The sequence below is a fragment of the Dipodomys merriami genome, unplaced genomic scaffold, assembly GCF_024711535.1.
Source record: "Dipodomys merriami isolate MVZ:Mamm:240054 unplaced genomic scaffold, mDipMer1.0.p SCAF_175, whole genome shotgun sequence".
NCBI lineage: Eukaryota > Metazoa > Chordata > Mammalia > Rodentia > Heteromyidae > Dipodomys > Dipodomys merriami.
In genome coordinates this window covers 1,761,515-1,833,603 of record NW_027203104.1, presented here as the reverse complement: position 1 = coordinate 1,833,603, position 72,089 = coordinate 1,761,515, and the positions used below count along the sequence as shown (strand labels likewise).

The window sequence follows — 72,089 nt, the reverse complement described above, 5'->3', positions numbered from 1 at the left end:
TGTAGAAAAGTAATGCTAGATCCTTATATATCACCCTGCACCAGAATCAACTCCAAATGGAGCAAAGACCTCGGCGTCAAAGCAGACACTGTGAAAACATTACAGGATGGAATAGGAGAAACCCTAGGTCTCCTTGGCACAGGCCCAAATTTTATTAAGAGCCCCAGAAACACAACAAATCAAAGAAAGGTTGGACAAATGGGATTGCATGAAATTGCAGCACTTCTCCATGGCAAAGGACATAGCTAGCAAGATCAATAGAAAGCCTAAAGATTGGGAGAAGACCTTCACTAGCCATACAATGCACAAGGGTCTCTTATGTAAAATATCCCTGGAACTCAAAAAATTAAATCCCCCAACAACAAATTTTCAAAGAAACAACTGCCCAATAAATAAGTGAGCTAAAGTCTTAAAGAGAAACTTCTCTGAAGAGGAAAGAAGGATGGCCAATAGACACATGAAGAAATGCTGGGAGGGTGGCTCAGTGGTAGAGTTCTTGCCTTGCAAGCCTGAGGTCCTGGGTTCGATTCCTCAGCACCAAATAAGAGAAAAGAAAAAAGCCGGAAATGGTGCTGTCGCTGGAGTGTTAGAGCATAAGCCTTGAGCCGAAGAGGTGAGGGACAGTGCCCACAGAGTTCAAGCCCCACTACCGGACCCCCCTCCCAAAAGAGAAACTTCTCTGAGAGAGGAAAGAAGGATGGCCAATAGACACATTAATAAATGCCCAACTTCTCTAGCCAAAAAAGAAATGCAAATCAAAACAACGTTGAGATACCACCCAGCCCCAGTTAGAATGGATAAAATCAAGAACTCTAATAACAACAGATCCTGGAGGGGATGTGGATAGAAGAGAACTGTACTGCATTGGTGGTGGGAGTGTAAACTTGTTCAAACACTTTGGAATGCAGTATGGAGGGTCCTCAAAAGACTCCACATAGAGCTCCCCTATTACCCAGCAATTCCACTTGTGGGCATTTACCCAAATGTTCACAAACAAGACCACACTAAAGCTACCCACACGACTATGTTTATTGCAGCATTGTTTACTAAAGGTAAGACATGGAACCAACCAAGATGCCCCTCAGTAGATGAATGGATCAAGAAAATGTGGTATGCATACACAATGGAATTCTATGCCTCCATCAGAAAGAATTCCATTGCCTTATTTGTTAGGAAATGGAAAGGCTTGGAAAAAATTATATTAAGTGAAGTTAGCCAGTGCCAAAGAAACAGGTCCCATGGTTTCCCTTATTTACATAACTTATAACATAGTATATGTCTGAGTCAAGCAGAAAAGGTCAGATAAATTATTGTTAGAGAAATGAACCCTAAGATATGAATTCAAATTTTTTTCTTCTTGCGATTGTTTCTAACAAATTTATAAGATTATTTCTTTGTTGCTTTATATGTCCCTCCTCCACCGTATAACTCCTGCTTTCCCTGTATTTGATGTCGGTATAATTTTTGGTAGGGAAAGGGAAAAACACATCGTTTAAATAGGGATACAGGTGGACCCATTGCAACAATGAGATGTACAAGTCATTATGTTGAAAATGAACTTTACCACTTTGGTGCCGGGGACAGGAGGGGGAGGTTTAGGGGGGAGGATTGTGTAAGGGGGGGTGGGAGAATGGGAAGGGGAAACAACGGAGGAGGCTACAATGCTTGAAAAGAAATGTACTCATTATCTTGCCCATGCAATTGTAAACCCTCTGTTCAGTATTTTCACAATTAAAACAAACAAATTCCTTCAGATGTAGGCCCATGAGTAATATTGCTGGATTCTATGATACTCTTACTTTTATCTTTTTGAGAAACATCTATACAATTTTCCCTAGTTGGTACACTAATTTAAACTCATACAAACATCCTCACTAGCAGTTACTGCTTTATGTGTACTTGCTGATTTCCAATCTGATGGAAATGAGATGAAACTTTATGTCATTTCAGTTTGTATTTCTGTCTGGCCTGGGATGCTAAACTTTGCTTCATCTACAAGTGTTCCCAGTTGTACATCTTGGGAGTTAATTTCACTCATTTGTCCTGCCAGTTCATTTATGTATTTATTAATTGGATTATTGTTTTTTGGGAGTTTAGATATTTGAGCTCTCTCTCTGTATCTTGGTCATTAGTCTGTTTTCAGATATATTGCTGGTAAATATGTTTTCCCATGATGCAGTCTATTATGCAGTGTTTTAATTCTACTTCTCAAAATCTGTGATGTTTTGAGAGTGAGGCTCCATGGTAGATTGCTTGCCAAGCATGCATGAAAACCATGGTTTTATCCTCCATACCACATAAACAGAGAAAACTGGAAATGGCACTGTGGCTCAAGTGGTAGAATGGTAGTCTTGAGCAAAGAAGTTCATGGTCAGTGCCAAGGCTCTGGGTTCAAACCCAAGGACTGGGAAAAAAAATACAATCTGTCATGAAATCATTGAAATAACTAAAGTCCATATACTGTTACTTAGTACACAATTGCTGGAGGATTTCTATCATACTAAGACCTATACACTACTTGTTCTTCACATAGCTGATTTTTAGGTTGAATTGGCTCATGCCTATTTTATTTTTTTGCCAGCACCTGAGCTAGAACTCAGGTTTTGTGCTTGTTCACTTTCCTCTCTCCTAGGTCAAGGACATGTGAGCCATGCCTCCCACTCAGCTTTTTGCTGGTTAATTGAAGCTAATGTCTTGTCACCTTTTCGGTCTGTGCTTGCTCTATTCCTTGATCCTCAGATCTTGGCTTCCTGAGTATGTAGGCTTACAGGCAAAATCCATCAATCCCTTGCAGGTACAAACCACCAGCACCTACATGGTTTTTTCCTTTTATGGCTGTTGCCATACAAAATAAGATGAATATTCAAATACCATAAAGCATGTCCCAATCTTTTGGACCATACATATATTCTAATTATATATTAATTATATATATTACTGAATGTATATATAATATATATAGATCATTTTAGCTGGGGACAAGCACAAATACACACACATACATATATGAGAAAACTGCACATGTCTGTGGCTTGATATCATTAGCAGAGAAACCATGGCCATTAATATTCCTTACAAAAAATTAAAGTACTTTATGTTTACATGTATGCACCTATATTTGTATATGAATATGTAAACATATATACACACATGCATAGATATACACTTACACACTCATGTATATATTATATGGTATATATTGATATATTATATATTGCATGTATACAAATGAGGCAGCGCCTTACTATGTACCCTATGTGGCTCTCAAATAGGTGAAAATCATGTCTTCCTTTATTTTGTTTTGAATTATAAGCCTGCTGAAACACACCTAGCTTATTAACTTTATGTCAGATGAATTCACTGTTGTGCTCAAATCAAATGAGTTTCTAATTATTAAAGATGGATAATCGTTAGAGGAACTAATAAATGAACTAACTTCACAACCTTATCATATTAACCTATTTTTCTGTTTCTAAGAGGATTCCTTAAAAGTGTGCATAATTACAAAATGAAGTTCAATTACAACAATGGTATTGATTTCTGTACATCAGTCAAACATGCAAAAGTTAGCATTTGATCTCATTGCCTAGGTGCTGTTTCTGAGTTTCTTTGCTTAAGGCTAGTCCTCTACCACTTGAGCCACATATCTATTACTTATGACATTTATGGTGGTTAATTGGAGATAAGACTCTGCTGTTCATTTTGCCCAGGCAAGCTTCAAAGTTTGGTCTTCATATTTCAGAATTGCAGGCACGAGTGGCCTGAGCCCAGCATCTTTACATATTGTTATTTACATGCCTTCACTTATTTCTGGTGCTGAATAAGGTTTGTTTGCTTTTTTGCTGGTCCTGGGGCTTGAACTCAGGGCCGAGGTGCTGTCCCTGAACTTTTTTGCTCAAGACTAGTATCACTTGAGCCACATGTTCACTTCAGGCCTTTGGGTGATGAATTGGAAATAGTAATTTCAATGACTTCTGTAGCTGGGCTGGTTTTGAACTATGATCCTATGATCTCAGCCTCCTGAGTAGATAGGAGTACAAATGTAAACCACAGATGCCCAGCTGCTTCATACGTGTTCTGAATTAGCTGAATACTTTACACTGATCAACAGTTTTCATCAGGTGGGTTTCAGACACTCTTCAGGGTGAAAGGGAGAAAAAAGCTGTGTTGGGGAACTAAGAATATTGCTCAGGTACTAATGTGTCAGAGAAACTATTCATGGTGAGATGAATTGTGCTTTTATTTACAATCAATGAAATTCCTTCACTTTTAGTCTCCTTCTTTGTAAGAATCTTCACCTCCTGGGCTTTCAATTCCAAATAATTTGAATAAGCTTACTGCTATCACTTCTTTGTGGACTTGATCATACAGTAAATGAGTTTCCTCTTTTATGTGCCTGTAGTTAAGGGTCTGATAAGTGTCTGTGTTCTGTTGTACCATGTCTGCTCCTGCGATGAGCTGCTTAGCAGAGCCAATGATTGTGGAAAAGGTCTGATAAATTCCAAGGTGCTATGGAGGATTATGGGTGGATGCCAGTGACTGGATGAATTTGTGCATATATATATATATATATATATATATATATATATATATATATATACATACATAGATACACACATATATCTATATCTATCTATCTCTCTCTTATATATCACTGATTTAATATTTCCAATAACTGGAATGTAATCTTATTCTAGCTGAAAATGAATTATGTATGTGAAAGCTGAGTATCTTATATACATTAAGCATATATAGACATATATATGTATATGTTTGCATACATGTATATATATGTATATATTTTTTTTCTCAGAAACAACTTCAAATATGTATTTTGTCAATTCTGTTGTGATAGAGTATATGAAAATATGACAAATCCTACCAACCCGCCCCGCAGACTTGCCTTGAAACCCCTTGTGTGGTCAATGCTATTCTTACCAGTGTAATCCTGTTAAAGTAACCTTTACAGAGGTGGGGAAAAGAATAACAAACTGGGAGGTGGGTCTGCCATTAAAACAAAAAGGGGGAATCTGTGAGGCACATGGGCAGCAAAGATGGCCCTGAGAGGAATTTGAGTGTGCAGAGCCCAATTTGTTCATGTTCAGGGCATAAAGAGCTCATGGAATCTTAGGTGCAGGATAGGGTGTGACCTTTACGGTGATTGGTTGGTTCCTTTTTCTTCCCTCCCACGAGATCTTTTACTTTAAAAAGTGCTTGTTGCATGGTAATAAACGACTTCCTGCTTCACTTGATTCCCCACTGCTTCTGATTGTCTCCAAGGCTAAGGGAGGCTGGGGAACAGGCGAGTGCGCATGTACATTTCCTCAGACCCAGCCCATCTTTCATGGGACAGACGAAGACACGACTATTGTTAAGCATGAATCACTATTATGTGTACATATTGATAAGGCTACATTCTTTTCTTACAATATTTATTTTTGTAGTAGCAAATTTCAAACCCTGGGCCTCACACATGTAGAGTGCACGCTCCACCCCAAGCTACCATACTCAGCTGTTTCATAATAGACAGCTATTTTTGTCATATGTTGAATGATGTTTAGTGTGTGCGTGGCCTACAGCTTTAGTTCAGGGCTTGAGAGCTGTCCCTGAGCTTTATTTTATTTTATTTTTTGCTCAATGCTAGTGCTCTACTCCTTAAGCCACAGCTCAACATTTAGCGTTTTTGCTTCTCTTGCATCCTTTCATAATCAATTGGAGATATGAGTCTTCAAGTCTTTTCTAACAGGGATAATTTGGAACTATGATCCTCAGATCTCTGCCTCCTGAGTTGTTAGGATGACAGGCCTGGGTGACCATCACTTGGCAGTCTGAACATTTTATAGAATACCTTGGATATGTTATTTTCCTTACACACACACACACACACACACACATTTTAAAAGATAGTTCCCAGGGGCTGGGAAAGTGGCTCAGTGGTAGAGCCATTGCCTTACATGCATAAGACCCTGAGTCCAATTCCTCAGCAGCACATAAGCAAAAAGAAAAAAGCCAAAAGTGGCACTGTTGCTCAAGTGGTAGAGCGCTAGCCTTGAGCTGAAGAGCTGAGGGACAGCCCCCAGGGCGGGAGTTCAGGCCCTGTGACCGGAACAACAACAACAAAAAGATAGTTTCCAGAGGGATTCCAGTTACATGAGCAAGGTAATGAGTCCATTTCCTATTAAGCATTTGTTCCCCCCCCCCTTTTTTTCCCCTACCATCCCTTTCCTGCCCATCTTCCCGTCTTCCTGCCCCGGCCCCCAACGTTGTAAAGTACGTTTTCAACAGAGTGTCTTGGACACATCATTGTTACAATGGGTCATCCTCTATCCTTATTTCAGCATTTTGGTGTTTCCCCTCAATTAGAAAAATGTATATAAAAGTTGAAAGACACTGGAGTCAAATACAGTGAAAGCAGGGGTGATACCATGGTAGAAGAACATACAAAGAAACAAAAAATATCATATAGTATATTATAAGCCCATCAAAAAGAACAGCAAGAAAAATAAAATCTGTTGTGTCCCTATCTTGGGTTTCTTTTCGCTTAGCATCAGCTTTTATGATCATATATACATAGCTCTTAACCTCTTCTGCTTGTCCTAGACATAGACTAGTTAATGCAGATAAGGGAAACTGATTTCCCTTACATTCTGTGCGCAGTGCGCCAAGCCATCGGCCAGGCATCTCGGCGGGGGCTGCCAGGACCCCAGAGACACAGGGGGCCGCCTGCAGATCACCCGCGCAGAAGCCGCCTGAGGTACCGGCTTGCAGAACAACTGATCGCCAGAAACAGAGAAACCTACAAGCCAGGAGTCTCCACGAGGATCCCACCCCCACCCCTCACTCTCCACCTAAGCAGAGAGGCTCCATCCCGCCAAAGCTGCCTGGCACCTGCAGCGTGACAAAGGGACCTATCTGCAGACCACCCGCGCAGAAGCCAACCCGGCGGGGGCAGCCCGGGTCCCAGAGTCACAGGGGGCTGCCTGCAGATCACCCGAGCAGAAGCAGCCTAATTCACCGGCGTCAGACCCACCGGATCTCTACAACCCGCGAAGAAGCCGCCTGAGCGTGGACACTGTGGACCCGACAGCTTAGATAGAGGCAGTGACGTCATGAAACCTCCCAATACTTTTATATTTACTTATGACTTGTCTAATAGTCTCCATAAGAGGGGCTTTCAGGGTAGCACTTAACTCTGGTGAGTTAGTCATGTTCTCAGGATACTCATCAGATGTTGGAGTCGTCAACACTTCCAAGAAAGAGCCCTGAATAAGGGAAAGTTGAGCATGAGTAAGTAGAACAAGCAACAGGAGCAGTAAAAGATTAATAGGCACTCCTATACAGGGAAAAAAAAGAAAAACAGGAACACATCTTTCCCAGGGGCTTGCCAGCCTTTTTAGGAGGTAGGCCTCTTTGAAGTCCCATTCTCTGAGGTAGGCTTCTGTGAAGCCCCATTCTGAGGTAGACTTCTGTGGAGTCCCATTCTCAGATCTAAAAGCAGGTGTTCCATGCTAAGCAGACTCCACCGGAGTAGACCTGGCAAGGAGGCTATTTTTTTTTAGTTTTTTGGGACCAGTCGTGGGGACTGAAATCTGGGCCTGGGCACTGTCCTTCAGCTCTTCAGCTCAAGGCTAGTGCTCTACCACTTGATCCACAGTGCCACTTCTGGCTTTTTCCTTTTTGCTTATATGGTGCTGGGGAATCAAACCCAGGGCCTCATGCATGTAAGGCAAGCGCTCTACCACTGAGCCACCTTCCCAACCCTGCTTTTATTTTTAATCAATGAAATTCCTTCACTTTTAGTCCTCTTCTTTGTAAGAGTCTTCATTTCTTGGATTTTCAATTCCAAATAATTTAAATAACCTTACTGCTATCCCTTCTTTGAGGACTTGATCATACAGTAAAGGACTTTCCTCCTTAATGTGTCCGTATTTAGGTCCTGGTATGGGTCTGTGTTCTGTTGCACCATGAGTGCACCTGAGATGAGCTGGTTAGTAGAGCCAATGATTGTAGAAAACATCTGACAAAATGAATAGTGCTATGGAGGGTTATCAATGGATTCAGGTGACTGGATGAATTTGTAGTGACATATATGTATATTTACGTACATAGATATGCATACACACACACACACAATGTAATCACCCCGGTGACCTGCTGATGCATGCCTTCCCTTGTAATCTGTCACTCAAAGCCAAGAGGTTCACATTCATGAACCATTGGGACATTCTCAAGTATGTCTCTAAAGTCCTCATAAGCTGTTGCTATGGAGACATGTTCATGTGGGGCTTCTGAATTCTGTTTTTACACATGGAATTGTGGAATGTTAAGTGTATATTCTTTTTTTTAAGCTCCAAGAATGGGACTCAAAGCCAGTACATGATACTTTTGCTCACTTAGTAATGCTCTAAAAACTAAGCCATACCTCTATCCCTTAAAGTATGTATTTTGTCTATTCTGTTGTGAAAGACTATATGAATATATGACAAATTCTACCAACTCTATAAAAATTACAGAACTGTTCATTTCCAGGGGTGGAAGAGACTGATGTTATAGAAGGTATTCTAGGTTTACAGAAAAATTTGAAAATTGTTTCCCACAAGAAATCTGAATGGATTCTGTGTCACTTTGATTGAATTTCACCACATAAAATAAGTATTTACTAAATCAACTTTATTACTCATCTATAATTCTCAAATATTTCTCATTTTTAAATGTTACAAAATTCCATTAAATCACTCAATTTCTTTATAGATTCTATGAAACTACTTATTTTCCTAATTTATAACATTTCAGTTTTACTTACATAAGTTTTGTAAACACCTTTGAAGAAAGTAGACTGCTTCTCAATGATAGGACTCATGATACTAAATACAACAACCTCAAAATTAGAGATGTGGCACAAAGGGTAGAGTGCTAAGCTTGAGAATAAAAGCCAAAGGGAAGTAAAGGGCCATGAGTTCAAATGAAACTAACAGCAAAATAAAAGGAAAAAGGTACATATCATCCTAGAATTTCATGAAACAGGAAATTAGACATAATCATCTTCTTGTAGATCTCCCAATAGAGAATGTTAGAAATGGAACTTGAGAAATTTTAGAAGATGGACATTCAGGGAAGAATGACTGAGAGTACTTAGAACTTTTTTGAAAAACTTTCTACATGTTTTACATTGCTATGATTTCTCATGTGTGTGTGTGTTCAATGATGAACCCTGAGCTGTGCCTTCTGGTTGAAGAATTCCACATTTCTACCTTGATAAGGTTTGTATCCTGTGTGGGTTCTGTATTGCAAACTGACTTCTCTTCCAAATGAAAGGCTTTCCTTACTTGTTACATTCTAGAGATTTCTCATTTGGGTGAATTTTCTTATATGCTAGGCTGTGGCCTCCAGTGGATGGTTCTTTACACATTTGTTGCAGTCATAAGGCTTCTCTCCTGTGTTGTGCTCTCTGATGAAAAATAAGGGCTGAATTCTGTGTGAAACTCTATCCACAGCTGTTACATTCCTAAAGTTTTACTTTGTGTGTTTTCTGATGGACAGTAAGGTTTCCCCTGTGGCTGAATGACTTTCCACACAGGTCACATTCAAAAGGTTTCTCTCCTGTGTGTGTTCTCTGATGGTCAGAAAGGTATACCTTCCTGGTGAAAGACTTTCCACAGCTGTTACATTAATAAGGTTTCTCTCCTGTGTGCATTATCTCATGGATGTTAAGTGCTGCCTTCCACCTGAAAGACTTTCCACACTCCATACATTCATAAGGTTTCTCTCCTATGTGTAATATCTGATGTGATTTAAGGATCGACTTCTGGATGAAAGACTTTCCACACTAGCTACAATCATAAGGTTTTTCTCCTGTGTGTTTTCTCTCATGGAAAGTAAGGCCGATTTTCTTGCTGAAAGACTTTCCACACCTCCTACATTCATAAGGTCTCTGTCCTGTATGTGTTGCCTGATGGGCAGTAAGTTGTGACTTCATGACGAAAGACTTTCTACACACATTACATTCATAAGGTCTCTCTCCTGTATGTGTTGTCTGATGGATCCTAAGGTTTCCTTTCTGGGTGAAAGACTTTCTACAGAGATTACACTGATAAGGTTTCTCTCCTGTGTGTGTTGTCTGATGGACATTAAGGGTTGTCTTCTGGGTGAAAGACTTTCCACACACATTACATTCATAAGGTTTCTCTCCTATGTGTATTCTGTGATGATATGTAAGTTTTGACTTCCACATGAAAGACTTTCCACAGAGGTTACATTCATAAGGTTTCTCACCTGTGTGTGTTCGCTCGTGAGCAGTAAGGTTTGTCTTCTGGGTGAAAGACTTCCCACACTGGATACATACATAAGGCTTCTCTCTTGTGTGTGTTTTCTGATGGACAGTGAGGTATGACTTCCGGCTGAATGACTTTCCACACAGGTTACATTCATAAGGTTTCTCTCCTGTGTGTGTTGTCTGATGGACATTAAGGGTTGTCTTCTGGGTGAAAGACTTTCCACACACATTACATTCATAAGGTTTCTCTCCTATGTGTATTCTGTGATGATATGTAAGTTTTGACTTCCACATGAAAGACTTTCCACAGAGGTTACATTCATAAGGTTTCTCACCTGTGTGTGTTCGCTCGTGAGCAGTAAGGTTTGTCTTCTGGGTGAAAGACTTCCCACACTGGATACATTCATAAGGCTTCTCTCCTGTGTGTGTTTTCTGATGGACAGTGAGGTATGACTTCAGGCTGAATGACTTTCCACACAGGTTACATTCATAAGGTTTCTCTCCTGTGTGTGTTGTCATATGGACAGTGAGGTGTGCCTTCCGGCTGAATGACTTTCCACACAGGTTACATTCATAAGGTTTCTCTCCTGTGTGTGTTAGCTGATGGACAGTAAGCTGTACCTTCCGAGTGAAAGACTTTCCACACAGGTTACATTCATAAGGTTTCTCTCCTGTGTGTGTTGTCAGATGGACAGTAAGTTGTGACTTCTGGCTGAAAGACTTTCCACACAGGTTACATTCATAAGGTTTCTCTCCTGTGTGTGTTGTGAGATGGACAGTAAGGTGTGCCTTCCGGCTGAAAGACTTTCCACACACATTACATTCATAAGGTTTCTCTCCTGTGTGCGTTGTCAGATGGACAGTAAGGTGTGTCTTCCGGATGAAAGACTTTCCACACAGGTTACATTCATAAGGTTTCTCTCCTGTGTGTGTTAGCTGATGGACAGTAAGCTGTGCCTTCCGGCTGAAACACTTTCCACACACATTACATTCATAAGGTTTCTCTCCTGTGTGTGTTCTCTGATGGACAGTAAGGTGTGTCTTCCGGGTGAAAGAATGTCCACATTGGTTAGATTCTTTAACTACAGGAGATACTCCAGGACTATAAGCAGCACATATCCCATTAGACTCGCCATGGAGAAGCATGTTCTGACACTGCCTGAACTCCTCTGTCCTTATCCCTAAAGAGTTTCCATTATTCCTAATCAGCTCTGACTTAGGTTTTGATCTCAAATTAAAAGTTGTTATTAATTTCACATTTTTCTCCCCTGTGTTAGTATTCATGACTCCGACATCAGCCAGACAATCGTAGGGATTCTCCTGACAGGTCTTAGTCCTGTACTCCTTTTCTTGGACATCTACAATGAGATATAGAAAGACAGACAAAAACAGAAATGAGACCTCAAGATTCCTTAATGTAACAGTAAAGGCATTTCTGTGCATCCTGTTACGAGATTTTAAAAGATCAAAGCTGGAACTCTTTGATGCAGAATATAAGCTTTTCTCTGTAATGTATTAGTTAAGAAAGTAAAACACTTCTGGAGGAATATCAATACCAAATTTCAAACTCTACTATAAAGCCATAGTAATCAAAACAGCTTGGTATTGGCATAAAAACAGACCGCAGGACCAATGGAATAGAATTGAAAACCCAGAAATGAACCTACAGACCTATAGCCATCTAATCTTCGATAAGGAAGCTAAAACAATAGAATGGCAGAAAGACAGCCTCTTCAGTAAATGGTGCTGGCAAAATTGGTTAACTACATGTAGAAAACTAAAGCTAGATCCTTATATATCACCCTGCACCAGAATCAACTCCAAATGGATCAAAGACCTTGAACTGAAAGCAGACACTCTGAAAACATTACAGGATGGAATAGGAGAAACCCTAAGTCTCCTTGGCTCAGGTCGAAATTTTCTGAATAGAGACCCGGAAGCACAACAAATCAAAGAAAGGTTGGACAAATGGGACTGCATAAGATTGCAGAGCTTCTGCAGGGCAAATGAAATAGCTGGCAAGATCAATAGAAAGCCCACCGATTGGGAGAAGATCTTTACTAGCCATACAACGGACAATGGTCTCATATCTAAAATATACTTGGAACTCAAAAAATTAAACCACCCAACAACAAATCCTCAAAGAAACAACTGCCCAATAAATAAGTGGGCGAAAGACTTAAAGAGAAGCTTCTCTGAAGAAGAAAGAAGGATGGCCAATAGACACATGAAGAAATGTTCAACATCCCTAGCCATAAAAGAAATGCAAATCAAAACAACATTGAGATATCACCTCACTCAAGTTAGAACAGCAAAAATCAAGAACTCTAACAACAACAGATGCTGGAGGGGATGTGGACAGAAAGGAACCTTACTTCATTGTTGGTGGGAATGTAAACTTGTTCAACCACTTTGGAAAGCAGTATGGAGGTTCCTCAAAAGACTTCACATAGATCTCCCCTATGATCCAGCAATCCCACTTTTGGGCATTTACCCAAATGTTTACAAACAAGACCACACTAAAGCTACCAGCACAACTATGTTTATTGCAGCATTATTTACCATAGCTAAGATATGGAACCAACCCAGATGCCCCTCAGTAGATGAATGGATCAAGAAAATGTGGTATATATACACAATGGAATTCTATGCCTCCATCAGAAAGAATGACATTGCCCCATTTGTTAGGAAATGGAAAAGTTTGGAAAAAATTATATTAAGTGAAGTAAGCCAGGCCCAAAGAAGCATAGGTCCCATGGTTTCCCTTATTTGCAATATCTAGTATAGGTATGAGTCAAGCGGAAAAGGTCAGATAATGTGATGTTAGGAAAATGAACCCTTAAATATGTATTTTAATGTTTTCGTTTCTTTCATGCATGTGTTTCTAACCCATTTATAAGATTATTTCTTTGTTGCTTTGTATGTCCCTCCCCCACAGTGTAACCCCCGCTTTCACTATATTTGATGTCAGTATAACATGTGGAGGAGATGGGGACAAACAACTCGTTTAAGGATTCAGGTGGACCTGTTGCAACAATGAGAAGTACAAAATGTCATGTCAAAACCAGCTTTACAATGTCGGTGTGGGGGGGGGGAGGGGGGTATAATTGGGTGGGGGGAGGGGGGTAAAATTGGGTGGGGGAGGGGGAAGGCGGGGAAGGGAAGTGAAGGGTAAACAAAGGAGGAGGCTGCAATGCTTGGTAAGAAATGTATGCATTATCCTGCTCATGTAATTGTAGCCCCTCTGTACAGTATGTTCTCAAATAAATAAAATACAATTAAAAAAAAAAAAAAAAGAAAGTAGCACTGACATTTTACAATGGTAAATAATGCTTTTCTGTTTCAGTTCTTTTCTGTTTTTCTCAAGGAATTAATTACTCAAATGATTCATCTACACACTATTAGTTATAAGCTGAGTACTAAACATTTGCTTTTAATACCCTCGAGGTTTGGTCATAAGGGAATAGCTATTATTTTTCTTTTAATTTGTGGAAATAATTTACACATTTTGCTGCTTTGCTTCTCAACCATTAGGTGAGGAACAGAAATACTGTCTAGATTTAGGGACCATTAGGGTGTTTGATACATCCCTTGGCCTTTCCGCTAAGAATGGAAGGTTCCTGAGAGTAAGGATTTATACCTCCATCTCTTCAGTTCTAACTTCTCACTAAGAATTACTTTAGGGATTGGTGGCATTTTAAAAATTGGTTTCCCTCATCCTTAGTCAAATTCTCATCAAATTTCCTTTTCTAACACATCTGCTCCTTCACAACCATTCAAGACAAAGATACTGCAGCTTACCACCCAGGTAGTCATCTCCTATGAACCAAAAGCTTTGCTTCTGAATCTCACTCACTTCCACCATCACCAAGAAGCAATTTCCCTCATCACAGGTAGCAGTCCTGGCATACTCCTTATTTCCTCATACCTTGTTTCAATGAAAATGAGACATCATTTTCTACATTTCTCATTTCCTTTTTCTGTTTAAGAATGATTTCTACAAATAAATAGAAAATTGCTCACTTTAACTATACTGGGACAGCCAAATCAGTTTGTCTCCATGTAAATTCTTGATTGTCATGTCCTTGAGACAAAGGATCACCTAGTTCTCTGCCACACATGACTCAGGGGAACTAGGAACATTATTGCTCAGTACAGCTCATTAAACTTACCAAGTGGACTCTGGCTACAAAACCACCATGCAAGATGCTTTATCTCACCTGTGAGATTCTTCTCTGAGGCTTCTCTTATCCATGGTTCTGACCCTTGCTCCAGCTTGGCAATCAATTTAGGTTTAGGAACACAGTGTCCTGTTATAAACAAGTAGAGAAGAACTATTGGTAGGATGGGTCATCATTACTGTAAGGTCTTAGACATCATGTTCACAAAGTTGCTCCTAAACCTTGTTTCTCATTTCTTACCAACTTCCTGGTTGATATTTCCCAGCTTTCAACTTATTTTGCCAATTGTGTGCCTTGAACTCAGCTCTTTTGCTCAAAGCTAGCCTTCTGCTAGTTTCAGTCCCAGCTACATTTGTAGATTGTGAGGGGATTTGGAGATAAAAGCCTCATGGTCACTTTTCTGCAGTTGCTGGCTTCAAACCAAAATCCTCACATTTCAGCCTCCAGAGAAGCTAAGATTACAGGTGTTAGGGTGTTAGCCACTGCACCCAGGACGAGGGTTGATTACAAATAACCACTTTCAACTAGTGATTTTCAGATCATACTTCAAATAGTGATGTACTTTCTATTCTAGACTATATTTGCACGTACAGAAATCACCCCAAGTTTAGGATGACAGTCTTCTTTCTATTAGTGGAATGCAGTTTAGATTTTGGGCCCAAGTGCTGATTGGGTTTCTTGAAGAATGGGAATAAAATTGTCTCCAGTTACATAATGAAGTGGAAAAAATGGACAGGAATTTTATATTCCCACGGAGTGGAATCATCACCCGAAACAACATAAATATTTATATATCTACTTAGAAAAGAAAACAGCCTTTGATCTCGCATGTTCAAATGACTTTCGCTCACCTAAAGACAAGAGGTTGCTGTAGGTCTCCAGCATTACATCTCTATGCAGGGTCCTCTGAGCATGATCCAGGTCTTGCCACTCCTCCCAGCTGAAGTCCACAGCCACATCATCAAATGACACCAGCTTCTGTAATGGCACATTTGAATCAAGTAATTTGGCCAAGTCAGGAAGGTCTGTGGGACTCATCCCCAATTAATCACCAGGAGAAAAGCAGAACTGGTGCTATGGCTCATGTGGTAGAGCACTAGCCTTGAGGTGAAGAATTCAGGGACAGTGCTCAGGTCCAGAAATCAAACCTCACAACCAACCAACACACACACACACACACGCACACACACACACACACACACACACACACACACACACACACACACGGTATTTCATAAGCAATCACAAGACATTTAGGACATCGCATGGAATACATAGCACCTTACTGATTCATGAAAAGTAAGTGTCCACATAAATGTTAAAGGCAGTAACAGTACTTAAGAATGTCGCTAATTATGGATTGGCCCTTATAAGGTCTGATTTACTTCCCATATATAAATATCCTATGTTAACTCTTTTGTAGTTTAAGTGCTAAATACTGAAGTATGGTCATAGATACCCTGATATTTCTTTCCTATGTAAAAAAGAACTGCTAGAAGGAAGTTTTGTGAACTTGGCCTACCTTCTACAATCCACAATATAGTTGTGAGGGGCATACCATATTCCCTGACTACATTTTCATTTAAATATGCCTTCATGGAAGGATGGAGGATGGATAGAGGCTTAAGGAACATTCAAGATGACAAAAAACAAAAAATAGGACCACGACAAACAAGACAGAGAAAAATTAGAAGAGGGATGTGATCTAAAGTTACAGAAGACAAATTTACAAGTTGGAAGGAAATAAGAGTGCTAATTTGCCTGCAGAGGCTAAGAGGAGAGGTTTTGGAATCCCACACTGAACCCTATTACAAATGATGAATGGCCAAGCCAGCCATGCTTGGCAATAGCAGAGGTGAATGCTCACTAACACACAAAAGGGAAATATATATGTGAGAAATTGAAAGAAAATAACATTCAATTCACAATCCACTGGGCAGAGGAACTCTACTAAAAATGTAGATTGAAGATATGGTCAGGGAAAGAGAGTTGATTAATTACACATCTGCATTTTAAGAGTGTTACAAGAGAAGTGCTTCAAGAGAAGAGCAAAAGGAGTCCACATACATATACACGTAGGACAAAGAAACTAAAATGGTAAATGTGTAGGTAAGTTTAAAGGAATATATTGGTCATATATTTTATGTAATATCTGTAATAGTTTGTTGAAATAAAACTTATAGCACCATATGATTCACAATGCATGAAGATCCAATATATAAACTCATCACTTTATTAAGAGAAATGTATGTAGAATACTCATATGCATCAATAAATATTGCAATTACCAGGCAAATCGGAAGGCCTCAGTTCAAAGAATTAATTGTACCAAAAAAGAGGGTACTAGATTTAGGGCTGGAAATGTGGCTTACTCCAGAGTGCTAGTCTAGAATGCACGGGTTCAATTATTCAGTGCCATGTGAACAGAAAAACTAGAAATGGGGAAAACGATTGAAGACACTTTAAAAAAAATCTACAAATAATTCCTTGAAATATACAAAGCTCAGTATCAATAGTCAGGAGAAGAATTCAAATCAAAATTCTACAGAAATAACTACTTTATATATGTTACTATGGACAGTTTTAAATAAAAACAACAAATATCCTTCCAAAGTCTAACAAAGGCTGGGAAGGATGTGAATTCAATTTGAACCTTGCTGCATGTATGGCAGGAATGTAAAACAATCAAAGATGGTATGGACAGAGCTAAAAAGAACTAAATAGAGAATTACATAGGAATATGGTCCAGCACTTCTATTTCTAGAAGAGAAAGCAGAGATGAGAAGTAGTATTAGAGAATCACTTCAGAGCAAATACTGACAAGAACCAAAAGACAGACAGAGGTAAAAGAATAAATAAAGACATTGAAAAGGAAGACAAGTTTGCTACATTTTATAGCAGGGTTGATCTTTGAATACATTAAGCCAAGTAAAATACACCAGTCATAAAAGCACAGCCTTGGTATGATTTCCCTTACTGAGCTTTCAAGGATCAACAAAGTCATAGAGCCAAAAAGTAAGATGGTTCCAGAGACTGGGGTAGAGAGGAAAAGGAGCTGCCTATTAATGATTATACAGCTTCATACATGGAAAATGAAACATGCTGTACATGGATGGAAGAGATGGCTGCACAACAACGCAGCCATATGAACTATCAGTGAACTCTGAATTGAAAATGGGTAATGTAGCCACACAGGATGGAACATACCTATACACCCTGACCTTGGGAAATTCAAAAACGATGACCAGCCAGGCTAGCTTCCATAACAATTTCAAGAGCATGCTGGACTACATATCAAGACCTGTCTTCAAAAGGAATAGGGAATGATTTGTATTGACAAAGCTCATAAAATTCACAAACTTTATAGACCATGACAATGACAATTTGCCTTGAAGGTGAAAATGTGTTTTTGACTTCAACTAAGCATCTCTGTTCCACAATACTGTGACATATGTGAAATTTATATAATCACTTTCTCTCAATTTAAACAACAAAAAAAGAAAAGTCAGAGAAGGGGTGGTTTAGGAGCAATGGGTGACCATGTTGTCAGACATCTTCTATTCACATATTGTTTTTGTAGAATGGCAACTTCTTTGTACAACTACTTAAACCTAATAATAAAATAAATTGTTTGAAAAAAGGAATATGGAAAAATCAAATTTTAGACTGTCTGAATTGGATCAGAGATATAGGTGCCATGTGTGTCTATTTTTCCAGTTAAAATAACAAAGTAAAATTTATGAACAAACGTTAAGCCACATTTTAGCTGGAAACATACAACTACAAATAGCATTAATAACAAACACACATGGACCAAAAATGCAAAGTATTCTTTTTTTTTGTTTGTTTTATATCGGTTGTGTGGCTTGAACTCTAGGCTTGGGCACTCTCCCTCATGTCTTCAACTAAAGGCTAATGTTCCACCACTTGATCCACTGTGCCACTTCCGGTGTCCTGAGTGGCTTATTGGAGATAAGTGTCTCATGGACTTTCCTGTCCAGGCTGGCTTTGAACCAGGATCCTCAGCTCTCAGCCTCCTGAGTAGCTAGGATGACAGGTGTGGGCCACCAGAGCCTGAACAAAAATGCAAATTAATCTAATCTGTGCATCTTAATTTTAGTTTTTATATACCTTTTCACTGACTACTTTTCAAGTGTATCTCAAATATCTGAATCAGTTCTCCAGGAAGCTTCCCAAGGATATTTCTTGCTGTTCTTTTTGATGGGCTTATAATGTACTATATGATTCTTTTTTGTTTGTTTGTTTCTTTGTATGTTCTTCTGCCATGGCATAAACCTTGTTGTCACTGTCTTTGATTCTGGTGTCTTGCATCTTGTATATACATGTTTCTAATTGAGGAGGGGAACAGAAATTACAAAATGCTGAAATAAGAATAAAGGATGGCCCATTGTAACAATGACTTGTACAAGGAACTATGTTGAAAAGGAACTACAACTTTGATGGGGTGGGAAGACTTGGGGAGGTGGGAAGTAACATGATAGTAGGGGAAAAACAAAGGATGGGGAAAAAGTGCTCTATAAGAAATGGACTCATTACCTTGCTCATGTAACTGCAATCCCTCTGGACACTATTATATCTATATATATCTATATATATCTATATACAGATGTATATATGTATATACATCTGTATATATATATATATATATATATATATATGTATGTCTGTGTGTTTGTGTGTGTGGAAAATAATACATCCAAGATATTTTTTTACAAATGTTCAGTCAGCCAGGTGCTGGTGACTCATTCCGGTCATCCTAACTACTCCGGAGGCTAGGATCCAAGTATAATACTTCCAAATTATTTCTATTAGAAAAGCCTAGAAGACTCATATCTCCAGTTGATTATGAAAGGATACAAGACAAACAAAAAAGGTGAATGTTGAGTTATGACTTAAAGAGTAGAGCACTAGGCTTGAGCAAAAAAAAAAAAAAAAAAAGCTCTGGACAGCTCAGTGAAGAGAGAGATCTGAGCACTTGCAAGCAGCCATGACTGGGGTGGTAGCGGAGGCCTTAGCCGCCATACCTGCATCAAAGGCCCCATATGTGGTGTGTGAGTCAATTCAACTCAACACCAGCAAGAACTGACAAGGAGCAGACATCTTCATCCTGAAGTTCCCAGACCAGAGAAGACTCAGGAACCAATACTCCAGTGTGAGTAGAAGCCTGAAAGCCTCACTCCTTCTCAGGGAGCAGAGAAGGGAAGGCTACCCCTCCCCCCACTACCAGAGGTCTCCATCTTTGAGACTGACAAAGGCATGGCTGAGCAGCTAGCACCAACTCAGGCCTTGGAAGAAAACCAAAGAGTCATTTAGCTGGTCACAGGAACCTAACCTGACCTACTAGGCTCAGCTCCACCCAAGGGGAAGTCACCCAGCCAGGGCCCCAGCCCCAGGAGTGGCTTTCTTCACTGGGTAAACAGAGACAGAGGCTGCCCCTCCCTATAGCAGCCTTGACAATCAATTGAAATTCAGTAAACATAAACCCTGAGAATGGCTTCAGGCTGGGCTCTGTGAGTCTCTCAGAAGCTAGCCCCTCAGGGAAAAGCTACTGTTTGCTGAAAGGCCTCAACTCTATCCAGAACTTAGCCTCATCACAGCATCTCCACACTAGAGGAAACAGCCAAATCCATCTTTTGTGATACTCAAAGCAGTTCTCCTTCCCATTAAATTACCCTGGGAGAAGGATCACAAACTGCTGGATAATGCAGAACAGTTTTCTGCATACTCAAACAAATTGACCTAAGAAACCAACCAAGCCACAGGAAAATCAAACACTGCAAACAGACCAGAGACTGTAACAAGAGACTGCTTAAGGACACAAGGGATCTTCCCATACCCCTCTGCCCCCGAAAAAAAATCAAATAGTCTTTTTTTGTACCTTTCATAAACTTTTATTTCTAAAATGTTTAAAAAAATTTTTTATTGTGAAAATACTGTCCAGAGGAGTTACAATTACATGGGCAAGATAATGAGTAAATTTCTTATCAAGCATTGTACCCTCCTCCTTTGTTTCCCCTTCCCATCCCTTCCCAGCCTTCCCCCCCACACCCCCCCCCACTCAATCCCCTTCCCCCTCCAAAGGTGTCAAGTTCGTCTAAAACTTTTTTTAATTTTTAACTTAAATTTTTTTTTGTATAAACTGTGTTTTCCTCTTCTTATAATTTTTATTTTAGGGGTATATGTACGTTTGCTTTATTTTTCATTTTTAAATTTCTTTTTGTTTAGCTCTAGAGACCTTTTGATCCTTCTTTTCTTTCATTCACATTGTTTTCACCTTTTCTTCTCTTTCATTTTTCTTTGAGTGACAATTGCTGTTCTGCTCATCCTGATATTCCTTTAGTGGATTATTAGACCTAATACTCCATTGTGTACAACTTAATCCAGAAATTTATTACTGAATTCAAAACCTCTTAGACTTGAATTCCTTAATAGCAGTACTCTTTATACCTATAAAATATTTTAAGCATTTTTAGTTTTAATTTTTTCATGTCTCTTTAGCCCTCCACTTCTCTCATTCTATCCATGTTCTTCTTGGAAATTATGTTTTTCAATTTGCATAATTCAGTGTTGCACTGTTTAATTTGTAATTTTTATTTTTCTATTTATTCTTGTCTCTTTGTTTCTTTCTCTTTCTCCTTTTTTAAGCTCTCTCTACTTTCATTCTATCCAATCTATTTCCCACTTTGAGATTAGGACATGGTTAATTCTCCCTCTGCTTTTCCACATCCCTCTATTCCTATTTTTACCCACATCTCTCAAAACCTAATAATTTCTGGTTTGTCCAATTCTTTGCGGTGAATAGTATATCTGTTGAACTAGATTGTATCTGCAGACTTTTGACTTGCAACTACAGACTTTGGATGATGCTTGCCTTAAGATAATGTTCTAGCATAAAACTGGTGTTACCTTCATCCCTAATGGGCAGAGCAAGCCAGAAAAACACAAGAAAAATGGCAAGTCCAGGTATCTCAACTCCCACTAAGGATAATCAGCTGACAGAACAGATAATGAATAATCCAGAGGGGAGTTCCCAAATAGCTCTACAAACACTGCTTGTAAACATTGTAAATGAAAAGATTGAAAACCTGCAATGGACTCTGTGAGCATGATATGGAGAGATAGGAGGCAAACCAAAGGTTAATACAGGAATATCATGAGCGTGAGGAAGCTACTCAAAAATTGATACAGGAATTGCGTGAGCTCCTTGAGAAAACTCAAGGAGAAATAAAGGAATCTATGAGCAGGCTGAGATCAGTCAAGGAGAAAGTGAGGAATGGCTGAGCAGGCTGAGAACACTCAAGGAAAACTACAGGAATTGTATGAACATGAGGAAACTAAGCAAAGAATAATACAGGAATTGAAAGACAAGGATGAGTATACACAAAGATCACTAAAGGCATTCATGGAATCCATTAACAGAGACCTGAAAGAAGTCAGGGACACCACAAAGGGAATGCTGAATGGAACCCAACAGAAGGAATAGTAGCCTATGGAAACCATAGCCAATCACCTAAGTGATTTGCAAATAAACACTGAATACCAAATTAAGGAAGTCAAGTGGTTCATACAAGATCTAAAACAAAGTTCCAACAAAGAATTTAAAGCCATCAAAGCTGACCAATTAGAAGGAAAAGAAGTAAACGAACAAAGTAGAAAAATCTTGACAGTACGTTAGACCATTCAGAAGATCAAATCTTAGGGATTGAAGACAACCTAGATATTACAGAGAAAGAACATACAACCATCCAAGACAAATCCAAGAAATAAGATAGATCGATTCAACACTTGGAAGACACCATCAGAAGGCCCAATCTGAGGATATTAGGTGTAGAGGAGCACGTAGAGACAATAGTTCATGGTCTAGAAAATTTGTTTAACAGGATCCTAGCAGAGAGCTTCCCAAACATAGGCCTATTCAGATACAAGAATCAACGGCCCCCATAAACAGGCAGGAGTTGCAATCCTAATACCAGGTAAAATAGACATCAAAGTAAAATTTGTGAAAAGAGATAAAGAAGGTCGCTACATACTAATTAAGGGATCTCTCCTTCAGGAGGATATTACAATTCTAAATACCTATTCACCAACCAACGGAGCACCCAAATATATCCAAGAAATACTACTTTCCCTCAAATCCCACATAGATGCAAAGACATTAATAGTTGGGGACTTTAACACACCACTTTCCCCACTGGATAGATCAACTTGGCAAAAACTCAACAGAGAAACCGCAGATTCTAACAAATGCATAGATCAACTAGATTTAACAGACATTTAACAGACCAAATATTTCATGCAGAAGCATCAGAATACACATTTTTCTCAGCAGCACATGGATCATTTTCCAAAATAGACCACATTTTAGGCCACAAAGCAAACTTGTCCAAATTCAGAAACATTGAACTAATACCTTGCATTTTCTCAGACCAGAAGGGAATAAAATCAGAACTCCACACCCAAAGCAACCAAAGAAAGTCCTGTAACACATGGAGCCTGAACAAAACACTGCTGAATCATGAGTGGGTCATGGAAGAGATTAGAAAGGACATTCAAATGTTCATGATATTCAACCAAAATGAACACAAATTACCAGCTCCTCTGGGACACAGCAAAGGCAGTACTCAGGGGCAAGTTTAGAGATCTGAGTTCCTACATCAACAAATTGCAGAGATCTGAAATCAACAATATAATGAGACATCTGAGCCTCCTTGAAAAAGAGCAGCAAGATGAACCCCAATCCAGTAGACAGAAAGAAATAATTAAAATTAAATCAGAATTACATGAATTACAATCCAAACAAACTATAGAAAGAATCAACAAAACAAAGAGTTGGTTCTTCGAAAAAATTTAACAAAATTGACAGACCCTTAGCAAATCTTCTTAGAAAAAGAAGAGAACACACCCAAATAAATAAACTCAGAGATGAGAATGGAAACATCACCACAGAAACAACCAAGATTCAGAACATTACAAAGGAATACTTCATAAACATTTAAGATAATTTTGAGAACTTGGCAGAAATGGACTTTTTCCTAGCAAAGATTGACTTGCAGAAACTAAACCAAGATGAGTTAAACCATCTAAACAGGCCCATAACAAGCATTAAAATAGAAACATCTAAGAAGAGCCCAGGACCAGATGGATTTACAGCAGAATTCTACAAGGCCTTCTAAGCAGAGCTCACACCAATACTCCTCCAACTCTTCAATGAAATTGAAAGAGAAAGTTCACTACCGAACTCATCCTATGAAGCCATCATAACCCTCATCTCAAAACCAGGCAGGGACTCATCAAAGAAAGAGAACTTATAGACCCAGTTCTTTGATGAACATTGATTCAAAACTTCTGAACAAAATTTTGGCCAATCGACTTCAACAATTCATCCAAAAATTCATACAACACGATGAAACAGGATTCCTTTCAGGGTTGCAAAGCTGGTTCAATATATGCAAATCAACTAATATAATTCATCACATCAACAGGAGCAAGAATAAGAACCACATGGTTATCTCAATAGATGCAGCAAAAGCATTTGACAAGATCCAACACCCCTTTATGAACCTTTATGAAGGTTGTGTAAAAATTAGGAATCCAGGGAACATTCCTCAATACAATGAAGGGTGTATATGACAAACCTACAGCCAGCATTATACTTAATGGTGAAAAACTAAAGCCATTTCCTCAACTCAGGAACTAGACAAGGATGTCCACTATCTGCACTTCTCTTCAATCTTGTATTAGAATACCTAGCTACAGCAATAAGACAAGATCCAACCATAAAGGGGATCCAAATAGGGAAAGAAGAAGTAAAACTCTCCCTCTTTGCAGATGACATGATCTTATATTTAACGAATCACACAGACTGCACTCCCAAATTACTCAAGTTGATTCAAAAGTTAGGTGAAGTAGCAGGGTATAAAATTAATTCTCAAAAACCAATGGTTGTTTTGTATGTCAACAATGAGAAAAGTATGGCTGAGTTTAGGAAAGCAACTCCATTAGTAATAGCCTTCCAAAAATAAAATACCTAGGAATTAACTTAACCAAAGAGGTGAAGGACCTTTAATGCTCCTGGATTGGAAAGATCAACATGGTGAAGATGGCAATACTTCCCAAGTTGATCTACAAATTCAATGCGATACCAATCAATATTCCAACCTCATTCTTCAAGGAAATAGAAGAGGCAATCCGAAAATTCAGGTGCAACAATAAAAGACCCCGAATACAAAAACGATATTCAACGGAAAGAACACAGCTGGAGGAATAACAATACCAAATTTCAAACTCTTCTACAAAGCTATAGTAATCACAACAGCTTGTTACTGGCACAAGAATAGACTTCAGGGCCAATGGAATAGATTGGAAATCCAGAAATGAACCTACAGAGCTATAGCTATCTAATCTTGGATAAGGGAGCAAAAAAAAAAAAAAAAAAAAAAAAAAGAATGGAAGAAAGATAGCCTCTTCAGTAAATGATGCTGGCAAAATTGGTAAACTACTTGTAGAAAACTAAAGCTAGCTCCTTATATATCACCCTGCACCAGAAACAACTCCAAATGAATCAAAGACCTCAGTGACAAGGCAGACACTCTGGAATAGGAGAAACCCTAGGTCTTCTTGGCACAGGCCAAAATTTAAAAATAGAAATCCAGAAACAAAACAAATCATAGAAAGGTTGGATAAATGGGATTGCATGAAATTGCAGCACAGGGATAGGAAGAAGATCTTCACTAGCCATACAATGGACAAGAGTCTCATATCTAAAATATACCTGGACCTAAAAAAATTAAATCCCCCAACAACAAATCTTCATAGAAACAACTGCCCAATAAGTAAGTGGGCTAAAGACTTAAAGAGAAACTTCTCTGAAGAGGAAAGAAGGATGGCCAATAGACACAGGAAGAAATGCTCAACTTCTCTAGCTAGAAAAGAAATCCAAATCAAAACAACATTGAGATACCACCTCACCCCAGTTAGAATGCCTAAAATCAAGAACTCTAATAACAACAGATGCTGGAGGGGATGGGGACAGAAGGGAACATTACTGCATTGGTGGTGGGATTGTAAATTTGTTCAACCACTTTGGAAAGCAGTATGGAGGTTCCTCAAAGAACTCCACATAGAGCTCCCCTATGACCCAGCAATCCCACTTTTGGGCATTTACCCAAATGTTCACAAACAAGACCACACTAAAACTACCCTCACGACTATGTTTCTTGCAACCTTATTTACCATAGCAAAGATATGGAACCAAACCCGATGCCCCTCAGTAGATTATGGATCAAGAAAATGTGGTAAACATGGGTGGGGAGAGGATGGAAAGGGATGGGAAGGGGAAACAAAGGAGGAGGCTATAATACTTGATAAGAAATGTACTCATTATTTTGCCCATGTAATTGTAAACCTTCTGTACAGTATTTTCACACACACCAAAAAAGAATAACATAGGAAAGGTCTCTCACAAACTCTGTTTGGCTCTACATGTAATATTAATAGAGATTTTTAATTTTTTTTTTGATGTACTCATGGTAACCTTCCTTATGTGAACCCAAATAAAGATGTTTAGTTGAAGGAATTCGGGGCACAACTGGCAGTGAGCTTTAGGACCCCTACTTCCTCCCTATCTCTCTGTGCTTTTGTGTTTTTCTAATTTTCTTTAGCTCTGGACTCTTCATAGAAGTACCTCGGCTTACATTTAGCAACAAGTTTCCTTTATAATGGGTAAAAACATGTTAATTCTAAGAGTCATGTCAATAAAGGAAAAGTGATCAGTAAGAAAAAGTAGTTCTAGTTGGGCACTGGTGACTCACGCCTGGAATCCTAGCTACTGAGGAGGCTGAGATCTGAGGATCACGCTTCAAAGCCAGCTCGGACAGAGAAGTCCCTTAGATGCATAGCTCTAATAAACAACCCCAAAACTGGACGAGGCACTGTGACTCAAGTGGTAGAGTACTCGCCTTGAGCTGAAGAGGTGAGAGACAGTACCCAGGTCCAAGAATTCAAGCCCTACAATGGACAAAAAAACAAAGAAAACAGAAATACTAGCTCCCAGATACAGCATTTGAAGCAAAGAAAAAAGCAAGAGACAGATGGACGGTGGAGGGTCTGAGAGAAACAATGAGAAAGAGAGAGAGAAAAACAGATGAAATGAAAGAGAAGAGAGAAAGAAAGCTAGAGAGCAAGAAACAGAATGAATAGACAAAATACAGAAAAAAATCTAGTCAGGAGTTCTTTGAGAAACATGGAGGGATTTCTAGAAAGGATATACACTATATAATGAAATATAACCTAAGTTTCAAGTAGAAAAAGCCTATGAAGCAGTCGAAGAACTAGTAATTTAAGTACACATATGTTACTCAGTACACTTCAATAGGTGAAGGTATATGTGACTACAGTTTTCAGAAAGTATAGTAAAAATTTCATTAGGACAGTTTAATGTTATTCATAGGGATGTGATCTCTGACCAGTTGCTTCCATGAGCAGTCACCTCCTCAGTGTCAGTTAATCCCTTAACAAGTTTGACTACTTCTAACAACATCAGAACAACTAGAAACAAACTGAAGTAATCTACTCATTTTAGCCAGAATGTCAGATTAATAATGTGCAAAACCTACAAGCCATCTTTATCTGATTTAGGAGCATGTTCCTCAAGTTGAATCTGTTTTTCTGTTTTTCAATCTTGTCCACTATTAGGTTCAAAAAATGGAATGTAAAACAGAGAAATCAAAAGCAACTTACCACAGATCCTTTCATTCTTTCTTGCTGTTGACAATGGACAGAAGATTCTGGAAGCATGGCTGGGAGAAAAGGCAAATGAGGTAGTCAGGAAAGAACCTGTGTGATTTTGCCCCAGATTTTCCTGCTTAAAACATTACCCATGGGCCAGAAAAGCATAACGCCTTCTTATGGGAGAACAAATATGGTTAATGTCTGAAGTAGTGCATTAATCAAACACTCCACTAAAGATGAAGCCATAGTTGATTAATTGGTAGATAGATAGTATAAAAGCAATTCATTTCTAGGTTAATATACATTCAAAATTCCTAAAAACTAATATCCCACAAAAATAATTGAAAAATAAAAATATACCACATTTCATTAAAACTAGTGTTTACTGAAATACACTTAGGGATTCATGAACTATTTTTTCTTTTAATGCAAAAGAATAATAGCACTCCACTGGGCATTTGTACTCCACCTCATTCATTTCCAGATTCTCACACCAGGGAAATCATGTATAGTATAGCTCAGCATTTTTCACAAAGGTTATACAGGATACACATATGCAATTCATGTTTCTAGTGCTATAATGTTTCAATAATGGTTGTGAAATGACACATTTCCTTGTATCCAAATACTCAGAGCACCCTTATGCAAGGACTTTCAATTTGCCATTTAAGCTACTTTGGCCAAATGGACATCACTAAAGATCTTATGTCAGTAATGTTCACTTTCCTGAACAGTCATATGAAGAACCTTGGCCATAATGCTGAAGGTACAGAGACTAATAAGATGAACATAAAATACTGGGTCTTAGGAGAGACACAATGCCAATCAACCATCCTCAAGGGAGGAATTAGAAGATTAAAGTCTTATCTATGATTTAAACAATATTAACACAAAATAGCAAGTTGAGGGCTCCCCAAAATGTAGATCCATAAAACTTAAATAGCTATTTGATTTGGCTGGTACTTGTTGGTTGGATTCTTACAAAGGAAATGCTGTTATCCACAGATCATTTGTTTCTTTGCACAATTATGTAGAATTGCATTTAAATTATATTATTAGATTATCTATTAACTTAATTTTCTATATTATTAAATGATTTATCAAGTGTTTGGGAATGCATGTTTAGGCAGTCTCTCTCATTTTAAGTAATGTAAAATAGCCTCATTAGTATATGGAGAAATTGCTGTTTCTTAGAAACGAATATAATGGATAGTATCCCTAATATTTTAAAGTTGCAGAAGCCATAGGACGTGAAGAGGATGAAAATAGGATCAATCTGTTTCTATATGATATTTTACAGGACTGTTTATGATTCACTGAGTTCAAATGCCAAAAAGAATTTTACATGTAAAATAATACTTCTTTGAGCAGATTGTGACAAAATGGGTAACACTAGCTAAAACTTCAGGACAGGTTACATGTATGCATCATATATCCTTGAGCAATATACATTACCTCCAACTTTTTTCTATATTTTTTTCATCAGAGTCCAAAGTATCTAGATCAACACTTCCTGAACGGCCAGGAAAAACTTAATATGTTACAAGTAGGGTCAGGAAATCCACTGATGAGACATCTGGATTAAGTCTGAGGGATCCCATACTAGAAATGAGAGTGGGAAGAGGTTGAATCAATCAGTGGGAATAGGATTAGGGATCTAGTACATAGAGAGACACTTTCAGATGTGACATTTATCCCTCCAGCCCAAACCACAGTCTCATGCCCCCTCTGATTACTAGGCTTCGGCTTAATCCTCAGGCCAGATGCGTCCCCTCCTGAAAGAGGGTCTAAACCTTCCAACAGAACCAAGTGATTTGAGAAGAGTTGGCGGAAAGAGTATCACATGAATCTTGTGCTCTGGGAAGGAGATTCCACAAGCTGGATTCCAAACACGTGTGAACTCCAGCCCAGAGTGCTAAGAAGGCTGCCAAGCAGGGGCAGAGCAGAGACACCTCTAGCAGAAACAACACAGAAGCCCAAAAGGCAACTGCCATGGAAGGAGACTCAACCCTGGCACACACACTTCACAAGGTCACGACAACCGTTTACGTGCTCAGCTTACAGCTAGGCAAAGTGAATCAGGTGGCGTGGGTGCCGGCAGCATCTCTCAGTCGTGGCGTTCACACGCACAGCTCCCGGCTCTCCTAGTCTGGGGAGCCACCCAGCTTGCTCTTGGGGTTCCGGGAGCCAGTGTCTGGCTTCTGGAGGCTCGCTGGTCAATAGTAGCACAAGCACCCGAACACCAAACAAATCATCAAGCCCAGACAGGAGGCACACGTGGGGCTGACTCCGGTCCTGCACCCAGCTTGCCGTTCATACCTGAAATCGGATCCGCAGCCTGAGATTCCTTCAAGTTGCAGCTCCCAAGGTCCCCGAAGAGCGGCTGGGCGCCTGCCTAGGGGCTTGGACCACGGGAAAGCAACACCGAATTCCCAGAACTTCTAGCAGAGGGGGAAAAGGAAACAACCCAGAATTACCAGACGGAAAAATCAACAGTGGGCGGGGAGACGCATGCGCATAAAGAACTTCCCGCCCCCTTCCCCAAACCATCACTTTCCAAGGTCTGTGCCTCAACTAAAACTACAATTCCTACAATGCACGGCGCACGGCGCCCTCTTGACCAGGTTGGGCTTGGCCCTGGGATTCTGACCAGTACCACACCTCAGGTCCCAGAATTGCATGGAGGTCTGCAGATCTTGCTCTCCTGGCAGTGGGAGCAAAGGCGAGTTTCTTCCTGAAAATTATTGTGTGGCTCCTGAAATATTCAACGACTAACCCGAAGATGGAAATGTGTTAGGAGCATTGCATAAGTTGGCTTTTTAATTCTTAGTTCTAATCATGCAATTGAGGTGATGAGACTGGTTTGTTATTTTCAGTTTTGTTCAGCTCTTATGTTCTCCTGAATATAAGTTACATCTCCGTTTTGCCTGCAGTTTTTTAATATCTCTCCTCTCACTTTAAAACGGTATTCGCAGCCCCTAACATTTTCCACTGCTGTAATGTAGACGTTGAAATAAAATAGGTAGATAGGCAGCATAATCCTTTTCTCAATTTAGATTTCTCAAAATCAATTTCCCTGAAACTCCCAAATTCCACCTATGAAAGCTTAAGGAGTTTTTGGTTGTTTGTTTCTGAATTTTGTCTTTCCGCTTAGACATTTTTATTTTCTTTTCCTTTTTTTGCTGTTGGTCCTGTGGCTTGAACTCAGACCTTGGGCACCATCTGTGAGTTTTTTCTTTGCTCCATTTGCCAGTTCTGTAATAATTTCTTCAGCTAATTTGTGACACGTTCCCTCACAGGGCTTTCTGAGACCATGGATCATCACCTCCCTTGCTCTTCAAAGAGATGGTGGTTTGGGGGATCAGGAAGAGTGTGGGTTTGGGTAGAGGAGTGAAGTTTAGGGTAGGTCTGTGTTGATGTGAAGTTTGATCATTTCCCCCATCCAGTCTGTTTTTGTGTTTCAATCTTTGTTTTGAATTCCTATCTCTTCTGTGATCCTAAATGTTCCTTCCTCTCGGTAACTCAAGGCTGCATACCTAGGAAACCTCAGACTGGTCTTCCCAGACCTTATCCATTAGACTGTGGAATACATCTGTTGTCTCCTTCCCTCATATGTGAGATCCTATTCGTGTCTCTTAAAGGTTTACTGTGATATTTGCTGTACCTGTTCATTGGTTCCGGCAAGGTTTAGGGAGGGAAACTTTTGTGCCTACTATTCAGTCCTCCAGTGTGTGGGTTCTCCAGGACTCTTCAGTGGACCTCAGTTATTCCTCATGAAAGTGCAGATCATAGAACATAGATGGGTATATAGACTTCAACGAAGTGCACATATAAAAATATAAAGAAAAACCCAATAAATATATTCTGTAAAAGTCAATAGGTTCAGAGGCAAGGATATAAGGATCAAGTAAAAACTGGAGTGATTCCAAGACTAGCTTTGTCATGTACTTTTCATTGTTCAAGATTACATTTCTCATCAATTTCTCTTTTATTCTCTTTCTTTTTTTCCTTTATTTTCCTTTACCATTCCTAGGACTTCAACTCAGGGCCTAGGCACTGACTGTGAGCTGCTTTAGTTCAAGACTAGCACTTTACTATTTTAAGTCATAGCAGTGCTTTCTGCTTTTTCTGTGGATGTGGTACTGAGGAATTGAACCCAGGGCTTCATGCATGCTAAGCAAGCACCCTAACTCTAGCCACAGTCCCAACCCATATATGTATTTTTCATTTCTTTAAAGCAGTATAAATAGTCTTGACTTCCTACATTAAATTAAAATTGTTCATTGCTCACATATATGTCCAATTATTTTTATACAAAAATTATATCCTGTTAGTGCATTGTACTCCACTAGTGACACTAATAACTTTCAGTGTATCCTTGTGATTTTCTAATTAAAAATAATGTCAGCTTTGGGAGTCAGTGGCTGCTACCTGTCATCCTAGCTACTCAGCAGTCTGACTTCAGAGCCTTGGTCTTGGAAGCCAGCCTGGGCATGGAATTATATGGGAGACTTATTGCCAGTTAACCATCAGAAAGCCAGAAGTAGAGCTGCAGCTCTAGTGGTAGAGCTCTAGCATTGAGTGAAAAGGCACAGGGACAGCACACAGTCCCTGAGTTAAAGCCCCAGGATGGCACAAATAGAAAGTTAATGTTACCTGCACATAAAGATAATAACACCCCTCTATGTGAAGTCTTTTGAAGAACCTCCATACTGCTTTCCATAGTGGTTGAACAAGTTTACATTCCCACCAACAATGAAGTAAGGTTCCTTTCTGTCCACATCCCCTCCAGCATCTGTTGTTGTTAGAGTTCTTGATTTTTGCCATTCTAACTTGAGTGAGGTGATATCTCAATGTTGTTTTGATTTGCATTTCTTTTATGGCTAGGGATGTTGAACATTTCTTCATGTGTCTATTGGCCATCCTTCTTTCTTCTTCAGAGAAGTTTCTCTTTAAGTCTTTCGCCCACTTATTTATTGGGCAGTTGTTTCTTTGAGGATTTGTTGTTGGGGGGTTTAATTTTTTGAGTTCCAAGTATATTTTAGATATAAGACCCTTGTCCGTTGTATGGCTAGTAAAGATCTTCTCCCAATCCGTGGGCTTTCTATTGATCTTGCTAGCTATGTCATTTGCCCTGCAGAAGCTCTGCAACTTTATGCAATCCCATTTGTCCAACCTTTCTTTGATTTGTTGTGTTTCCGGGTCTCTATTCAGAAAATTTTGGCCTGAGCCACGGAGACCTAGGGTTTCTCCTATTCTATCCTGTAATGTTTTCAGAGTTTCTGCTTTGAGTTCAAGGTCTTTGATCCATTTGGAGTTGATTCTGGTGCAGGGTGATATATAAGGATCTAGCTTAAGTTTTCTACATGTAGTTCACCAATTTTGCCAGCACCATTTACTGAAGAGGTTGTCTTTCTTCCATTCTATTGTTTTAGCTCCCTTATCGAAGATTAGATGGCTATAGGTCTGTAGGTTCATTTCTGGGTTTTCAATTCTATTCCATTGGTCCTGAGGTCTGTTCTTATGCCAATACCAAGCTGTTTTGATTACTATGGCTTTATAGTAGAGTTTGAAATTTGGTATTGATATTCCTCCAGCAGTGTTTTTTCCATTGAGGAGCGTTTTTGCTATTTGGGGTCTTTTATTGTTCCATATGAATTTTTGGATTGCCTCTTCTATTTCCTTGAAGAATGAGGTTGGAATTTTGATAGGTATTGCATTGAATTTGTAGATAGCCTTGGGAAGTATTGCCATTTTCACAATGTTAATCTTTCCAATCCAGGAGCATGGGAGTTTTTGCCATTTTTTAAGTTCTGTGTTGACTTCCTTTTTTAAGATTTTAAAGTTTTCATCATAGAGGTCCTTCACTTCTTTAGTTAAGTTAATTCCTAGGTATTTTATTTTTGGTGGGGCTATTACAAATGGAGTTGCTTTCCTAATTTCAGCCACACTTTTCTCATTGTTGGCATACAGAAAAGCCATTGATTTTGGGGGGTTAATTTTATAACCTGCTACTTTGCCAAAGTTTTGAATCAGCTTGAGTAATTTGGGAGTGAAGTCTATGGGATTCTTTAAATACAAGATCATGTCATCTGCAAAGAGGGAGAGTTTTATTTCTTCTTTCCCTATTTGGATCCCCTTTATGTCTGCATCTTGTCTTATTGCTGTAGCTAGGCATTCTAATACTAGATTGAAGAGAAGTGGAGAGAGTGTGTATCCTTGTCTTGTTCCTGAGTTAAGAGGAAATGGCTTTAGTTTTTCACCATTGAGTATGATGCTGGCTGTAGGTTTGTCATATACAGCCTTTATTGTATTGAGGAATGTCCCATGGATTCCTAATTTTTCCAAAACCTTCATCATAAAGGGGTGTTGGATGTTGTCAAATGCTTTTTCTGCATCTATTGAGATAACCATGTGGTTCTTATTCTTGCTCCTTTTGATGTACTGAATAATATTAATTGATTTGCGTATATTGAACCAGTTTTGCATCCCTGAAATGAATCCTGTTTGATCATGGTGTATGATTTTTTTGGATGATTTTTTTGTTGATGTCGATTGGCCAAAATTTTGTTGAGAAGTTTTGCAACAATATTCATCAAAGAAATCAGTCTATTGTTCTCTTTCTTTGAAGAGTCCCTGCCTGGTTTTGGGATGAGGGTTATGATGGCTTCATAGAATGTGTTGGGTAGTGAGCTTTCTCTTTCAATTTCATTGAAGAGTTGGAGGAGTATTGGTGTGAGCTCTGCTTTGAAGGCCTTGTAAAATTTGTGGAATGATATTTTTGTGTGTGCTTGGCTTACAGTGCTTGGACGCTGTCCTTGAGCTTTTTTTTTTTGGTCAAGACTAGTGCTCTACTCATTAAGTCATAGCTGAACATTCACCTTTTTTGATTGTTTTGTATCCTTTCATAATCAACTGGAGATATGAGACTTTTAGGCTTTTCTAATAGGGATAATTTGGAACTATTATCCTCAGATCCTAGCCTCCGGAGTAGTTAGGATGACCGGCATGAGTCACCAACAACTGGCTGACTGAACATTTGTAAAAAATATCTTGGATATGTTATTTTACACACACACACACACACACACACACACACACACACACACACACACACACACACACACACAAACAGACACAGGTACATATGATAGTGTCCTGAAGGATTGCAGTTACATGAGCAAGGTAATGAGTCCATTTCTTAATGAGCATTTGTTACCCCCTCATTTGTTTTTCCCCTACCATCCCTTTACTCCTCATCTCCCCAAGGCTTCCTGCCCACCAAAATTGTAAAGTTCCTTTTCAACATAGTTCCTTGTACATGAGATTGTTACAATGTGTCATCCTGTATTCCTATTTCAGCATTTTGTTACTTCCCTTCCCCTCCTCAATTAGAAAAAGCTATATACAAGATGCAAGACACCGGAATCCAAGAGAGTGACAACAAGGTTTATGCTATGGCAGAAGAACATACAAAGAAACAAAAAATATCATATAATACATTAGAAGCCCATCAAAAACAACAGCAAGAAAAATAAAATTTCTTCTTTCCCTTCTTGGGCTTCATTTCGCTTAGCATCAGCTTATATGTCCATGTCCTAGACATGGACTAGTTATTGCAGATAAGGGAAACTATTTTTTCCCTTACATTTAATTAGTGTATATTTGTTGAACAGAGGAGGTTCATTGTGTATTTCCATTATGTATGTGAATGGACACTCATTCTATTCCTTTAACAACCAGTGGGGTGGGAAGGCCACACCCCCTGGTGATGCCATTGCCCAAGGTTCTGGGCCACTGAAAGGGGCAGGGTGTCCATCATGGTTGTGAGTGGGTGGTTTGGGGGAGGAGGGTGAGTGGCAGATGAAAGTGTTGGAGGCCGGAAGGGGACAGTGCCTATATATAGCCTGCATATTCCCATGAGGAGGGGTGGAGATTGAGATGGCATAGAAAACTACAGTAAGAGGAGCCTATTGCAGCAGATCAGGGCCTGATCAGGCAGCAGATCTGAGGCTCCAGGCCTCTGGAGAGGCCAGTGGCAAGGGATAAGACCTGCAAAGAGGCCTGAGTTGAGTGGAGAGGCCTGCAGAGTAGGAAGAAGGAAGCAAAAGGAAAAGCCTTCCCCTTTGGAGCTTGGCAGCTTTGGAGCATTGGAGCTTTGGAGATTTTCAGACTGACTAATAGGAGGTTTGCAGTCCAACTAGTAAAGGTAGGACCTGCCCATTGGAGGCTTGGAGGTTGAGGCTGCTCTTGGTTCTGGGTACCCAGCCATGCACAAGATAGTCGCAGGCCTCCTTTCTGGTGTAAGTAGTGTAAATAACGTTCCTTTGTCACCTTTAACTGTGCTTGGATAGATTGTCATGACATTCCCTTCATCATCCCCTTTCTGAAAACAATATGAACACATTCCATTGTTACATTTGCACAAACATATATAAGGATTGTTTCATCATTCGGGCCTCTTTATCCTATCTTCCCTGCTCCTACTGCTACTCCTATCCTCATCAGAAACTATTATGTTAGTGTTACTTGTTTATTCTTTTTAATTTTTACTATAATGGTGATGTACAAACGCATCACAGTTCAATAGTCATGCATTGAGAACATTACTTTTTGAACTGTGTAATTTTTTGTTTTTTATGTTTTTGTTAGTTGCGCAAATTTGTTTCACCTAGGGACAGAGCCCACCCCAACAAAGTTGTTAATAAAGAAGCAACATGATTGAGAATATTCCTACACTGACCAGTCAGGGCCGCAGCACAGTCTTGCGAGCTGAAACTGGGACCTGGAGCAGCCAGATTCTTTGTTTTTAAAGGCAAAATCCATGAGGTCGAACCTGGTCACTTGCAGGTGACCAATGGGATTGTAACACACGAAGGATTGTACAGTCCTACCAGACCACAAACAGGTGGCCAACAGCCGGAGTTTACCATAAGCATGTGCAAAACACAGGGTTACCTGAAGCACCTGGTGTCAGTAGTTGGAGCCAGATTACAATGTATCTGTCTCAAGGGTGAGACTTTAAGTCAACAATCAATGGTCGGTTAGGTTGTTAAAGGGAGGGGTACCAGATGCATTTTTTTAATTCTGGGAACTAGGTCCATCAAGGCTAAAATCCCTAAAACAAAGGCAAAGCTCAAAATGGAATCATACCAGCTGGGGTCTCATCTCAGGGTTCACTTCAATATTACAATTTTGGTTTAAGAATGTGATTGTACAATATGCATATGCATATCCCTTAGGACCCCATTCCATTCCTTTATAGAAGACAAAAAACATAATATTTACCTGTATTAACCTAATTTATTTTGAATAACAAGTCGCTATATAGTTACATTCTTTTAGCAGTAAATGCCGTATTATCTCGTTTGTAGCTGAATAAGGGCCCAATGAATATGCATATTACATTTTCTTTTTATTTATTCTGAAGGCGTTTATGTTGCTGTTTATCCAGCGATAACTAGGAATACAAATCTGGTAGGCAGAAAGAGGGCTACACCATGTCGGCATACACAAAGCTGATTGAAATAGCACATGCTTGTATACAGTATACAGGCAGGAAAGTAAATCTTCACACAAGGGCAAGAAAGTCAATCTTAAACAGTTTAAGCAGAATACAGATGATGAGAATTTACTTTAAGTCAGTTAGCAGAAAGAATTAATCCTTGACAACAAAGGTGAGGTAACTCTAGTGATCAAAGATTACTGAGAGTATGCAAGGCACAGATGAGCAACGTTAGACACACAAAGGGAGTCTAGAGGCCTTGTTCTATGGGATGAATAGGAGGGGCAAGAATGGCACTTCCGTCACACCTTCACTTCAGACTTGTTGCTTGGCGTGGGACTTTTGCCCTGACTTGGAAGGGGCGTTCCCTTTTTCTGTGCCCAAGGGAATGCATGCGGGCATATTGCATCCTCATGGCACCCAGGACCTCAGATGGGGTCACAAACGTTCATGCTTTCAAGAGTTGTTAATACAATATCTCTTGATCAATGTCACTCAGGTCGACATACTCATTCATCCCTCCCCTACTTATCCTTTGGCTTTTCTTAATTTTGTAAGGTATACATTGGATTTCAGACTGCATTTTCCTCTTCTTTTATTGTCTTTCTCTTTAACCCAACCGCATGCTTTTCAAGTACCCACTTCCTGGTACAAATTTTGCAAATCTGATTCCCACCACCTTTTGTACCTACTCTACTTAATTTTTGTCAGTTAGTCCTTCTGCCTACTAAGAGGAGAAGTATCATAATACCCTAATACAAAGATGGAAGTTGAGTTGTAGTTCTTTGCATTATAGTGATTGATACAAGCTGAGATATCTTATTTTTTTTTTTTTTTGGGTCCGGTCATGGGGCCTGAACTCTGGGCCTGGGCGCTGTCCCTCAGCTCTTCAGCTCAAGGCTAGCGCTCTACCACTTGAGCCACAGCGCCACTTCCAGCTTTTTTCTTTTTGCTTATGTAGTGCTGAGGAATCGAACCCAGTGCCTCAGGCATGCAAGGCAAGCACTCTAACACTGAGCCACCTTCCCAGCCCTAAGCTGAGATATCTTAATCCTTAATTATGTAATTTTTAAAACTGTGGTACAGAGGTCAGGCACATATTCCTGAATTCAAGAAATAAGAACCCACTCATTTAATCATGGAAAAAACAGACCCCTGTTACTTGGGATTTCATGAAATATTCCAGAGTTTCAATCATTTCCACATTCTTTAATATCTTCACAGACTACCCTGTCTTTCGCTGACCGTGTAGATTACAGTTTACTGAGGCAAGTTGACTGTTTTTGCAATTCACTAACACTGAGACTCAGGCATAGTTAAATAACCCTTTGGACCTCTCATATCCCTTCTATACAATGGCAGAAATAAATCCCTGCCTCTGTAATGTGGAGATTGATAGTTCTGACATGATAGCATTGTTAGCAGAAGGGAAGGATATCATATAGAAACTGCCTAGATCTTGGTATATGTAAGCCACATTTTCTATGTCTATTCATCAACGGTAGTTCTTCCAGACTGCTTCCAGATAGGCTCTTGGGTAAAGGAGTACAATTAAGATGGGTGTAAATATGACCCTGTTCTCTCCTGACAAATTCCTTCAGCGTTCCAGAAGGGTGGTGGAGGAGAAGCTGGGGGCTAATCAAGCTCTCCTATAGAATGCAGTTTCAATGTTCCAGCGAACAGTCCTAAGTCTTTTTTTGTACCTTGAAGAAAATTTTTTTCTAAATCATTTTTTAATTTTTCATTTTCAACTTTATAAAAATTGTTTTCTATTAACTTTTTTTCTTCCCCTTATAATTTTTATTTTAGGGGTACATGTGTGTGAGCTTTTATCTTTTTCGTTTTTTTCAGTTTTTTTGTTTAGCTCTAGTGAACTTTTGATCTTTTTTTGTCTTTCTCATTCATTTCACCTTTTCTTTTCTTTTGTTCTTCTTTGCGTGACTTAATTGCTGTTCTGCTCGTCCTCAAATACGCCCAGAGTCCATTATTAGATCTTATTCCCCATTGTGTACACACTTAATCCAGAAATTTATTACTCAATTCAAACCTTCTTAGACTTAAATTCCTGAATAGCAATACTACCTCTTTATACCAATATAACATTTTAAGCATTTTTATTTTTAAGTTTTTCACGTCTCCTTTATATCCTTCCCCTTCTCTCATTCTATCCACATTCTTCTCTGAATATTTCGTTTTCAAATTTGCATAACTTTTAAGTGTTGCAATTTTTAATTTCTAATGTTTGCTTTTCTATTTTTTCTTGTCTTTTTTTTCTTTCCCTTTCTTTTTATCTCTGTCTACTTTCATTCTATTCAACCTATTTCCTGCTTTGAGATTAGGAGTTAGTTAACTCTCCCTCTGCCTTTCCACATCCCTCAATTCCTATTTTATCCACATCTCTCCTTAAACGTAATAATTTCTGATTTGCCAAATTCTTTTTTCGGGTTTGTAGCCCACTAATACATAATTGTTTAATGTTGAATAGATATATCTGATGAACTAGATTGTATCTGCAGACTATTGACTGTGCAACTACAGTCTTTGGTTGATGCTTGCCTTAAGATAGTGTTCTAGCATAAAACGTGTTACTTTCATCCCTAATGGGCAGAGCAAGCTGGAAAAACAAAGAATAATGGCAAGTCAAGGTACCTCAACTCCCACTCATGATAATCAGGGGACAGATCAGATAATGAATAATCCAGAGGAGAGTTCCCAAATAGCTCTACAAACACCACTGGTAAACATGGAAATGAAAAGATTGAAAACTTGCAAAGGACTCTCTATGATCATGATAGGAAGAGAGAGGAGGCAAACCAAAGTTTCATATAGGAAAAAATTTGATACAGCATTTGCGTGAGCAGCTTCAGAACACTCAAAGAGAAAGAAAGAAATTTGGTGAGAAAGCTGATCAGTCAAAGAGAAAGTCAGTAATGGAGTGAGCAGACTGAGAACACTCAAAGAGAGCTACAGGAATTGCATGAACATGAGGAAGCTAATCAAAGAGAAATAGAGGAATTGAGAGAGCAGGATGAGAATACACAAAGATCACTAAAGGCATTCATGGAATCCATTAACAGAGAGCTGAAAGAAGTCAGGGACACCACAAAGGGAATGCTGAATGTAACCCAACAGTAGGATTGGGAGTCCAAGGAAACCATAACCAATCAACTAAGTGATTTCAGAATAAACACTGAACACCAAATTAAGGAAGTAAAGAAGTTCATACAACATTTAAAACAAAGCTCCAACAAAGAATTTGAAGCCATCAAAGCTGACCAATTAGAAGGAAAATAAATAAAAAAGAAAGTAGAAAGTCTTGACAGTAGGTTACACCATGCAGAAGATCGAATCTCGGGGATTGAAAACAGCCTCGATATTATAGAGAAAGAACATACAACCATCCAAGACAAATCCAAGAAATATGATAGATCTATTCAACACTTGGAATACACCATCAGAAGGCCTAATCTGAGGAAAATGTGTGTAGAAGAGCACCTAGAAACAGAAGTTAATGGTCTAGGAAAATTGTTTCACAGGATCCTAGGAGAGGACTTCTCAAACACGCAAAAAGATGGGCCTATTCAGTTATAAGAAGCTTTTAGAAGTTAAAATAGACCAGATCAGAATAGAACATCCCACCATCACATTATATTTCTCACAGAATCAATTCAGACCAAGGAAAAGATCCTTAAAGCTATCAAGGAGAAAAGATCAATCACCTATAAAGGGAAACAAATTAGAATCACCTCAGATTTCTCAGCAGAGACAATTAAGCAAGAAGAACCTGGAATGATGTATGCCATGTCCTAAAGACAAACAACTATCAGCCAAGAATACAGTACCCATCTAAGCTCTCCTTCATCACCGAAGGTCAAATTAAAACCTTCCATACGAAAGAAAAATTGAAACAATATATCTTCACCAAATGAGCCCTACAAAAGATTCTTAAAGATTTCCTACACATAGAAAACCAGCAAGAACACAATAAAGGCCAAGAAACCGCACCCAAACTGAGAATCCAAGAACCATAGGAAGAACCCAGTTGCTGCAGCCTCCAACAAGGTGGATTAAATGGCAGGAACTCCCAAATACCTTTCAGTCCTCTCTCTCTACATAAACGGACTTAACTCTCCAATTAATGGACCTAGACTGTCTAGTTGGATTAAAAAGCAAGATCCTTCTATATGCTTCCTTCAGGAGTCATATCTTGCCCATAAAAACAAACACATTTTCGATGTGAAAGGCTGGAATAAAATCTATCAAACACATGGCCCCCATAAACAGGTGGAGTTGTAATCCTAATATGAGATAAAATAGACTTCAAATTAAAATTCGTGACATGAGATAAAGAAAGTCGCTACATACTAATTAAGGGATCTCTCCTTCCGGAGGATATTACAATTCCAAGTATATATTTGTCAAACAACGATGCACCCAAATTTATCCAAAAAACACTACTTTCCCTCAAATCCCACATAGATACAAAGGCATTAATTGTTGTGAACTTTAACACAACACTTTCCCCACTAGACAGATCAACTCAGCAACAACTCAACAGAAATCACAGATCTAAACAACTGCCTCGATCAACTAGATTTAACAGACATCTACCGAATATTTCACTCACCAGCATCAGAATACACGCTTTTCTCAGCAGCACATGGATCATTTTCCAAAATAGACCACATGTTAGGCCAGAAAGCAAACTTGTCCAAATTCAGAAACATTGAATTTATACCTTGCATTCTCTCAGACCACAAGGGAATAAAATTAGAACTCAACACCAAAAGCCACCAAAGAAAGTCCTGTAACACATGGAGGCTGAACAACACACTGCTGAATCACCAGCGGGTCATGGAAGATATTAGAAAGAAATTCAAATGTTCATAATATTCAACAAAAAGGAACAAACAAATTACCAGCTCCTCTAGGAAACAGTAAAGGCAGTTCTTAGATGCAAGTTTGTAGATCTGAGTTCCTACATCAACAAATTGGAGAGATCTGAAACCAGCAATTTAATGAGACATCTGATCCTACTTGAAAAAGAGCAGAAGGATAAACCCCGATCAAGGAGATATAAAGAAATAATTAAAATTAGATCCGAATTAAATGAATTAGAATCCAAAAAGAAGTATAGAACGAATCAACAAAACAAAGAGTTGGTTCTTTGAAAAAATTAACAAAATTGATAGACCCTTAGCAAATCTTCTCAGAAAAAGAAGAGAACACACCCAAATAAATCAACTCAGAGATGATAATAGGAACATCACCAAAGAATAAACCAAGATTCAGAACATTATAAGGGAATACTCCTCGCAAATACCTACATGCTGAAACTAAACCAAGATGAGTTATACCATCTTAACAGGCCCATATCAAGCATTGAAAAAGAAATAGAAATAAGTGTCCTCCCATCTAAGAAAAGGCCAGGACCCAGATGGTTTTACAGCAGAATTCTACAAGGTCTTTAAAGGAGATCTCACACCAATACTCCTCCAACTCTTCAATGAAATTGAAAGAGAAAGTTCACTACCGAACTCATTCTATGAAGCCATCATAACCCTCATCCCCAAACCAGGCAGGGACTCATCAAAGAAAGAGAACTATAGACCCTTTTCTTTGATGAACATTGATGGAAAATATCTCAAAAAATTTTGGCCAATTGACTTCAAAAATTCATCCAAAAAATCATACAACACTTGAAAAAGGAAATCAAAACACAGCTTAGAAAGTGGCAAAAACTCCCATGTTCTTGGATTGGAAAGACCAAGATTGGGAAAATGGCAATACTTCCTAAGGATATCTACAAATTCAATGCGATACCTATCAAAATTCCAGCCTCATTCTTCAAGGAAATAGGAGAGGGAATCCTGAAATTCATATGGAACAATAAAAGACTCTGAATAGCAAAAATGATCCTCAACAGAAAGAACAGTGCTGGAGGAATTTGGTATTGACCAAATTTCAACCACTACAATAAAGCCGTAGTAATCACAACAGCTTGTTACTAGCACAAGAACAGACCTCAGGACCAATGGAATAGAATTGAAAACCCAGAAATGAACTACAGACTTATGGCCATCTAATCTTTAATAAGGGAGTGACAAAATTAGAACTGAAAAAAGACAGCTCTTCAGTAAATAGTGCTGGCAAAATTGGTTAACTAGTTGTAGAAAACTAATGCTAGAACCTTATATATCACCCTGCAGCAGAATCAACTCCAAATGGATCAAAGACCTCGGCGTCAAAGCAGACACTGTGAAAACATTACAGGATGGAATAGGGGAAACCCTAGGTCTCCTTGGCACAGGCCCAAATTTTATTGAGACCCAGAAACACAACAAATCAAAGAAAGATTAGACAAATGGGATTGCATGGAATTGCAGCATTTGTGCATGGCAAAGGACATAGCTAGCAAGATCAATAGAAAGCCTAAAGATTGGGAGAAGACCTTCACTAGCCAAACAATGCACAAGGGTCTCTTATGTAATATATACCTGGAACTCAAAAAATTAAATCCCCCAACAACAAATCTTTAAAGAAACAACTGCCCAATAAATAAGTGGGCTGAAGATTTAAAGAGAAACTTCTCTGAAGAGGAAAGAAGGATGGCCAATAGACACATGAAGAAATGCTGGGAAGGTGGCTCAGTGGTAGAATGCTTGCCTTGCAAGGCTGAGGCTCTGGGTTCAATTCCTCAGCACCACATAAGCAAAAAGAATGAACCCTTAGATATGTATTTTAATGTTTTTTTCTTTCATGCATGTTTTTCTAACGCATTTATAAGATTATCTCTTTGTTGCTTTGTATGTCCCTCCCCCACAGTATAACCCCTGCTTTCACTATATTTGATGTCAGTATAAATTGTGTAGGAGATGGGGAAAAATCAGTTGTTTAAGGATACAGGTGGACCTGTTGCAACAATGAGAAGTACAAGTTGTCATGTCCAAAACGAGCTTTACAACGTCGGTGCAGGAGGGGGAAGGGGGGGAAAGAGACGGATTGGGATTGGGGGGGGAGGGGGAGGATGGGAAGGGATGTGAAGGGTAAACAAACGAGGAGGCTGCAATGCTTGGTAAGAAATGTACGCATTATCCTGCCCATGTAATTGTAACCCCTCTGTATAATATGTTCACAAATAAAATTAAATTAAATTAAAAAAAACGAAAGTACTTTATGTTTATATGTATGCACGTATTTTTGTATATGAATATATAAACATATATACACACATGCATATATATATACACACACTTGCACACTCATGTATATATTATATTGTATATATTAATATATTATATATTGCATGTATTCAAATGAGGCAGAGCCTTACAATTTAGGCTATGTTGCTCTCAAGGAAGAAAAACCTTTCTTCCTTTATTTGGCTTTGAATTATAAGCCTACCGAAACACACCTAGCTTACTAACTTTATTTCTGATGAATACACTGCTGTGCTCAAATCAAATGAGTTTCTCATTATTAAGGATGGATAATCTTTAGAGGAACTAATAATGAACTAACTTCACAGCCTTGTCATATTAACTTATTCTTCTCTTTCTAAGAGGATTCCTTAAAAGTGTGCATAATTACAAAATGAAGTTCCATTACCACAATGGTATTGATTTCTGTACATCAGTCAAACATGCAAAAGTTAGCATTTGATCTCATTGCCTAGGTGCTTTTCCTGCGTTTCTTTGCTTAAGGCTAGTCCTCTAGCACTTGAGCCACATATCTATTACTTATGACCTTTATGGTGGTTAATTGGAGATACGACTCTGCTGTTCATTTTGCCCAGGCAAGCCTCAAAGTTTGGTCTTCATATTTCAGAATTGCAGGTATGAGTGGCCTGAGCCCAGCATCTTTACATATTGTTATTTACATGCCTCCAGTTATTTCTGATGCTGAATAAGGTTTGTTTGCTTTTTTTGCTGGTTCTGGGCTTGAACTCAGGGCCTAGGTTCTGTCCCTGAACTTTTTTGCTCAAGACTAGTTTCACTTGAGCCACATGTTCACTTCAGGCCTTTGGGTGGTGAATTGGAAATAGGAATTTCAATGACTTCTGTAGCTGGGCTGCTTTTGAACTATGATCCTAAGATCTCAGCCTCCTCAGTAGACAGGAGTACAAATGTGAACCACATGTGCCCAGCTGCTTCATAAGTGTTCTGAATCAGTGTTTCTGAATACTTTACACTGATCAACAGTTTTCATCAGGTGGGTTTCAGACACTCTTCAGGGTGAAAGGGAGAAAAAAGCTGTGAGGGGGAACTAAGAATATTGCTCAGGTGCTAATGTAGCAGAGAAACTATTCTTGGTGAGATGAATTGTGCTTTTATTTACAATCAATGAAATTCCTTCACTTTTAGTCTCCTTCTTTGTAAGAATCTTCACCTCTTGGGTTTTCAATTCCAAATAATTTGAATAAGCTTACTGCTATCACTTCTTTGTGGACTTGATCATACAATAAATGAGTTTCCTCTTTTATGTGCCTGTATTTAAGGGTCTGATATGGGTCTGTGTTCTGTTGCACCATGTCTGCTCCTGAGATGAGCTGCTTAGTAGAGCCAATGATTGTGGAAAAGGTCTGATAAATTGCAAGATGCTATGGAGGATTATGGGTGGATGCCAGGGACTGGATGAAGTTTACAAACAAGACCACACTAAAGCTACCAGCACAACTATATTTATTGCAGCATTATTGACCATAGCTAAGATATGGAACCAACCCAGATGCCCCTCAGTAGATAAATGGATCAAGAAAATGAGGTATATATACACTATGGAATTCTATGCCTCCATCAGAAAGAATGACATTGCCCCATTTGTTAGGAAATGGAAAAACTTGGAAACAAATTTCTTTATATGTATGCACCTATGTTTGTATATAAATATATAAACATATACACACATGCATATATATACACACTTGCACACTCATGTATATATTATATGGTATATATTAACATATATTTTATATATACAAATGAAGCAGAGTCTCGCTATGTAGCCTATGTTGCTCCCAAAGAGGTGAAAATCCTGTCTTCCTTCACTATGTTTTGAATTATAAACCTGCTAAAACATACCTAGCTTACTCTATTTATTTCAGAGGAATTCACTACTGTGCTCAAATCAAATGAGTTCCTAATTATTAAGGAAGGAAAATGTTTAGAGGAACTACTAAATGAACTAGCTTCACAACCCTATCAAAGAAAGTTATCTTTCTGTTTTAAGAGGATTCCTTAAAAGTGTGCATTATTACAAAATGAAGTTCAATTACTACAATGGTATTGATTCCTGTAGATCAGTTAAACATGCAAATGTTAGTACTTGATCTCATTTCCTAGGTGCTGTTCTTGATCTTCTTTGCTTAAGGCTAGTCCTCTACCACTTGAGCCACATATCTTTTACTTATGACCTTTATGGTGGTTAATTGGGGAGAAGAGTCCCCTGTTCATTTTGCCCAGGCAAGCTTCAAAGATTGATCTTCAGCTTTCAGAATTGCAAGCATGAGCAGCCTAAGCCCCGCAGCTTTACATATTGGTATTTACATGCCTTGAGTTATTTCTGGTACTGAATAAGGGCTTCGATGTTTGTTTGCTTTTTTGCTGGTTCTGGGGCTTGAACTCAGGGCCTAGGTGCTGTCCCTACACTTGATTGCTCATGACTAGTACTGTATCACTTGAGCCACATGTTCCCTTCAAGCCATTGGGTGAATTGGAAATAGTAATTTCAATGACTTTTGCAGCTGGGCTGGTTTTGAAATATGATCCTCAGATGTCAGCCTTCTGAATAGATAGGAGTACATGTGTGAACCACAGGTGTCCAGCTGCTTCACAAGTGTTCTGAGACCTCTTAAAATCAGCCACATACTTTACACTGACCCAACAGTTTTCCTCAGGTGAGTTTCAGACACTCCTCAGGGTGAAAGGGAGAAAAAAGCTGAGTTGGGAACTAGGAATATTCTCAGGTGCTAATGTGTCAGAAACTATTCATGGGGAGATGAATGTGTTTTTCTTTTATTAAGGAGGTGCCATGGACTGGCTCTGTCGGGACTCGGAGGACACCTAGTGGAGGTAACTGGAATAGGTGGGGAGATGGCCAACAGACAATTCACACAAGAGGAGTGACTGCTGAATGCGATTTACTGCAGAGGATAACAAGCTTTTATAGAGAAAGTCTCCATGAGACAGGGCAAAAGGTTACACAATCTTGCTGCAAGACTTCGTTCTTGGGTGGTCATCAGCTGCTCGCCTGATCTTGTTTTTTGCATGATGAGCTATGACGATAGGCAGTTGTTTTTGGCTTTACCTCTATTTTTAAGAAATACAGTTGTTTCGAGATGTTTATCACCTATTAACCATTAACCAGAGCATATGGGCAAGGTGCTGGACAGAAAGGCATGAACTCTAGTACTTTATTGTTACTTTTGTACTTTATGCGTTTCAAATCTTTTCTCAGCAATTATTCTTCTTTGCCATTTTTTAGAGGGTCCCCAATTTGTGGCCCAAAATCATGATATTCAGTATACTTAGTTAAATCTGGCCATATATCTAATTCAAGCTCATAGTGTCTTCTCTGTAACCCTTTCACATAATCGTTTCCTCTTCTCCATAGAGGCCTTAACTGTCTCATAAGATCTTTCTTGTTCCTTTTTTGATAGTAAGCACCAAGGTGGCCTAGATCTAGCAAGTCTCTCAGTAAATGCAAGAGAGTAATAGGAAGTTCTTTCTCCTAAGTAGTTTTCCCAACCGTTGCCATCCTTATCATACACACCTGTAAAAGGCTATGGATCTGGGGGAAGTCTCTGTGGTCCTCTAAATAATGGAGGATTCCACTATTTTCCTCTGATAACCCATTGCCACCTTCCATCTACCAACCTTTTAGGAATCTTATTTAGCTTTTGGTCTAAATATTCCTCTACATCTTTCTTATCTACAGGATATCTATATGAGTCTATTGTCTATGCTCCAGGATTAAAGGGAAATCTCCAATAGCCATACACTCTTTCTGCTCTAGCCATGCCTACAGCTTCTTGTAAATTTCTTACAAACAATTCCTTTTGCTGAAGTGACGTCATGAAACCTCCCAATACTTTTATATTTACTTATGACTTGTCTAATAGCCTCCATAAGAGGGACTTTCAGGGTAGCACTTAACTCTGGTGAGTTAGTCATGTTCTCAGGACACTCATCAGATGTTGGAGTCGTCAACACTTCCAAGAAAGAGCCCTGAATGAGGGAAAGTTGAGCATGAGTAAGTAGAACAAGCAATAGGAGCAGTAAAAGATTAATAGGCACTCCTATTCAGCGAAAAAAAGAAAAACAGGAACATATCTTTCCCAGGGACTTGCCAGTCTTTTTAGGAGGTAGGCCTCTTTGAAGCCCCATTCTCTGAGGTAGACTTCTGTGAAGTCCTATTCTCAGGGGTAGGCTTCTGTGAAGTCCCATTCTCAGAGGTAGGCTTCTGTGGAGTCCCATTCTCAGATCTAAAAGCAGGTGTTCCATGGTAAGCAGACTCCACCGAAGTAGGCGTGGCAACAAGGGTATTTATTTTTATTTTTTTTTGGTTCGGTCGTGGGGACTGAACTCTGGGCCTGGGCGCTGTCCCTCAGCTCTTCAACTGAAGGCTAGTGCTCTATCACTTGAACCACAGTGCCACTTCTGGCTTTTTCCTTTTTGCTTTTATGGTGCTGAGGAATCAAACCCAGGGCCTCATGCATGTAAGGCAAGCGCTCTACAAGTGAGCCACCTTCCCAGCCCTGCTTTTATTTTCAATCAATGAAATTCCTTCACTTTTAGTCCTCTTCTTTGTAAGAGTCTTCATTTCCTAGGTTTTCAATTCCAAATAATTTAAATAACCTTAATGCTATCCCTCCTTTGAGGACTTGATCATATAGTAAAGGAGTTTCCTCCTTTATGTGCCTGTATTTAGGTCCTGATATGGGTCTGTGTTCTGTTGCACCATGACTGCACCTGAGATGAGCTGGTTAGTAGAGCCAATGATTGTGGAAAACATCTGATATAATGAATAGTGCTGTGGAGGGTTATGGATGGATTCAGGTGACTGGATGAATTTGTAGTGACATATATGTATATTTACATACATAGATATGCATACCCACACACACACAATGTAATCACCCTGGTGAGCTGCTGATGAATGCGTCCCTTGTAATCTGTCACTCAAAGCCAAGAGGTTCACATTTATGAACCATTGGGACATTCTCAAGTATGTCTCTAAAGTCCTCATAAGCTGTTGCTATGGAGACATGTTCATGTGGGGCTTCTGAATTCTGTTTTTACACATGGGATTGTGGAATGTTAAGTGTATATTCTTTTTTGTTTTCTTTAGCTCCAAGAATGGGACTCAAAGCCAGTACATGATACTTTGCTCACTTACTAATGCTCTAACAACTAAGCCATACCTCTATCCCTTAAAGTATGTATTTTGTCTATTCTGTTGTGAAAGACTATATGAATATATGACAAATACTACCAGCTCTATAAAAATTATAGAACTGTTCATTTCCAGGGGTGAAGAGACTGATGTTATAGAAGGTATTCTAGGTTTACAGAAAAATTTGAAAATTGTTTCCCACAAGAAATCTGAATGGATTCTATGTCACTTTTATTGAATTTCACCACATAAAATAAGTATTTACTAAATCAACTTTATTACTCATCTATAATTCTCAAATATTTCTCATTTTTAAATGTTACAAAATTCCATTAAATCACTCAATTTCTTTATAGATTCTATGAAACTACTTATGTTCCTAATTTATAACATTTCAGTTTTACTTACATAATTTTGTAAACACCTTTGAAGAAAGTAGACTGCTTCCCAATGATAGGATTCATGATACTAAATACAACAACCTCAAAATTAGAGATGTGGCACAAAGGGTAGAGTGCTAAGCTTGAGAATAAAAGCCAAAGGGAAGTAAAGGGCCATGAGTTCAAATGAAACTAACAGCAAAATAAAAGGAAAAAGGTAAATATCATCCTAGAATTTCATGAAACAGGAAATTAGACATAATCATCATCTTGTAGATCTCCCAATAGAGAATGTTAGAAATGGAACTTGAGAAATTTTAGAAGATGGACATTTAGGGAAGAATGACTGAGATTACTTAGAACTTTTTTGAAAAACTTTCTACATGTTTTACATTGCTATGATTTCTCTCGTGTGTGTGTGTGTTCAATGATGAACCCTGAGCTGTGCCTTCTGGTTGAAGAATTCCACATTTCTACCTTGATAAGGTTTGTATCCTGTGTGGGTTCTCTATTGCAAACTGACTTCTCTTCCAAATGAAAGACTTTCCCTACTTGTTACATACTAGAGATTTCTCATTTGGGTGAATTTTCTTATATGCTAGGCTGTGGCCTCCTGTGCACGGTTCTTTCCACATTTGTTGCAGTCATAAGGCTTCTCTCTTGTGTTGTGCTCTCTGATGAAAAATGAGGGTTGACTTCTGTGTGAAACTCTTTCCACAGCTGTTACATTCCTAAAGTTTTACTCCTGTGTGTTCTCCGATGAACAGTAAGGTTTCCCCTGTGGCTGAATGACTTTCCACACAGGTCACATTCATAAGGTTTCTCTCCTGTGTGTGTTCTCTGATGGTCAGAAAGGTATACCTTCCTGGTGAAAGACTTTCCACAGCTGTTACATTCATAAGGTTTCTCTCCTGTGTGCATTATCTGATGGATGTTAAGTGCTGCCTTCCATCTGAAAGACTTTCCACACTCCATACATTCATAAGGTTTCTCTCCTGTGTGTATTATCTGATGTGATTTAAGGATCGACTTCCGGATGAAAGACTTTCCACACCAGCTACATCCATAAGGTTTTTCTCCCGTGTGTTTTCTCTCATGGACAGTAAGGCCGATTTTCTTGGTGAAAGACTTTCCACACCTCCTACATTCATAAGGTCTCTGTCCTGTATGTGTTGCCTGATGGGCAGTAAGTTGTGACTTCATGGCGAAAGACTTTCTACACACATTACATTCATAAGGTTTCTCTCCCGTGTGTATTGTCTCATGGATAGTAAGGCATGTTTTCCGGGCGAAAACCTTTCCACACCTGCTACATTCATAAGGTCTCTCTCCTGTATGTGTTGTCTGATGGATCCTAAGGTTTCCTTTCTGGGTGAAAGACTTTCTACACACATTACACTGATAAGGTTTCTCTCCTGTGTGTGTTGTCTGATGGATTTTAATTTGTGCCTTCTGGGTGAAAGACTTTCCACATATATTACATTTGTATGGTTTCTCTCCTGTGTGTGTTGTCTGATGGACATTAAGGGTTGTCTTCTGGGTGAAAGACTTCCCACATTTGTTACATTCATAAGGTTTCTCTCCTGTGTGTGTTCTCTGATGGACAGTAAGGTATGCCTTCAAGTGAAAAGATTTTCCACACTTGTTACATTCATAAAGTGTCTTTCTTGTGTGAATTTTCTGATGAAAAGTAAGGTTTGCCTTCCGGATGAAGGACTTTCCACACACATTACATTCATAAGGTTTCTCTCTTGTGTGTGTTGTCTGATGGACAGTAAGGTGTGCCTTCTGGATGAAAGACTTTCCACACACATTACATTCATAAGGTTTATCTCCTATGTGTATTCTGTGATGATATGTAAGTTTTGACTTCCGCATGAAAGACTTTCCACACAGGTTACATTCATAAGGTTTCTCACCTGTGTGTGTTCGCTCGTGAGCAGTAAGGTTTGTCTTCTGGGTGAAAGACTTCCCACACTGGATACATTCATAAGGCTTCTCTCCTGTGTGTGTTTTCTGATGGACAGTGAGGTATGACTTCAGGCTGAATGACTTTCCACACAGGTTACATTCATAAGGTTTCTCTCCTGTGTGTGTTGTCCGATGGACAGTGAGGTGTGCCTTCTGGCTGAAAGACTTTCCACACACATTACATTCATGAGGTTTCTCTCCTGTGTGTGTTAGCTGATGGACAGTAAGCTGTGCCTTCCGAGTGAAAGACTTTCCACACAGGTTACATTCATAAGGTTTCTCTCCTGTGTGTGTTGTCAGATGGACATTAAGGGTTGTCTTCCGGCTGAAAGACTTTCCACACACATTACATTCATAAGGTTTCTCTCCTGTGTGTTTTGTCAGATGGACAGTAAGGTGTGCCTTCCGGCTGAAAGACTTTCCACACACATTACATTCATAAGGTTTCTCTCCTGTGTGTGTTCTCTGATGGACAGTAAGGTATGTCTTCCGGGTGAAAGAATGTCCACATTGGTTAGATTCTTTAACTACAGGAGATACTCCAGGACTATAAGCAGCACATATCCCATTAGACTCGCCATGGAGAAGCATGTTCTGACACTGCCTGAACTCCTCTGTCCTTATCCCTAAGGAGTTCCCATTATTCCTAATCAGCTCTGACTTAGGTTTGGATCTCAAATTAAAAGTTGTTATTAATTTCACATTTTTCTCCCCTGTGTTAATATTCATGACTCCGACTTCAGACAGACAATCATAGGGATTCTCCTGACAGGTCTTAGTCCTGTACTCCTTTTCTTGGACATCTACAATGAGATATAGAAAGACAGACAAAAACAGAAATGAGACCTCAAGATTCCTTAATGTAACAGTAAAGGCATTTCCGTGCATCCTAACTGTTACGAGATTTTAAAAGATCAAAGCAGGAACTCTTTGATGCAGAATATAAGCTTTTCTCTGTAATGTATTAGTTAAGAAAGTAGCACTGACATTTTACAATGGTAAATAATGTTTTTCTGTTTCAGTTTTTCTCAAGGAATTAATTACTCAAATGATTCATCTACACACTATTAGTTATAAGCTGAGTACTAAACATTTGCCTTTAATACCCTCGAGGTTTGGTCCTAAGGGAATAGCTATTATTTTTCTTTTAATTTGTGGAAATAATTTATACATTTTGCTGCTTAGCTTCTCAACCATTAGGTGAGGAACAGAAATACTGTCTAGATTTAGGGACCATTAGGGTGTTTGATACATCCCTTGGCCTTTCCGCTAAGCATGGAAGGTTCCTGAGAGTAAGGATTTATACCTCCATCTCTTCAGTTCTAACTTCTCACTAAGAATTACTTTAGGGATTGGTGGCATTTTTAAAATTGGTTTCCCTCACCCTTAGTCAAATTCTCATCAAATTTCCTTTTCTAACACTCCTGCTCCTTCACAACCATTCAAGACCAAAGATACTGCAGCTCACCACCCAGGTAGTCATCCCCTATGAACCAAAAGCTTTGCTTCTGAATCTCACTCACTTCCAACATCACCAAGAAGCAATTTTCCTCTCACAGGATAGCAGTCCTGGCATACTCCTCATTTCCTCATACCTGCATAGGCCTTGTTTCAATGAAAATGAGACCTCATTTTCTACATTTCTCATTTCCTTTTTCTGTTTAAGAAGGATTTCTACAAAGAAAAAGAAAATTGTTCACTTTAACTATACTGGGACAGCCAAATCAGTTTGTCTCCATGTAAATTCTTGATTGTCATGTCCTTAAGACAAAGGATCACCTAGTTCTCTGCCACACATGACTCAGGGAACTAGGAACATTATTGCTCAGTAAAGCTCATTAAACTTACCAAGTGTACTCTGGCTACAAAACTATCATGCAAGATGCTTTATCTCACCTGTGAGATTTTTGTCTGAGGCTTCTCTTATCCATGGTTCTGACCCTTGCTCCAGCTTGGCAATCAATTTAGGTTTAGGAACACAGTGTCCTGTTATTAACAAGTAGAGAAGAACTATTGGTAGGATGGGTCATCATTACTGTAAGGTCTTAGACATCATGTTCACAAACTTGCTCCTAAACCTTGTTTCTCATTTCTTATCCACTCCCTTGTTGATATTCCCCAGCTTTCAACTTATTTTGCCAATTGGGTGGCTTGAACTCAGCTCTTTTGCTCAAAGCTAGCATTCTGCTAGTTTCAGTCCCAGCTACATTTGTAGATTGTGAAGGGATTTGGAGATAAAAGCCTCATGGTCACTTTTCTGCAGTTGCAGGCTTCAAACCAACATCCTTACATTTCTGCCTCCAGAGAAGCTAAGATTACAGGTGTTAGCCACTGCACCCAGGTCAGGGTTGATTACAAATAACCACTTTCAACTAGTGATTTTCAGATCATACTTCAAATAGTGATGTACTTTCTATTCTAGACTATATTTGCACGTACAGAAATCAACCCAAGTTTAGGATGACAGTCTTCTTTCTATTAGTGGAATGTAGTTTAGATTTTGGGTCCAAGTGCTGATTGGGTTTCTTGATGAATGGGAATAAAATTGTCTCTAATTACATAATCAAGTGGAAAAAATGGACAGGAATTTTATATTCCCACGGACTGGAATCGTCTACCGAAACAACATAAATATTTATATATCTACTTAAAAAAAAAACAGCCTTTGATCTCGCATGTTCAAATGACTTTTGCTCACCTAAAGACAAGAGGTTGCTGTAGGTCTCCAGCATTACATCTCTATGCAGGGTCCTCTGAGCATGATCCAAGTCTTGCCACTCCTCCCAGCTGAAGTCCACAGCCACGTCATCAAATGACACCAGCTTCTGTAATGGCACATTTGAATCAAGTAATTAGCCCAAGTCAGGAAGGTCTGTGGGACTCATCCCCAATTAATCACCAGGAGAAAAGCAGAACTGGTGCTATGGCTCATGTGGTAGAGCACTAGCCTTGAGGGGCAGAATTCAGGGACAGTGCTCAGGTCCAGAAATCAAACCTCACAACCAACCAACAGACACGCATGCACACACACACACACACACACACACACACACACACACACACACACACACACACACACACACGGTATCTCATAAGCAATTACAACACATTTAGGACATCACAAGGAATACATAGCACCTTACTGATTCATGAAAAGTAAGTGTCTACATAAATGTTAAAGGCAGTAACAGTACTTAAAACGTCGCTAATGATGGATTGGCCCTTATAAGATCTGCTTTACTTCCCATATATAAATATCCTATGTTAACTATTTTGTAGTTTCAGTGCTAAATACTGAATTATGGTCATAGATACCCTGATATTTCTTTCCTATGTAAAAAAGAACTGCTAGAAGGAAGTTTTGTGAACTTGGCCTACCTTCTACAATCCACAATATAGTTGCGAGGGGCATACCATGTTCCCTGACTACATTTTCATTTAAATATGCCTTCATGGAAGGATGGAGGATGGATAGAGACTTAAGGAACATTCAAGATGACAAAAAACGAAAAATAGGACCACGACAAGCAAGACAGAGAAAAATTAGAATAGGGATGTGATCTAATGATACAGAAGACAAATTTACAAGTTGGAAGGAAATAAGAGTGCTAATTTGCCTGCAGAGGCTAAGAGGAGAGGTTTTGAACTCCCACACTGAACCCTATTACAAATGATGAATGGCCTAGCCAGCCATGCTTGGCAATAGCAGAGGTGAATGCTCACTAACACACAAAAGGGAAATATATATGTGAGAAATTGAAAGAAAATAACATTCAATTCACAATCCATTGGGCAGAGGAACTCTACTAAAAATGTAGATTGAAGATATGGTCAGGGAAAGAGAGTTGATAAATTACACATCTGCATTTTAAGAGTGTTACAAGAGAAGTGCTTCAAGAGAAGAGCAAAAGGAGTCCACATATATATACAGGTAGGACAAAAAAACTAAAATGGTAAATGTGTAGGTAAGTATAAAGGAATATATTGGTCATATATTTTATGTAATATTTCTGCAATAGTTTGTTGAAATAAAACTTATAGTACCATATTCATGATTCACAATGCATGAAGATCCAATATATAAACTCATCACTTTATTTAAAGAAATGTATGTAGATTACTCATATGCATCAATAAATATTGCAATTACCAGGCAAATCAGAAGGCCTCAGTCCAACGAATTAATTGTACCAAAATAGAGGGTACTAGATTTAGGGCTGGAAATGTGGCTTACTCCAGAGTGCTAGTCTAGAATGCACGGGTTCAATTATTCAGTGCCATGTGAACAGAAAAACTAGAAATAAGGAAAACGATTGAAGACACTTTAAAAAAATTCTACAAATAATTCCTTGAAATATACAAAGCTCAGTATCAATAGTCAGGAGAAGAATTCAAATCAAAATTCTACAGAAATAACTACTTTATATATGTTACTATGGGCAGTTTTAAATAAAAACAACAAATATCCTTCCAAAGTCTAACAAAGGCTGGGAAGGATGTGAATTCAATTTGAACCTTGGTGCATGTCTGGCAGGAATGTAAAACAATCAAAGATGGTATGGACAGAGCTAAAAAGAACTAAATAGAGAATTACGTAGGAATATGGTCCAGCACTTCTATTTCTAGATTTGTACCCAGCAGAAGAGAAAGCAGAGATAAGAAGTAGTATTAGAGAATCACTTCAGAGCAAATACTGACAAGAACCTAAAGACAGAAACAGGTAAAAGAATAAACAAAGACATTGAAAAGGAAGACAAGTTTGCTACATTTTATAGCAGGGTTGATCTTTGAATACATTAAGCTAAGTAAAATACAGCAGTCATAAAAGCACAGCCATGGTATGATTTCCCTTACTGAGCTTTCAAGGATCAACAAAGTCATAGAGCCAAAAGTAAGATGGTTCCAGAGACTGGGGTAGAGAGGAAAAGGAGCTGCCTATTAATGAATATACAGCTTCATACATGGAAAATGAAACATGCTGTACATGGATGGAAGAGATGGCTGCACAACAACGCAGCCATATGAACTATCAGTGAACTCTGAATTGAAAATGGGTAATGTAGCCACACAGGATGGAACATACCTATACACCCTGACCTTGGGAAATTCAAAAAGGATGACCAGCCAGGCTAGGTTCCATAACAATTTCAAGAGCATGCTGGACTACATATCAAGACCTGTCTTCAAAAGGAATAGGGAATGATTTGTATTGACAAAGCTCATAAAATTCACAAACTTTATAGACCATGACAATGACAATTTGCCTTGAAGGTGAAAATGTGTTTTTGACTTCAACTAAGCATCTCTGTTCCACAATACTGTGACATATGTGAAATTTAAATAATCACTTTCTCTCAATTTAAACAACAAAAAAAGAAAATTCAGAGAAGGCGTGGTTTAGGAGCAATGGGGGACAGACATCTTCTATTCACATACTCTTTTGTAGAATGGCAACTTCTTTGTATAACTACTTAAACCTAATAATAAAATAAATTGTTTGAAAAAAGGAATATGGAAAAATCAAATTTTAGACTCTCTGAATAGGATCAGAGATATAGGTGCCATGTGTGTCTATTTTCCAGTTAAAATAACAAATTAAAATTTAAGAACAAACGTTAAGCCACATTTTAGCTGGAAACATACAGCTACAAATAGCATTAGTAACAAACACACATAGACCAAAAATGCAAAGTATTCCTTTTTTTTTTTTTTTTTAAATCGGTTGTGTGGCTTGAACTCTAGGCTTGGGCACTCTCCCTCAGGTCTTCAACTAAAGCCTAATGCTCCACCACTTGATCCACTGTGCCACTTCCGGTGTTCTGAGTGATTTATTGGAGATAAGTGTCTCATGGACTTTCCTGTCCAGGCTGGCTTTGAACCAGGATCCTCAGCTCTCAGCCTCCTGAGTAGCTAGGATGACAGGTGTGGGCCACCGGAGCCTGAACAAAAATGCAAATTACTCTAATCTGTGCATCTTAATTTTAGTTTTTGTATATCTTTTCACTGACTATTTTTCAAGTGTATCTCATATTGCTGAATCAGTTCTCTAGGAAGCTTCCCAAGGATATTTCTTGCTGTTCTTTTTGATGGGCTTATAATGTACTATATGATTTTTTTTTGTTTGTTTCTTTGTATGTTCTTCTGCCATGGCATAAACCTTGTTGTCACTGTCTTTGATTCTGGTGTCTTGCATCTTGTATATACATTTTTCTAATTGAGGAGGGGAACAGAAATTATAAAATGCTGAAATAAGAATAGAGGATGGGCCATTGTAACAATGACTTGTACAAGGAACTATGTTGAAAAGGAACTTAACCTGACCTGCTAGGCTCAGCTCCACACAAAGGGAAGTCTCCCAGCCAGGGCTCTAGCCCAAGGAGTGGCTTTCTTCACTGGGTAAACAGAGAAAGAGGCTGCCCCTCCCTATAACAGCCTTGACAATCAATTGAAATTCAGTAAACATAAACCCTGAGAATGGCTTCAGGCTGGGCTCTGAGAGTCTCTCAGAAGCTAGTCCCTCAGGGAAAAGCTACTGTTTGCTGAAAGGCCTCAACTCTATCCAGAACCTAGCCTCTTCACAGCATCTCCACACTAGAGGAAACAGCCAACTCCATCTTTTGTGATACTCAGAACATATCTCCCTCCCATTAAATTGCCCTGGGAGAAGGATCACAAACTCCTGTGTAAAGTAGAGCAGTTTTCTGCCTGCTCAAACAAATTGACCTAAGAAACCAACCAAGCCACAGGAAAATCAAATACTGCAAGCGGATCAGAGACTGTAACAAGAGACTGGTTAAGGACACAAGGGATCTTCCCATAACCTTCCCCCACAAAAAAATCAAATAGTCTTTTTTTGTACCTTTCATAAAAGTTTTTTTCTAAAACTTTAATTTCATGTTTTTATTGTGAAAATACTGCACAGATGGGTTACAATTACATGGGCAAGATAATGAATACATTTCTTATCAAGCATTGTAGCCTCCTCCTTTGTTTCCCCTTCCCATCCCTTCCCAGCCTCCCCTGGCGCCCCCACACAATCCTCCCCCGCACCAAATTTGAAAAGTTTGTCTAAAACTTTCTTCAATTTTTAACTTAAAAAATTGTTTTGTATTAACTTTTTTTTCCCCTCCTCTTATAATTTTTATTTTAGGGGTATAAGTTTGTGTGCTTTTTTTTCTTTAAATAAAATTTTTTTTGTTTAGCTCTACTGACCTTTTGATCCTTTTTTTCTTTCATTCCCATTCTTTTCACCTTTTCTTCTCTTTCATTTTTCTTTGCGTGACAATTGCTCTTCTGCTTATCCTGATATACCCTTAGTCGATTACTAGACCGAATACCCCATTGTGTACAACTTAATCCAGAAATTTATTACTGAATTCAAAACCTCTTAGACTTGAATTCCTTAATAGCAGTACTCTTTATACCTATATAATATTTTAAGCTTTTTAAAAACATTTTTTCATGTCTCTTTAGCCCTCCACTTCTATCATTCTATCCACCTTCTTCTTGGAATGGATCCAAAAATTGTGGTATCTATACACAATGGAATATTATGCAGCCATTAGAAATGACAAAATAATGGCATTTGCAGGGAAATGGATGGAGCTAGAAGGAATCATGTTGAGCGAGGTAAGCCAAGAACGAAGAGACAAACAGTACATGGTCTCCCTGATAAGTGGATGATGAATCCAAAAGGTTAGGTGATATGACAAAACTAACAGGACTTAAGAAACAAAGAACTCCCACTCATCTGGTTGAACCACTACTAAATATCCCCATGCTGCTGATCACATATATGGTATATAACATATGAGCACCGTTATATATTACAGACTGTGATAGACAATTTGCTCCAGGAAAGTTAGAATGAACTTGTGACTTTAAATGAGCATCATTATTCCACAATACTGTGAATTTCTGGAAATTAAGTAATCACTTAATCACGATCAAAAAAAAAAAAAAAAAAAAAAGAACCTTGGGGAAGGGAGGGAGGGAGGGGATGGTAGGGGGAAAAAAAAAAAAAAAAAAAAAAAAACATTTTTTCATGTCTCTTTAGCCCTCCACTTCTATCATTCTATCCACCTTCTTCTTGGAAATTATGTTTTTAAATTTGAAGTCAGTGTTTCACTGTTTAATTTTTAATTTTTATTTTCCTGTTTTTTCTTGTCTCTTTGTTTCTTTCTCTTTCTCCTTTTTTAAGCTCTCTTACTTTCATTCTATCCAATCTATTTCCCACTTTGAGATTAGGACTTAGTTAATTCTAGCTCTGCCTTTCCACATCCCTCTATTCCTATTTTTACCCACATCTCTCAATAAACCTAATAATTTCTGGTTTGTCAAATTCTTCTTTGCGCTTCTTAGCCCATGAATACACAGTTGTTTGATGTTGAATAGTATATCTGTTGAACTAGATTGTATCTGCAGACTTTTGACTGTGCAACTACAGACTTTGGATGATGCTGGCCTTAAGATAGTGTTCTAGCATAAAACTGGAGTTACTTTCATCTCTAATGGGCAGAGCAAGCCGGAAAAACACAAGAAAAATGGCAAGTCCAGGCATCTCAACTCCCACTAAGGATAATCAGCTGACAGACCAGATAATGAATAATCCAGAGGGGAGTTCCCAAATAGCTCTACAAACACTGCTTGTAAACATTGTAAATGAAAAGACTGAAAACCTGCAAAGGACTCTGTGAGCATGATACGGAGAGAGAGGAGACAAACCAAAGGTTAATACAGGAATATCATGAGCTTGAGGAAGCTACTCAAAAATTGATACAGGAATTGGTTGAACACCTTGAGAACACTCAAAGAGAAATAAAGGAATCCATGAGCTGGCAGAGATCAGTCAAAGGGAAAGAGGAATGGCATGAGCAGGCTGAGAACACTCAAGGAGAACTACAGGAATTGGATGAACTTGAGGAAGCTAAGCAAAGAGTAATACAGGAATTGAGAGATAAGGATGAGCATACACAAAGATCACTAAATGCATTCATGGAATCCATTAACAGAGGACTGAAAGAAGTAAAGGAGACCACAATGGGAATGCTGAATGGAACCCAACAGAAGGAATGATAGCCCACAGAAACCATAACCAATCACCTAAGTGATTTGTGAATAAACAATACCAAATTAAGGAAGTCCAGTGCTTCATACACGATCTAAAACAAAGTTCCAACAAAGAATTTGAAGCCATCAAAGCTGACCAATTAGAAGGAAAAGAAATAAAAAAACAAAGTAGAAAAATCTTGACAGTAGGTTAGACCATTCAGAAGATCAAATCTTAGGGACTGAAGACAACCTAGATATTACAGAGAAAGAACATATAACCATCCAAGACAAATCTAAGAAATATGATAGATCTATTCAACACTTGGAAGACACCATCAGAAGGCCCAATTGGAGGAGAATAGGTGTAGAGGAAAACCTAGAGACAGTAGTTAATGGTCTAGAAAATTTGTTTAACAGGATCCTAGCAGAGAACTCCCAAACATGCAAAAAGATAGGCCTATTCAGATACAAGAAGCAAACGGCCCCCATAAACAGGCAGGAGTTGCAATCCTAATACCAGGTAAAATAGACTTCAAAGTAAAATTTGTGAGAAGAGATAAAGAAGGTTGCTACATACTAATTAAGGGATCTGTCCTTCAGGAGGATATTACAATTCTAAATATCTATTCACCAAACAACGGAGCACCCAAATTTATCCAAGAAACACTACTTTCCCTCAAATCCCACATAGATTCAAAGACAGTAATTGTTGGGCACTTTAACACACCACTCTCCCCACTGGATAGATCAACTCGGCAAAAACTCAACAGGGAAACCTAACAGATCCTAACAACTGCATAGATCAACTAGATTTAACAGACATCTACCAAATATTTCACGCAACAGCATCAGAATACATGTTTTCCTCAGAAGCACATAGAACATTTTCCAAAATAGACCACATTTTAGACCACAAAGCAAACTTGTCCAAATTCAGAAACATTGAAGTAATACCTTGCATTCTCTTAGACCAGAAGGGAATAAAATCAGAACTCCACACCAAAAGCAACCAAAGAAAGTCCTGTAATACATGGAGGCTGAACAACACACTGCTGAATCACGAGTGGGTCACGGAAGAATTAGAAAGAACATTCAAATATTCATGATATTCAACCAAAATGAACACACAAATTACCAGCTCCTCTGGGACACAGCAAAGGCAGTACGCAGGGGCAAGTTTAGAGATCTGAGTTCCTACATCAACAAATTGCAGAGATCTGAAATCAACAATTTAATGAGACATCTGAGTCTCCTTGTAAAAGAGCAGCAAGATAAACCCCAATCCAGTAGACAGAAAGAAATAATTAAAATTAAATCAGAATTACATGAATTACAATCCAAATAAAGTATAGAAAGAATCAACAAAACAAAGAGTTGGTTCTTCGAAAAAATTAACAATATTAACAGACCCTTAGCAAATCTTCTTAGAAAAAGAAGAGAACACACCCAAATAAATGAACTCAGAGATGAGAATGGAAACATCACCACAGAAACAATCAAGATTCAGAACATTACAAAGGAATACTTCTGAAACATTTATGATAAGTTTGAGAACTTGGCAGAAATGGACCTTTTCCTAGCAAATATTGACATGCCAAAACTAAAACCAAGATGAGTTAAACCATCTAAACAGGCCCATAACAAGCATTAAAATAGAAACATCTAAGAAAAGTCCAGGACCAGATGGTTTTACAGCGGAATTCTACAAGGCCTTCTAAGCAGAGCTCACACCAATACTCCTCCAACTCTTCAATGAAATTCAAAGAGAAAGTTCACTGCTGAACTCATCCAATGAAGCCCTCATAACCCTCATCTCAAAACGAGGCAGGGACTCATCAAAGAAAGAGAACTTATAGACCTAGTTCTTTGATGAACATTGATTCAAAACCTCTGAACAAAATTTTGGCCAACTGACTTCAACAATTCATCCAAAAAATCATACAACACAATCAAACAGGATTCCTTTCAGGGTTGCAAAGCTGGTTCAATATATGCAAATCAACTAATATAATTCATCACATCAACAGGAGCAAGAATAAGAACCACATGGTTATCTAAATAGATGCAGAAAAAGCATTGGACAAGATCAAACACCCCTTTATGATGAAGGTTGTGTAAAAATTAGGAATCCATGGAACATTCCTCAATACAATAAGGCTGTATATGACAAACCTACAGCCAGCATTATACTCAATGGTGAAAAACGAAAGCCATTTCCTCAACTCAGGAACGAGACAAGGATGTCCACTAACTGCACTTCTCTTCAATCTTGTATTAGAATGCCTAGCTACAGCAGTAAGACAAGATCCAACCATAAAGGGGATCCAAATAGGGAAAGAAGAAGTAAAACTCTCCCTCTTTGCAGATGACATGATCTTATATTTAAAGAATCCCACAGACTGCACTCCCAAATTACTCAAGTTGATTCAAAAGTTAGGTGAAGTATCAGGGTATAAAATTAACCCTCAAAAACCAATGGTTGTTTTGTATGTCAACAATGAGAAAAGTGTGGCTGAATTTAGGAAAGCAACTCTATTCGTAATAGCCCCCCCAAAATAAAATACCTAGGAATTAACTTAACCAAAGAAGTGAAGGGCCTCTATGATGAAAACTTAAAAACTTGAAAAAGGAAATCAAAACAGAACTTAGAAAGTGGCGAAAACTCCCATGCTCCTGGATTGGAAAGATCAACATGGTGAAAATGGCAATACTTCCCAAGGCGATCTACAAATTCAATGCGATACCAATCAACATTCCAACCTCATTCTTCAAGGAAATAGAAGAGGCAACCCGAAAATTCATATGCAACAATAAAAGACCCCGAATAGCAAAAACGATCCTCAATGGAAAGAACACAGCTGGAGGAATAACAATACCAAATCTTCTACAAAGCTATAGTAATCACAACAGCTTGTTACTGGCACAAGAACAGACTTCAGGACCAATGGAATTGATTGGAAATCCAGAAATGAACCTATAGACCAATAGCCATCTAATATTGGAAAAGGGAGCAAAAAAAAAAAAAAAAAATAGAATGGAAGAAAGACAGCCTCTTCAGTAAATGGTGCTGGCAAAATTGGTAAACTACTTGTAGAAAACTAAAGCTAGATCCTTATATATCACCCTGCACCAGAAGCAACTCCAAATGAATCAAAGACCTCAGTGACAAGGCAGACACTCTGGAATAGGAGAAACCCTAGGTCTTCTTGGCACAGGCCAAAATTTAAAAATAGAAATCCAGAAACAAAACAAATCATAGAAAGGTTGGATAAATGGGATTGCATGAAATTGCAGCACTTCTGCATGGCCAAGTCCATAGCTAGCAAGATCAATGTAAAGCACAAGCATTGGGAGAAGACCTTCACGAGCCATACAATGGACAATAGTCTCATATCTAAAATATACCTGGAGCTCAAAAAATTAAATCCCCCAACTACAAATCTTCATAGAAACAACTGCCCAATAAATAAGTGGGCTAAAGACTTAAAGAGAAACTTCTCTGAAGAGGAAAGAAGGATGGCCAATAGACTGATGAAAAAATGCTCAACTTCTCTAGCCAGAAAAGAAATCCAAATCAAAACAACATTGACATACCACCTCACCACAGTTAGAATGCCTAAAATCAAGAACTCTAATAACAACAGATGCTGGAGAGGATGGGGACAGAAAGGAACATTACGGCATTGGTGGTGGGATTGTAAACTTGTTCAACCACTTTGGAAAGCAGTATGGAGGTTCCTCAAAGAACTCCTCCACATAGAGTTCCCCTATGACCCAGCAATCCCACTATAGGGCATTTACCCAAATGTTCACAAACAAGACCACACTAAAACTACCCTCACGACTATGTTTCTTGCAGCCTTATATACCATAGCGAAGATATGGAACGAACCCAGATGCCCCTCAGTAGATTATGGATCAAGAAAATGTGGTAAACATGGGTGGGGAGAGGATGGAAAGGGATGGGAAGGGGAAACAAAGGAGGAGGGTATAATGCTTGATAAGAAATGTACTCATTATTTTGCCCATGTAATTGTAAGCCCTCTGTACAGTATTTTCACACACACACAAAAGAATAACACAGGAAAGGTCTCTCACAAACTCTGTTTGGCTCTAAATGTAATATTAATAGAGATTTTTAACTTTTTTTTTTGGATGTACTCATGGTAACCCTGCTTGTGTGAACCCAAATAAAGATGTTTAGTGGAAGGAATTTGGGGCACAAAAGGCAGTGAGCTTTAGGACACCTGCTTCCTCCCTATCTATCTGTCTGCGTTTTTGTGTTTTTCTAATTTTCTTTAGCTCTGGACTCTTAATAGAAGTACTTGGGCTTACATTTAGCAACAAGTTTCCTTTATAATGGGTAAAAAGATGTTAAATTTAAGAGTCATGTCAATAAAGGAAAAGTGATCAGTAAGAAAAACTAGTTCTAGTAGGGCACTGGTGACTCATGCCTGGAATCCTAGCTACTGAGGAGGCTGAGATCTGAGGATCACGCTTCAAAGCCACCTCGGACAGAGAAGTCCCTTAGATGCATAGTTCTAATAAACAACTACAAAACTGGACGAGGCACTGTGACTCAAGTGGTAGAGTACTCGTCTTGAGCTGAAAAGCTGAGAGACAGTAGCGAGGTCCAAGAATTCAAGCCCTACAATGGACAAAAAAAACAAAGAAAACAGAAATACTAACTCCCAGATACAGCATTTGAAGCAAGGAAAAAAGCAAGAGACAGATGGAGGGAGGAGGGTCTGAGAGAAACAATGAGAAAGAGAGAGAGAAAAACAGATGAAATGAAAGAGAAGAGAGAAAGAAAGCTAGAGAGCAAGAAACAGAGAATGAATAGAAAAAACACAGAAAAAAATCTAGTCAGGAGTTCTTTGAGAAACATGGGGAGATTTCTAGAAATGATATACACTATATAATGAAATTTAGCCTAAGTTTCAAGTAGAAAAAGCCTATGAAGCAGTCGAAGAACTAGTAATTTAAGTACACATATCTTACTCAGTACTCTTCAATAGTTGAAGGTATATGTGACTACAGTTTTCAGCAAGCATAGTAAAAATTTCATTAGGACAGTTTAATGTTATTCATGGGGATGTGATCTCTGACCAGTTGCTTCCATGAGCAGTCACCTCCTCGGTGTCAGTGAATCCCTTAACAATTTTGACTTCTTCTGCCAACATCAGAACAACTAGAAACAAACTGAAGTAATCTACTCATTTTAGCCAGAATGTCAGATTAATAATGTGCAAAACCTACAAGCCATCTTTATCTAATTTAGGAGCATGTTCCTCAAGTTGAATCTGTTTTTCTGTTTTTCAATCTTGTCCACTATTAGGTTCAAAAAATGGAATGTAAAACAGAGAAATCAAAAGCAACTTACCACAGATCCTTTCATTCTTTCTTGCTGTTGAAAATGGACAGAAGATTCTGGAAGCATGGCTGGGAGAAAAGGCAAATGAGGTAGTCAGGAAAGAATCTGTGTGATTTTGCCCCAGGTTTTCCTGCTTATAACATTACCCATGGGCCGGAAAAGCATAAAGCCTTCTTATGGGAGAACAAGTATGGTTTATGTCTGAAGTAGTGCATTAATCAAACATTCCAGTAAAGATGAAGCCATAGTCGATTAATTGGTAGATAGATAGAATAAAAGCAATTCATTTCTAGGTTAAGATACATTCCGTATTCCTAAAAACTAATACCCCACAAAAATAATTGAAAAATAAAAACATACCACATTTCATTAAAACTAGTTTTTACTGAAATATACTTAGGGATGCAAGAACTATTTTTTCCTTTAACGCAAAGGGATCCTAGCACTCCACTGGGCATTTGTACTCCACCTCATTCATTTCCAGATTCTCATACCAGGGAAATCATGTATAGTATAGCTCAGTATTTTTCACAAAGGGTATACAGGAAGGACATATGCAATGCATGTTTCTAGTGCTATAATGTTGGAAATGGCACATTTCCTTATATCCAAATACTCAGAGCACCCTTATGCAAGGACTTTCAATTTGCCATTTAAGCTACTTTGGCCAAATGGACATCACTGAAGATCTTATGTCAGTAATGCTCACTTTCCTGAACAGTCATATGAAGAACCTTGGCCATAATGCTGAAGGTACAGGGCCTAATAAGATGAACATAAAATACTGGGTCATAGGAGAGACACAATTCCAATCAACCATCCTCAGGGAAGGATTTAGAAGATTAAAGTCTTATCTGTGATTTAAACAATATTAACACAAAATAGCAAGTTGAGGGCACCCCAAAATGTAGATCCATAAAAGTTAAATCGGTATGGGAATTGTTTGGTACTTGTTGGTTGCTTTCTTACACAGGAAATGCTGTTATCCACAGATCATTTGTTTCTTTGCACAATTATGTAGAATTGCGTTTAAATTATATTATTAGATTATATTTAACTTAATTTTCTATATTATTAAATGATTTATCAAGTGTTTGGGAATGCATGTTGAGGCAGTCTCTCTCATTTTAAGTAATGTAAAATAGCCTCATTAGCATATGGAGAAGTTGCTGTTTCTCAGAAACAAATATAGTGCAGAATATCCCTAACATTTTAAAGTTGCAGAAGCCATAGGATATGAAGAGGATAAAAATAGGATCAATATGTATCTATATGATATTTTAAAGGACTGTTTATGATTCACTGACTTCAAATGCCAAAAAGAATTTTACATGTAAAATAATACTTCTTTGAGCAGATTTTAACACAACGGATAACACAAGCTAAATCTTCAGGACAGGTTATATCTATGCATCATATATCCTTGAGCAATATACATTACCTCCAACTTTTTTCTATATATTTTTCATAGAAGTCCAAGTTTCTAGATCAACACTTCCTGAACGGCCAGGAAAAACTTAACATGTTACAAGTAGCTTCAGGAAATCCACTGATGAGACATCTGGATTAAGTCTGAGGGATCCCATACTAGAAATGAGAGTGGGAAGAGGTTGAATCAATCAGTGGGAATAGGCTTAGGGATCTAGTACATAGAGAGACACTTTCAGATGTGACATTTATCCCTCCAGCCCAAACCACAGTCTCATGCCCCCTCTGATTACTAGGCTTCGGCTTAATCCTCAGGCCAGCTGCGGTCCCCTCCTGAAAGAGGGTCTAAACCTTCCAACAGAACCAAGTGATTTGAGAAGAGTTGGCGGAAAGAGTATCACGTGAATCTTGTGCTCTGGGAAGGAGATTCCACAAGCTGGATCCAAACCCGTGTGAACTCCAGCCCAGAGTGCTAAGAAGGCTGCCAAGCAGGGGCAGAGCAGAGACACCTCTAGCAGAAACAACACAGAAGCCCAAAAGGCAACTGCCATGGAAGGAGACTCAACCCTGGCACACACTTCACAAGGTCACGACAACCGTTTCCGTGCTCAGCTTACAGCTGGGCAAAGTGAATCAGGTCGCGTGGGTGCCGGCAGCATCTCTCAGTCGTGGCGTTCACACGCACAGCTCCCGGATCTCCTAGTCTGGGGAGCCACCCAGCTTGCTCTTGGGGTTCCGGGAGCCAGTGTCCTGCTTCTGGAGGCTCGCGGGCCAAAGGCAGCACAAGCACCCGAACCCCAAACAAATCACCAAGCCCAGACAGGAGGCACACGTGGGGCTGACTCCGGTCCTGCACCCAGCTTGCCGTTCATACCTGACATCGGATCCGCAGCCTGAGATTCCTTCAAGTTACAGCTCCCAAGGTCCCCTGAAGAGCGGATGGGCGCCTGCCTAGGGGCTTGGACCTCGGGAAAGCAACACCGAACTTCCCAGAACTTCTAGCAGAGGGGGAAAAGGAAAGAACCCGGAATTACCGGAAAGAAAAAAATCAACAGTGGGCGGGGAGACGCATGCGCAGAAAGAACTTCCCGCCCCCTGCCCCAAACCATCTGGTTCCAAGGTCTGTGCCTCAACTAAGACTACAATTCCCACAATGCACGGCGCACGGCGCAACCTGGACCAGGTTGGGCTTGGCCCTGGGATTCTGACCAGTGCCACACCTCAGGTCCCAGAATTGCGTGGAGGTCTGCAGATCTTGCTCTCTTTGCAGTGGGAGCAAAGGCGAGTTTCTTCCTGAAAATTATTGTGTGGCTCCTGAAATATTCAACGACTAACCCGAAGATGGAAATGTGTTAGGAGCATTGCATAAGTTGGCTTTTTAATTCTTAGTTCTAATCATACAATTGAGGTGATGAGACTGCGTTGTTATTTTCAGTTTTGTTCAGCTCTTATGTTCTCCTGAATATAAATTACATCTCCGTTTTGCCTTCAGTTTTTTAATATCTCTCGTCTCACTTTAAAATGGTATTCGCAGCCCCTAACATTTTCCACTGCTGTAATGTAGACGTTGAAATAAAATAGGTAGATAGGCAGCATAATCATTTTCTCAATTTAGATTTCTCAAAATCCATTTCCCTGAAACTCCCAAATTCCACCTATGAAAGCTTAAGGAGTTTTTGGTTGTTTGTTTCTGAATTTTGTCTTTCCGCTTAGACATTTTTATTTTCTTTTCCTTTTTTTGCTGTTGGTCCTGTGGCTTGAACTCAGACCTTGGGCACCATGTGTGAGTTTTTTTCTGTGCTCCATTTACCAGTTCTTTAATAGTTTCTTCAGCTAATTTGTGACACGTTCCCTCACAGGGCTTTCTTAGACCATGGATCATCACCTCCCTTGCTCTTCAAAGAGATGGTGTTTTGGGGGATCAGGAAGAGTGTGGGTTTGGGTAGAAGAGTGAAGTTTAGGGTAGGTCTGTTTTGATGTGAAGTTTGACCATTTCCCGCATCCAGTCTGTTTTTGTGTTTCAATCTTTGTTTTGAATTCCTATCTCTTCTGTGATCCTAAATGTTCCTTCCTCTCGGTACCTCAAGGCTGCATACCTAGGAAACCTCAGACTGGTCTTCCCAGACCTTATCCATTAGACTGTGGAATACATCTGTTGTCTCCTTCCCTCATATCTGAGATCCTATTCGTGTCTCTTAAAGGTTTACTGTGATATTTGCTGAACCTGTTCATTGGTTCCGGCAAGGTTTAGGGAGGGAAACTTTCGTGCCTACTATTCAGTCCTCCAGTGTGTGGGTTCTCCAGGACTCTTCAGTGGACCTCAGTTATTCCTCATGAAAGTGGAGATCATAGAACATAGATGGGTATATAGACTTCAACGAAGCGCACATATAAAAATATACAGAAAAACCCAATAAATATATTCTGTAAAAGTCAATAGGTTCAGAGGGAAGGAGAAAAGGATGAAGTAAAAACTGGAGTGATTCCAAGACTAGGTTTGACGTGTACTTTTCATTGTTCAAGATTACATTTCTCATCAATTTCTCTTTTATTCTCTTTCTTTTTTTCCTTTATTTTCCTTTACCATTCCTAGGACTTCAACTCAGGGCCTAGGCACTGTCTGTGAGCTGCTTTAGTTCAAGACTAGCACCTTACTATTTTAAGTCATAGCAGTGCTTTCTGCTTTTTCTGTGGATGTGGTACTGAGGAATTGAACCCAGGGCTTCATGCATGCTAAGCAAGCACCCTAACTCTAGCCACAGTCCCAACCCATATATGTATTTTTCATTTCTTTAAAGCAGTATAAATAGTCTTGACTTCCTACATTAAATTAAAATTGTTCATTGCTCACATATATGTCCAATTATTTTTATACAAAAATTATATCCTGTTAGTGCATTGTATTCCACTAGTGACTCTAATAACTTTCAGTGTATCCTTGTGATTTTCTAATTAAAAATAATGTCAGCTTTGGGAGTCAGTGGCTGCTACCTGTCATCCTAGCTACTCAGCAGTCTGACTTCAGAGCCTTGGTCTTGGAAGCCAGCCTGGGCATGGAAGTATATGGGAGCCTTATTGCCAGTTAACCATCAGAAAGCCAGAAGTAGAGCTGCAGCTCTAGTGGTAGAGCTCTACATTGAATGAAAAGGCACAGAGACAGCACATAGTCCCTGAGTTAAAGCCCCAGGATGGCACAAATAGAAAGTTAATGTTACCTGCACATAAAGATAATAACACCCCTTCTATGTGAAGTCTTTTGAGGAACCTCCATACTGCTTTCCAAAGTGGTTGAACAAGTTTACATTCCCACCAACAATGAAGTAAGGTTCCTTTCTGTCCACATCCCCTCCATCATCTGTTGTTGTTAGAGTTCTTGATTTTTGCCGTTCTAACTGGAGTGAGGTGATATCTCAATGTTGTTTTGATTTGCATTTCTTTTATGGCTAGGGATGTTGAACATTTCTTCATTTGTCTATTGGCCATCCTTCTTTCTTCTTCAGAGAAATTTCTCTTTAAGTCTTTCGCCCACTTATTTATTGGGCAGTTGTTTCTTTGAGGATTTGTTGTTGGGTGGTTTAATTTTTTGAGTTCCAAGTATATTTTAGATATGAGACCCTTGTCCGTTGTATGGCTAGTAAAGATCTTCTCCCAATCCGTGGGCTTTCTATTGATCTTGCTAGCTATGTCATTTGCCCTGCAGAAGCTCTGCAACTTTATGCAATCCCATTTGTCCAACCTTTCTTTGATTTGTTGTGTTTCCGGGTCTCTATTCAGAAAATTTCGGCCTGAGCCAAGGAGACCTAGGGTTTCTCCTATTCTATCCTGTAATGTTTTCAGAGTGTCTGCTTTGAGTTCAAGGTCTTTGATCCATTTGGAATTGATTCTGGTGCAGGGTGATATATAAGGATCTAGCTTAAGTTTTCTACATGTAGTTAACCAATTTTGCCAGCACCATTTACTGAAGAGGTTGTCTTTCTTCCATTCTATTGTTTTAGCTCCCTTATCGAAGATTAGATGGCTATAGGTCTGTACGTTCATTTCTGGGTTTTCAATTCTATTCCATTGGTCCTGAGGTCTGTTCTTATGCCAATACCTAGCTGTTTTGATTACTATGGCTTTATAGTAGAGTTTGAAATTTGGTATTGATATTCCTCCAGCAGTGTTTTTTCCATTGAGGAGCGTTTTTGCTATTTGGGGTCTTTTATTGTTCCATATGAATTTTTGGATTGCCTCTTCTCTTTCCTTGAAGAATGAGGTTGGAATTTTGATAGGTATTGCATTGAATTTGTAGATAGCCTTGGGAAGTATTGCCATTTTCACAATGTTAATCTTTCCAATCCAGGAGCATGGGAGTTTTTGCCATTTTTTAAGTTCTGTGTTGACTTCCTTTTTTAAGATTTTAACGTTTTCATCATAGAGGTCCTTCACTTCTTTAGTTAAGTTAATTCCTAGGTATTTTATTTTTTGTGGGGCTATTACAAATGGAGTTGCTTTCCTAATTTCAGCCACACTTTTCTCATTGTTGGCATACAGAAAAGCCATTGATTTTTGGGGGTTAATTTTATAACCTGCTACTTTGCCAAAGTTTTGAATCAGCTTGAGTAATTTGGGAGTGAAGTCTATGGGATTCTTTAAATACAAGATCATGTCATCTGCAAAGAGGGAGAGTTTTATTTCTTCTTTCCCTATTTGGATCCCCTTTATGTCTGCATCTTGTCTTATTGCTGTAGCTAGGCATTGTAATACTAGATTGAAGAGAAGTGGAGAGAGTGTGTATCCTTGT

The 72,089-nt window shown here is 38.9% G+C and overlaps 2 protein-coding genes and 1 long non-coding RNA gene across 3 annotated transcripts; all 3 read right to left on the bottom strand.

Moving 5' to 3' along the window:
• Window positions 1–7,088: 7,088 nt before the first annotated feature.
• On the bottom strand, window positions 7,089–15,492 carry LOC138829692 (zinc finger protein 420-like). The gene is made up of 6 exons (XM_070026166.1): window positions 15,306–15,492; window positions 14,494–14,583; window positions 14,202–14,270; window positions 9,828–11,631; window positions 9,518–9,659; window positions 7,089–7,262 (listed from the first exon to the last, which is right to left on the bottom strand). Exons 1-6 carry the CDS (start codon window positions 15,490–15,492, stop codon window positions 7,089–7,091), a joined length of 2,466 nt encoding a protein of 821 aa, XP_069882267.1.
• Window positions 15,493–46,830: 31,338 nt separating this feature from the next.
• Window positions 46,831–54,185, bottom strand: LOC138829691 (zinc finger protein 717-like). Its single transcript, XM_070026165.1, has 3 exons — window positions 54,152–54,185; window positions 53,350–53,439; window positions 46,831–52,256 (listed from the first exon to the last, which is right to left on the bottom strand). The coding sequence occupies exons 1-3, from the start codon at window positions 54,183–54,185 to the stop codon at window positions 50,206–50,208; spliced, it is 2,175 nt and encodes a 724-aa protein (XP_069882266.1). The 3' UTR covers window positions 46,831–50,205.
• A 24-nt stretch (window positions 54,186–54,209) lies between these two features.
• LOC138829676 (uncharacterized) lies at window positions 54,210–67,422 on the bottom strand. The gene is made up of 3 exons (XR_011372691.1): window positions 67,320–67,422; window positions 65,888–65,946; window positions 54,210–54,278 (listed from the first exon to the last, which is right to left on the bottom strand). It is a non-coding gene; the product is annotated as an uncharacterized lncRNA (long non-coding RNA).
• Between the last annotated feature and the right edge of the window lie 4,667 nt (window positions 67,423–72,089).

What these genes read in the sequence shown, in the direction of transcription:
- LOC138829692 (XM_070026166.1), bottom strand. Translation starts at nt 15,492, where the DNA reads ATGAGTCCCACAGACCTTCCTGACTTGGCCAAATTACTTGATTCAAAT. An exon ending in AAACCTTATGATTGTAGCTA is followed by an intron (nt 9,660 to 9,827) that starts GTGTGGAAAGTC and finishes TTAATGTAACAG; the next exon opens with CTGTGGAAAGTCTTTCACCA. An exon ending in TCCATCAGAAAACACACAAA is followed by an intron (nt 7,263 to 9,517) that starts GTAAAACTTTAG and finishes TCCCTTATTCAG; the next exon opens with GGCTCTTTCTTGGAAGTGTT.
- LOC138829691 (XM_070026165.1), bottom strand. Translation starts at nt 54,185, where the DNA reads ATGCTGGAGACCTACAGCAACCTCTTGTCTTTAG. An exon ending in CAGCAACCTCTTGTCTTTAG is followed by an intron (nt 53,440 to 54,151) that starts GTGAGCAAAAGT and finishes TGTTAATAACAG; the next exon opens with GACACTGTGTTCCTAAACCT. An exon ending in CTCAGACAAAAATCTCACAG is followed by an intron (nt 52,257 to 53,349) that starts GTGAGATAAAGC and finishes ATCTCATTGTAG; the next exon opens with ATGTCCAAGAAAAGGAGTAC.